The sequence below is a fragment of the Sinocyclocheilus grahami genome, unplaced genomic scaffold (assembly GCF_001515645.1).
Source record: "Sinocyclocheilus grahami isolate Dianchi unplaced genomic scaffold, SAMN03320097.WGS_v1.1 scaffold484.1, whole genome shotgun sequence".
Taxonomy (NCBI): Eukaryota; Metazoa; Chordata; class Actinopteri; order Cypriniformes; family Cyprinidae; genus Sinocyclocheilus; species Sinocyclocheilus grahami.
In genome coordinates this window covers 202,540-264,649 of record NW_015505663.1, presented here as the reverse complement: position 1 = coordinate 264,649, position 62,110 = coordinate 202,540, and the positions used below count along the sequence as shown (strand labels likewise).

At 37.7% G+C, this 62,110-nt stretch overlaps 2 protein-coding genes across 6 annotated transcripts; one reads left to right on the top strand and one right to left on the bottom strand.

The window, feature by feature from the left end:
• Positions 1 to 1,655: 1,655 nt before the first annotated feature.
• impdh1b (IMP (inosine 5'-monophosphate) dehydrogenase 1b) lies at positions 1,656 to 15,600 on the top strand. Of its 5 annotated transcripts, none has more exons than XM_016236212.1 (16): positions 1,656 to 1,862; positions 4,889 to 4,987; positions 5,061 to 5,135; positions 9,247 to 9,295; positions 11,207 to 11,308; positions 11,391 to 11,465; positions 11,582 to 11,788; positions 12,299 to 12,386; positions 12,569 to 12,768; positions 12,978 to 13,068; positions 13,159 to 13,254; positions 13,634 to 13,777; positions 13,867 to 14,011; positions 14,241 to 14,384; positions 14,472 to 14,555; positions 14,649 to 15,600. In XM_016236212.1, exons 2-16 carry the CDS (start codon positions 4,890 to 4,892, stop codon positions 14,668 to 14,670), a joined length of 1,620 nt encoding a protein of 539 aa, XP_016091698.1. In that variant the 5' UTR covers positions 1,656 to 1,862; position 4,889; the 3' UTR covers positions 14,671 to 15,600. The 5 variants fall into 5 exon arrangements, with proteins under 5 accessions (XP_016091698.1, XP_016091696.1, XP_016091697.1 ...); XM_016236210.1 differs by having other exon boundaries at positions 1,656 to 1,892; XM_016236211.1 differs by lacking the exon at positions 1,656 to 1,862 and adding an exon at positions 3,052 to 3,258.
• A 746-nt stretch (positions 15,601 to 16,346) lies between these two features.
• LOC107553864 (proline-rich transmembrane protein 4-like) lies at positions 16,347 to 29,373 on the bottom strand. Its single transcript, XM_016236192.1, has 3 exons — positions 29,370 to 29,373; positions 25,788 to 25,904; positions 16,347 to 19,274 (listed from the first exon to the last, which is right to left on the bottom strand). Exons 1-3 carry the CDS (start codon positions 29,371 to 29,373, stop codon positions 17,257 to 17,259), a joined length of 2,139 nt encoding a protein of 712 aa, XP_016091678.1. The 3' UTR covers positions 16,347 to 17,256.
• Positions 29,374 to 62,110: the final 32,737 nt, after the last annotated feature.

The window sequence follows — 62,110 nt, the reverse complement described above, 5'->3', positions numbered from 1 at the left end:
TCCACTGGCGGGTCAGCAGGCCTGCCACTCCAGTCAGTTAGTCAAGTAGCCTACTGGCTGAAGACAGATTTATGTATTTGGAAGTCATTTGGTTTTTATTTTTTGTTATTTGCAATTTTTTCTTCTTTTTGCAAATTACTTTGAATAAAATGAATATATTCCAGGCAAACTTCAAGCTATACGAGTAGGCCTATGCGTTCCCCACCACTCCTGTTGCAAGAAAATGCATGATTTGCATTTTAATGCATAATAATAAAATACGTAATTTTGTTATTGTGAATGTGTTCTTTTGAATCTATTTTTAATATGATATAGGTTAAGGATGTTTTATTAAGTAGTCTAATGGACCTTTTTCACACGACTGTGATAAGCGTTTAACTGTCATCAGCATCGTAAATCCTCGAAAGTTTTTCATATTTGCATTACATTCTTTTCCTGTACATTTATAACACTTTCCTTTGTATTATATCACCTTTGCATCAAAAAAAACGAAACAAAAAACAGTTAACGCTAATGCGAGGGTGTTTCTAATGGATGGCAAATTTGACATCGTTCTCTCTTCTGACTGCCGTTAGCAGTCTTTCTAATTTTTTTCCTTTTATTGAAAGTCATGAAAACACGATCGTGGACTTTTTCTTTTGCCATTTTAAGCAAATGGGAAAGCAAAAATATATTTGTGGTACTCTCCCATTCACTGCTCTTCAAGTTAACCCATAGAAGACCAACTGTGACGACTTCCGCTGCTGAGAAACCCGGAAATGTGAGAAAGGTCCATTGCTGTGACTGGTGGGTTATTGCCGCTTCCGTTCAGGCAGCTGCTTTTAAGCTGCAGGTTTAACGCGTTCCCTACGCAATGAAATGCATTGTTTTTTTTTTATTGTTAACGTATGTGAACATTTTAGGGAGGTTTATCACAAAAGTGTTCAAATTGCCGTGATCCCGACTGGTTGGGTATTGCCGCTGGCACACTCAATCCAGCCACAAGAGAGCTCCGAGTTTGACGCATCCCGTTGCGCTCTCGTTCCAAGGAATTCTATTATTATTATTATTTTTTAATAGTAAATCTATTCTTGTGGGTTATCACAAATAAAGTGCTCAAATGGCCGAGATCCCGGGGTTACTGCCGCTTGCAACCAATCATTTTCAGCTCCGTATTGAACGCGTTCCACATCACTCCATAAAGCCGATCACGTAAAAGAATAAAGTTCTATAAACATGTACACAAAAAATAAAAATAAATCCGGTAACACACATAAATCAATGGTTCCTGTCAGTGGACTGCCAGCCCCACCAACCACTAAACCCCTATGTTTAGAGTTTAGTCCCTCACTTTAATATACACCTTACAGCGAAAATACTAAATACACGTTTATATATGTTCTCTTGTACTCAAAGGGAAAGCGTTTTTGCAGTTATTAAATCGAATGCATCTAAAAATGGTGTAAACTTTAAGCTGAAATATTTCATTTCAAGAACTTGCCACATGCGGTTTTAAAACGTACCAAAAGGTTTCACCTTTTTTAGTGTCTCGGGCATCCTTATTTGACACTGGCCCATATGTTCACATGATGTTTGAATATGGAACATGCATACACACACCGATGTGGCGGTAATGAAAGAGTTAACCGCACCGTCACCACGTGCATGTGGCGCTGTTGAGGATATGACGCGCTCTCTCGGAGTCTGCCTCGCTTTCTATATAAAGCCAGACTCATCCCAAAAACCGAATTCAACGAGACCCTCTGAAGGACCCGAAAACTGGGACAGTAGTCTGTATTGATGAATTAACCGGTTTACGATAGCACATTCTCCTACAGAAAGCGGTAAACTGGCTTTTCCCATCTGACGCGCATCAGCTCCAGGTACACGTGCTCATCTAGGCTACAGGAAAGGTTTGAATTTATATTTACTCAAGCGTCATATTAAATGTGCTTATTTTAGTAATATGTTGTAGGAGGAGCTCTAACAAAGACAATCTTCACCAGGTGCGCGTTTGCGTTTCGATAAACTGTCTGTGGGCAGATGTCAACATCGGTGCGTTTATTTTTATATCGCGCAAGCAGATGTTAGTAGGTCACGGCGCTGAGATAGTTACATTATTGCAGCACGAGGACACGTATAGCGTGCGTTTTGGCTATCAATTGTTTACATCGTGAAACCGAAACGCCTTGTTCGCCGTTCCCAGCATTGTTGATACTCCATGCGGTTTAATACAGACTGAATCTGCTTGGCTTCCTGTTAACGCCAGCCTTTTGAATCGGGTTTTTTTATTACTAAAATTAAATAGTAAATACTATTTCCTCCAAAAGCACAAAAAGAGAAGTTCTAAGATTTAAAATGAAGTTGAGATTGACATTAATATGTAGAGACCGATATTTGGCCATATGAAGACAATCATGGCGCGTGGCTGATTACCATCCGCATTAAGTAGATTAAAAACAACTGCATATCGGCTGATATTCGGTCACTGAGATTTATAGACCTCAGCCAGAGTCAATAAAAAAAACAGTGGCGTTACCACTGGTACGGAGTCTATAAAAACAGTCACATTAAAATCTCAAATAGCAACCATTTTTGGCATCAGCTAAAACAATGACAACCCCATTGGGTAAAGGTCCATAAAACTGACGCATCACAATCAAACAAAACGGCCAAATATCAGCAGACATCTATTCAAATAATAATATTTTAAAATCTAATCCATAATCTATTCAAATAAGGTATTTAAGGTAAGGTAAGGTTTAAGGTAATAAAAACCGTTCCAGAAATATACCAGTAACACAGTCCAGGATTTCCAGATGTGCTTCCTGAGGGCCACCTTCCTGAAGAGTTCATCTCCAAAACATTTCTCTGGAGGTTTGTAGTAATTTCAAACATCTTGATTGATTGATTAATCAGTTCAGGTGTGCTTGTTTATGGTTGGAGCTGAAGGAAGGTGGCCCTCCAGTGGCATGATTGGACACCATTTGCCTGGTTGGAACATGCATACACACACCGATGTGGCGGTAATGAAAGAGTTAACCGCACCGTCACCACGTGCATGTGGCGCTGTTGAGGATATGACGCGCTCTCTCGGAGTCTGCCTCGCTTTCTATATAAAGCCAGACTCATCCCAAAAACCGAATTCAACGAGACCCTCTGAAGGACCCGAAAACTGGGACAGTAGTCTGTATTGATGAATTAACCGGTTTACGATAGCACATTCTCCTACAGAAAGCGGTAAACTGGCTTTTCCCATCTGACGCGCATCAGCTCCAGGTACACGTGCTCATCTAGGCTACAGGAAAGGTTTGAATTTATATTTACTCAAGCGTCATATTAAATGTGCTTATTTTAGTAATATGTTGTAGGAGGAGCTCTAACAAAGACAATCTTCACCAGGTGCGCGTTTGCGTTTCGATAAACTGTCTGTGGGCAGATGTCAACATCGGTGCGTTTATTTTTATATCGCGCAAGCAGATGTTAGTAGGTCACGGCGCTGAGATAGTTACATTATTGCAGCACGAGGACACGTATAGCGTGCGTTTTGGCTATCAATTGTTTACATCGTGAAACCGAAACGCCTTGTTCGCCGTTCCCAGCATTGTTGATACTCCATGCGGTTTAATACAGACTGAATCTGCTTGGCTTCCTGTTAACGCCAGCCTTTTGAATCGGGTTTTTTTATTACTAAAATTTAAATAGTAAATACTATTTCCTCCAAAAGCACAAAAAGAGAAGTTCTAAGATTTAAAATGAAGTTGAGATTGACATTAATATGTAGAGACCGATATTTGGCCATATGAAGACAATCATGGCGCGTGGCTGATTACCATCCGCATTAAGTAGATTAAAAACAACTGCATATCGGCTGATATTCGGTCACTGAGATTTATAGACCTCAGCCAGAGTCAATAAAAAAAACAGTGGCGTTACCACTGGTACGGAGTCTATAAAAACAGTCACATTAAAATCTCAAATAGCAACCATTTTTGGCATCAGCTAAAACAATGACAAGCCCATTGGGTAAAGGTCCATAAAACTGACGCATCACAATCAAACAAAACGGCCAAATATCAGCAGACATCTATTCAAATAATAATATTTTAAAATCTAATCCATAATCTATTCAAATAGTTTAAGGTAATAAAAACCGTTCCAGAAATATACCAGTAACACAGTCCAGGATTTCCAGATGTGCTTCCTGAGGGCCACCTTCCTGAAGAGTTAATCTCCAAAACATTTCTCTGGAGGTTTGTAGTCATTTCAAACATCTTGATTGATTGATTAATCAGTTCAGGTGTGCTTGTTTATGGTTGGAGCTGAAGGAAGGTGGCCCTCCAGTGGCATGATTGGACACCATTTGCCTGATCAATGGATACCTTTTTATTTTTACAGAGTGAATACTGCGTAAAAGACGTTTCATTTGCTGTTGCCCTCCCTGCTCTCAGGTTCTTATTTATATTGGTTGACAACTACTATTATTGCTTGCATTGATTATCTGATTGGTGGAGCTTTCTTTGTAGAATCATGGGTAATGTAGTTTTTCACCAGGAAAAACTACAACTCCACAGCTAAAAACATCGCTGTTAAACACGATAATAATAGTAATAATAAAATGTTGAAATAATGCAAACTGGTGGCTACAACAAAAGCATATACCATTGTTTAATAACTTTGCAGCTCACAGTAGGTCTGTCTTTTAGTGATCGTTAAAAATGAGTTCCCCTATGGAGAAAATTAATGGGATTTTTACTTTTAGTGGAAGTTCAGAAAAGATGAGAAATTTAAATGACCGTGTAAATTCTATTTATTCTATAAACAGAATTCCAATATAAATACAGACATGGTTGGACTATGACGAGAACTGTGCTATTTACAGGTTGTGTTTGTGTATTTCTCTTTCCAGTATGGCAGACTATCTGATAAGTGGAGGAACGGGCTATATCCCGGAGGACGGACTGTCTGCCCAGCAGCTTTTTTCAGTTGGAGATGGTCTCACCTACAAGTAAGTACTTTTCATTGGGTTCCTCTCCCTGCAGTGATACTCTGTGTGTATGTAATGGGCATCCACATTACAGATCAGAACAGCAGTCAGTCCGAGATGGACTCACGGCGGAAGAGCTTTGCTCTATGGGGGACGGTATGACTTACAAGTGAGTAATAAGGCCCTTTATTTAAGACATCGTCTTCTAGTGAGCTCAATAAGGGACACAAACGTTCCAGCTGTATACACTCTGGATGGACTATTTAGGGTCCTTGCTGTTGGGAGACAATCAAAAGATTCTGCTTTCAATTGCTGGTGGGGAGAGCAGGATTTTAACTGTAATCTATGCCATATGCTATTATATTAGCTTGGTTAAGCCAGGATATATTTACGTATATGTAATTTGCATGATGGATTTATACAAGCTCAAATCAGAGGGGTTTCTTAAAGGGATAGTTGAGTAAAAAATTTAAATTGTCGTCATTTACTCTCCCTCACGTCGTTCTAAACCTGTATGGCTTACTTTCTTCTTTGGAACACAACAGAAGATATTGTGAAGAACATTGGGAGTTGGAACAACATTGATTAGACCACATTGACTTTCACTTAACGGCCAAAAAAAATAAAAAATCTAAATATCTTATATATATTTACTTAAGAAAAAACGTCATCCAGGTTTGGAATGACGTGAGGGAGAGTAAATGTTGACAGTTAATTGTGTGAAAACAAGTGTTTCATGCATATATACATGTCTTCATTCTTTGTACACATAATGCATTGTAATAATAGAGACTCTAAGGAGCCAAACTTGTGTTCTGACTGAGGGGTGACATTAGGACAGACATGGTGAGTTCACGAACAGTCTCGCCTTTTAAGATAGAGATTACAAGGTGAAAGGTCCAGCTGTATAACGGTCTTATCTGTAATGAAAAGCGTGTAGGGATGCATTGTGGGCCGCATGACTATCCTCACGCTGGCATCATGTGAGGTGGGAGCACTTCTACACATGCTCATACTCACAGACAGGGATAGAGAAAACAGTTATGTCTGAAATCCCCCATAAATCTGACACGGTGCGTATGTGTTCAATTGATTTGTGTAACACACGCATGAGTGAGTTTGAACAGTTTTTTTTCTTTGTATGGCATGTGACGCATAAGGCTCAGACCTCTGTTGTACTGATGTGAGATGTCTCGTCCCTGTGTTACTTTGCAGGCTTGTATGTTTTTTGAAAGATTATTTTATCAGAGAGATAAAAGAGATTCTATGTCTCCAGAAATATTAGAGGAAATTCCTCCATTTATAACATTAGCTGACTCCGAGGCTTTGTCAGTGTTTTTTTTTCTTCTTTTTTTGCTGCTTTAAAATTCACATGATCTGCAATTTATTTGTTCAAAGAGTTATTTATTCAAACTACGTTAAAATGTCGCAAAAGGCACCATTTAGATGTATATCAAATGTAATTTAAAAACCTATTTCACACTTTTATTAGGGACTTTGGGCTTTTGTTACAGGGAAATTTAAGAATTCTGTGATCATTTTCTCACCCTAATGTCATTCAAAACCTTTTTTTCTGTTGTTTCTGTCTTAAGTAGAAGACAAAAGATGATATTTTGAAGAATGTTGATAAGAAAACAGTTTTGGTTACTACTGACATGCATTGTATGGGACAAAGAACACTTGAGACATTTCTCTAAATATATTCTTATGTATTGAAGAAGAAAGTCAGTCATACAGGTTTGGAACGACATAAGGAAAAGTAAATGATAACAGACTTTATTTTTCATTTCAATAAAATCTAAATAATTCTCATGTTGTTCTTAGTATTCGATCTCAATTTGTCTAAATAAATTAAAAATAAAACTAAAAACGTTTTTATATTTAAAATTTCATTTGCTTAATTTGTTGAATCCATCTCCTGAATTGGATTAACTGAAAAGCAGCTGATCCCAATGTTGCATTTTAAGTTGACAAGGCTAGAGCTATTATTTCCTATTGGTGTGTTTTGATGTTAAAAATTTTCTTTATGAATCAACCCCTCTTGCAGGGCAAAAACCTCACATTTCCACCCACATGTCTGCCTCCAATTGTTCATAAAATCTTGCTCAACTGAAATGAAATTGCAGAACTTAAACTATTGCCGGCTTTTTTTAGTCCGTGAAAGGAAATGTTTGTATGTTGAGTGTTACCCTGTAGCATGGTTCTTTTCAAAGTAATGAATTAATCTAAGTATAGTGAGGCAGAATGGCTTCACTAACGTTATTGAATTAAAAGAAACATGAGTTATGCAGTGGATTAGTCAGATAATGGATAATGTCATTTCTCTACAAAGTATGGATAAGGAGATCCTCACATTGAAAAAACAACTGGATAATGGAACCGCTTTAGTCAGAGCGACATTGCAACCACGTAGCTGAACAAATTAGGAGACAGAATAAAATTAAATAAAAAAATGCCGTTTGTAAATGCACAGGGGATCACCATGTTAGCTGGATTTGTTCAGAGCAGGTTGGTATAAAGCTGTAGTCTGCGTGTCTGTGGTGATATTTGGCACCGTGTTCTTCTGCATATTTGGAGGAAGTCTGGCTTTCAGTCTGTACGTTCTTTGAGTCTAGTGAAATTTACAGTCTGAGTCATCTAAAACTGACACTTGTTGCTCCACCAGAGAGACTGTAGAGCTGAAAGTCAGCAAAGGCTGCTGTGAGTTTACTGACTGATTATCGTAGATGCTAAAATGAACATTTAAGACATTTAGGTCTGTAAACACAAAGTAGCAATGCAACAAGACTTCATCACAACCATTCAGAACACATCTGATGGTTAATATTAAGTTATGCAGCACAGGATTCGGAACCAATCCAATTTCATTGTGGGCGGGGCCATTGCATTCACTGGGCGGGGCTACCCAGCACTATACATCAAATAAAAACCAAATGACTGGAAAAAATGTCTATTCATTGTGGCCTGTTGGGACAAATAATCAGATTAACGTGGATAAGAGCATTTATCTCTTGATGCTACTTCACTTCTAGGACATGGTGTAACAAATATTGTTTCCCTGCAATATTCCTGGGCAGTCTAAATTCTTGGATTAGTCCAACTAAAGATCCAGACTCTAGCACATTTTGCCCTCATGGCCTCATTTATTTAGGCATTTCCTGAGGTTGACACCCAGTGTTGTTGATGTTTAGGGGTGTGTGGTCAGCTCATGTGGGCGCAGAGGAACCCCGCCCTGTTCCAGCTGACACAGACTCCTTTTTTTTTTTTTAGCCCACCACAAGAGGAGAAAATATGTTTACGTCCTTTAAGTTGCCTCTGTCTCTCCCCTTATTTTTACGTATGCATGAACTATTCAAAAGCCATCAAATTTTCTCTCTCGCCACTGGGTTTTGGCACTCACCTGCCAAGCAGTTACCTTTCATCTGTATAAGGAGATTTTTTTTCTCTCGTTCTTGCTAGTATTTATGTCAACTGAAGTCAGCAGGATTTATATAGCATAAATCGGTGGATTTCAGTAGGCCGGTGAAGGTTTGTTTCATGTAAATGAGGACATGTCAGAATGTGCCTGGTCCTCAGACATTCCTCAAGCTCACCTCAAAAATCACACTTAATTTAGAGCTCCTGATGATTTAAGGTGTCATAAATCCAGCAGTCAGCATCAGGTTTTCATTACGCTTGAATGTTTATCTAAAGCATAACTACCACAGGAGCTTCCTCCTCTCCCTATAAAATAAAATGGAAGTTTTGCAACTGTTTGCTCATGTCTGTGAGCTTTGTGGCTATTTAAATGCAAAAAAATTTACAAAATGAACCTTTAGGAGGTATGCAGAACCGTTCAAATGTTTGGGGTCAGTATGATGGATTTTTTTTTTTGGAAACAAAAAAGTACTTTATGTAAGGACGCATTAAATTGATGTGATGGTAAAGACTTCTAATGTTACAAAAGATTTTTATTTTAAATTAATGTTGTTTTGCTTTTGAATGCTTGTGAACTATTTATAAAATTACTGTTTAAAGTAATAAGAAATGTTTCTTGAGCACCAATTTCTGAAGGATCATGTGATACTGAAGACTGGAATAATGGCTGCTGAACATTCAGCTTTTCCTTCACAGGAATAAATTACATTTTAAAATGGGAACATAAAAAAAAAAATTACAGACACCAAACTTTTGAACAGAAGTATATGTTTAAAATTGACTGTGCTTCTCTTAAAGGAGAATGTAAATGATTTGATTCTTGGTGACTAATTGTTTTCTCTCTCTCTGTGTCATATTTGCAGTGACTTTCTGATCTTGCCTGGCTTCATCGACTTCACCTCAGATGAAGTGGTGAGTCGTCTGGCCTGAGTCCTCCACACTTTCATGCACTCATTCAGTTTGTTTTTATAATGACGTGTTCGTTTAAACAACCCGTCTGTGTTTTCTCTGCACTCACTATTTTTAGCTAAATGGCTGTCTCATTTGTTTCATTGCTCACTGGCTTTATTGCTCTTTCCTTTTCTTCATCATCACAACACATCTTCTCTAGATTTTGTTTAGCAATTAGAGGCAATAATTTTTTCTTGAGAATATTGTTTTACTATTTTATTTGTTTCAACATAAAACAATGTCATAATTGTGACGGTCTGTTAAATTATGTATTTAAATCATTGTGGTAAACATGTTTTAAATAGGTTTTTTTATTACAAAAAAAACCTAATGTTCAGTGTCACACATTTTGCATGTGACCGCAAGGATTTTCCCTAATTGTGAAAGTAGAACTTCACTTATTTGATTTCTGTAATACTTGATTTAGCAGTTTTAAATTTGCATCAAATTACTCATGAACCAGCTGCTTTTTCACCCTTAATTTGAATTGTGTTCTATTTTGCAAACAGTGCAATAATCCACTTGCACACATTAACAGTTAATGAACTTTGAGCATTCTGCTCTTATCTTTTGTTTTCTTTTTTTCTTTTTATTGCCTTTGGCGGACAGTAGGGTTTTAAAGATCCCTGTCTTGAGTATAATAATGAATTAAATGAGGTCGAAGCTCAGAACACAAAACAATTGCGAGTGTGACTGATATTGAAACTGAAACTCCTGTTTGGGTTTGTGTAGGCAGGTTTAATAACTGCTTTAATGTCTGTGTCTGACTTCACAATCTGGCCTTCACTGAACCATAGATTTGGGAAATTTCCCACTGTGGTGTCTGTTTTCCCATGAGGCCGCTCTTCCCCACCGCTGTGAATGCAGAAACGTATTTTGGGAACTTAGGCTGTTGGTATTGACAAGGTGAAGGCTGTGAAGGGAATGTTTCCGAACTTATCCGTGTTAGAGGAACACTTCTCAGCGCTGGTGTACAAATGAAGGACACGGCCTTCACTGCCACCCCATCTTAACCACTTCCACCCACCCATTTTTATTTACATGCACTTTTACACCCGTTTAGGCGTATATGTGGTATTCTTTGAATTATTTCTTTAAGTTCTTTGATCTTTTAGTGTATATCTTTTAAAAGTTTGGGGTCGGTAAGATTTATTTCAGTGTATCTGAATGAAGTCTCTTATGATTACCAAGGCTGCATGTTTTTTATCAAAAATAAAGTAAACCGTTTTTTAAAATGTATAATAATATTTTACAATATTACAGTTTTCTATTTTAATAAATTTTAAATTGTAATTTATTCCTGATGCAATGCTGAATTTTCAGCATCATTACTCCGGTCTTCAGTGTCGCACGATCCTTCAGAAATCATTCTAATATGCTGATGTGCTGCTCAAGAAACTTTTCATGAATGTTGTAAACCGTGCTGCTTAATATTTTTGTGGAATCTGTGATGCATTATTTTCAGGATTCTTTAATGAATTTAAAGTTCAAAAGAACCCCATTTATTTAAAATGCAGGGGAAAAAAAAAAATTATATATATATATTTTGTAACATTAGAAGTGTTTTTGAAAACTCTCACTTTTGATCAATTTAATGTGTCCTTGCAGAATAAAGGTATTAACTTCTTTAAAAAAATAAATAAAATAAATTTTGGGTGTAGAAAATCACACAAAAATGTAGTTATCACCAGGCGTTTTTCCCCCACTGTTGATATGATGGGTACAGCAGTTATTGATGCTCTTCTGTCTCTATTGGCCAGACATGGAACTACATAGTCAAATTACAGTCACATTTGTCTTTAATTTAAGAGCTCATAATTGTTTTACTCGCAGAACTAATGTTTTGCATATCTGTGATTTTATTTTATGTAGGACCTGACCTCAGCATTGACCAAGAAGATCACACTGAAGACCCCACTCATCTCCTCTCCTATGGATACTGTTACCGAATCCTCAATGGCCATTGCCATGGCAGTGAGTACCTCTTAAATCCTTTTTCAGATTAGACTGAACATCTGTCAGTCATTAATTTGAATGTTTCTGACTTGTTGCTCAGCTGATGGGAGGAATTGGCATCATTCATCATAATTGCACACCAGAGTTTCAGGCCAACGAGGTGCGCAAAGTAAAGGTAAGACCGCGTCACCCTTCATAAATGTTTAATGTAAGGTCAGTGTCTTCTGTGTGTGTGTGTGTGCTTGTACCTGTTAATATTTGATGTCAAGGTCTCTGTGTATGTGCCTGCAGAGGTTTGAACAGGGTTTCATCACTGATCCAGTGGTCCTGAGTCCTCGTCACACTGTAGGTGATGTACTTGAAGCAAAAGTTCGACACGGATTCTCTGGAATCCCCATAACTGAGACGGGCAAGATGGGCAGCAAACTAGTCGGCATCGTCACATCACGGGACATCGATTTCCTGTCTGAGAAAGATCATAACAAACCCCTAGAGGAGGTAAGGCTGCCTGTGTGATCATGTGTGCATCTACACTGCCCTTCAAAAGTAAAAAAAAACCAACCTAATAAAAATTTTTCTTTTTTTTTTAAATGTAATTTATTCCTGTGATATGCTGATTTGGTGCTCAAGAAACATTTACTATTATTAATGTTGAAAACAGTTGTGTTGCTTGATATTTTCGTGGAAACTGATATTAATATTTTTATAACCGATATTAATATTTTAATTTATATATATTCAGGATTCTTTGAATATTAAGGGGAAAAAAAACAGCATTTATTTGAAATGCTCTGTCTTTACTGTCACTTATGATCAATGTAATAAATCCTTGCTGAATAAAAGTTTATTTATTTTTTTTTTTTTTTTTCCTCCAAACTTACTGACCCCAAATAAGTTTGAATGCGTGTATATATGCATATACAGTATTATGTATATAGTAGCACACAATAATATCACATCATATCTCTATCCATCCCTCATGGCTGTGTATCTGTAATTGTTTTCCAGGCCATGACTAAAAGAGATGATCTTGTAGTCGCTCCTGCTGGTGTCACACTAAAAGAGGCCAATGACATCCTGCAACGCAGCAAAAAAGGTGAGAACACCAAAACATAGAATACAGTGCAATCTTACCATCACAGCCACAGCCCGAATATCAAATTAATTTAATTAGTACTTTTAGCTCTACATCCCCTTCCACCCGCAGGAAACACTATAAAATACAGTGTTTAACAATTTTAAAAGGTCTCAATAAGTTATATTCATTTACTTGAACAGGTAAACTGCCCATTGTAAATGACAAGGATGAATTGGTGGCTATAATAGCCCGCACAGACCTGAAGAAGAATAGGGACTATCCTCTGGCCTCCAAAGACTCCCGCAAACAGCTGCTGTGTGGCGCTGCCATCGGTACCCGTGAAGACGACAAATACCGTCTGGACTTGCTCATGCAGTCTGGGGTGGATGTAGTGGTTCTGGTAGGTCAAAGCCACTGCAGTTTTTCTGAAGGAAACATCAATCTTTCGGTCACTAGTTTTGAAAACTGAAATGAAAGCAGGTGCTGCCTGTTGGTTTATTTAATGCTTGAGGGAGCATATCTCTAAGATCAGTTTCATGTATAGCCAAAATTGTCAAGTGTGAAGTCCCACTAGAGTCACCAATATTGAGATGTTAATTTGTTTTTCAGGATTCGTCACAAGGCAATTCCGTATACCAGATAAATATGATCCATTACATTAAGCAGAAGTACCCAGATCTGCAGGTTGTGGGAGGAAATGGTAAATATCGGACTAAAATACTGTCATGACCACATACTTCACAGTTGCCCTCTCTTGTTTTCTCTAACCTCAGTCTCTGTCTCTCTGTAGTGGTTACAGCTGCTCAGACGAAGAACCTGATAGACGCAGGGGTGGATGCTTTGAGAGTGGGAATGGGCTGTGGTTCTATCTGCATCACACAGGAAGGTTAGAACTCAATCACACACATGCATTCAACAAATTACCTACATATCACAAGGGATGCAAACTGGCAAACCCTCAGGGTGGTCCGAGAGCATAATTTTTAAAATATCAGCTTTAAAATGTGGATTTGCAGTCAAAATTAAAGGATATAAAAGAACTTGTGTGTAAATGAACACAGTGTCACACTTCAAGCACTCATTGTATCTACACAAATGAACTAATTTGGATTCAAAATGGTGATTTTCGCCAAAAGGTGGCAAATTTGCATACCCGTATTTCACAACACAATATACAGTTATATACGCACGGTTATATGTTGCACTATTTCTTTCACGTTAGCTAATCATAAAGCCTGACGTGTGTCCATTTCTGATTCCTGTAGTCATGGCATGTGGGCGGCCTCAGGGCACCTCCGTGTATAAGGTGGCAGAGTACGCTCGGAGGTTTGGGGTGCCGGTCATCGCAGATGGAGGCATCCAGACGGTCGGCCATGTGGTGAAGGCACTGTCTCTGGGGGCATCGACAGGTAAGTGTTGTTATAATTCACTTAAATGTAAGAAATGTTGATGATAACATTGTGTCTGTTTACATGAAACAAGTGCATTCTGTCTGCAGTGATGATGGGATCTCTGCTGGCCGCCACCACAGAAGCTCCAGGCGAGTATTTCTTTTCTGACGGGGTGCGACTGAAGAAGTACAGAGGCATGGGCTCACTAGATGCCATGGAGAAAAACACCAGCAGCCAGAAACGATACTTCAGGTATGTTGTAGTGTGTTTGTGTACTACACTATTGGCTGGCGATAAATTATTCAGCAATAGGAAGCCCATTGCTATGTTCAATATGAAAGTCTATGTTACAGAATAATGTGCTGCATACTTTATTCTGCCTACTGTTCTTAAAAAATAGTATGTGACTCAGTATGAAGTATATAATAATATATTATCATCACATGACCTTGTTTTCTGTGCTTATTGGCTTTCTTGGCAGTGAGGGCGATATGGTGAAGGTGGCTCAGGGAGTGTCGGGCTCAGTCCAGGACAAAGGCTCCATCCATAAATTTGTCCCATACCTCATTGCTGGAATCCAACATGGCTGCCAAGACATTGGTGCAAAAAGCCTCTCTGTGCTTCGGTAAGTATGTGTCGGTGTTATATTACGCATTCGGTTTGTGTTTAAGCACTATGAAAATTCCTACACCGTTTTTATGTACGCATTCAGGTCCATGATGTATTCTGGAGAGCTGAAGTTCGAGAAGCGGACCATGTCTGCTCAGGTGGAGGGTGGAGTACATGGACTTCACTCGTAAGTCACTAGAGGGCACCAGTGCTCAACACTACCTTTCTATGGCAAAGCTAGGATGGCGGGCATCAGTATCTCAAACTATTGTTTCCACAGTTACGAGAAACGTCTCTACTAATGGAGTGGGCAGAACACGGATGGGAAGCAGCGACCAAACACCTCAGACAAATCCTAGAACTTACCCTACTCTGCCAGCACCCGTTCCTCCACTCTTCACCATTCCTCTGGCATGACCACCACAGTGAGAGATAGAGAAAAGTATTAAATGAGTTTGAGAACAGGACCACAAACTAATTCAGTACCCAAAAAACATGGCAGTTGCACTCAAGGGAGCATCAGGGTTACCAAAAAGCTGCTTGTTTGTGTTTTTGCATCTGTGTTTGAGCAGACTGGCAAAAACAAGGTGGCATTTGCAGTGAATATTCTCAAAAAACCTTTTTCCTCCCAAACTGATTCTGCAACCATGTTGATCTTTAAGTTTCTTTTTAGGCAGTGTCTATATCACCATATCCACTTGTAAAATGATGACTGCCTTCAAACCAAGTTCTCCAACTATACTTGAGGCAATCTTTTTTGTAGTAGATTTGTAACTACTGAAGATTATATTTTTTATTTTAGAAGGCAGAGATACATAGATAATTGATGTCAATTTTGTGATAGTTAAATGTCTATTGTATTATCGGTGGAACCGTTTTCTCTACATCAACCATCCCGCGTCCTGTAACTGGGTACGATTCATACTGAAAATAATTATACCAAAACCAATATCTGTAGATATACGTTGTTGCTCTGAGAGTCATGCTAATGTGTCCGGGCTATATTTTTGACCCAAAAGCTGGAATTTGTACTGAAGGGTTTGATTGATTATCAAAGTAAATTATGGCTGACTTTTAATGCAGCCTTTGAGGAATTTTAACAAAGGACAGTAATTATGGGATCTGTGTTAATGCAGTTGTGACTCAGTGCTGTACAGGTATGAAGAGTTTTAATTTGCATGCTGCCGTTTTCTTTTCTTTTTTTTTTTTAAGTAATGGTATCGTTTATATTATTTACATAACAAAAATGCACTTGGCAGTTAACTTTGAATATTTAATCTTCTATAAAAGCCAAATAAATGCTGTGAGTATCCTGGTCTTAGGATTTGTTTGTCCATGTCATCTAAATGTCCCCTACAGCTTTGCGTGTTGGGTGAACCTGTGACATGCCTTGAATTGTGTAATAAATGGACACGTTTGTCTTATCCCAAAACATGCCACTCATTTTCGACAGATCCTGTGGCTTCATATAACTATCACTGCCAAATGAAGCATGACAACCATGTGAATTTAAATTAGTGTTTTTGTAATACATTTTCAGTACTATTTGTTTAGCTTTTTGCTGTTTTTTTTTGGTAACAATAATGCATTCTTTATCTCAGCATTAAATATGTGGACACAATTATCCCACCTGTACAAAATCCTCAGTATAATGATGTACAAAAACATACTTTGCGTTCTTTACATCAACTGGATGTTGTTTGTATGTTGCTTTGCCCACAGTCTCTGACAACTCAAGAGTCAAGTTTGTTTACCGCAGTGTACTCAACTGAGGCTGCATATCCTGTTCAATACTGATTTAAAAAAAAGATAAATAAAAATACTTAAATCAGTTTTTTGGTTTGCCTTATGTGTGTGAAATATTTGTGCATGACACAAATGTCAGTTTTCAGTATATTTATTGGAGATCTCTAACAGCCTCTAATGACAAACAATAGATGTATCGGCAGTTTCTCACACGCTTTCAGAACATGCACGCTATAAAATGTACAAAGTAATTTTTATTATTTTTAATATGTATTGAATAACGGTGTATAGAGTTTTTGAAAACACGACATAAGACCTGGCAGATAAATAAATTATTAATTGTAGTTTCTATCAAATATACACTATGAAAAGAAAAAAATGGCAGGTTACAGTTCAGTTCGTTAAGTGCTACAGAACAACTGAACTAGCTATCAGCAGAGTGTGCTGCAAGAATACTTGCATCCTTCTCTTATCTTCTTGTCTCCCTCTCAGTTGATAAAATAGTTAGGCCCTTCAACATAATGCATTGTTGCAAAAAACAACAGGAACTTGAAGTTAACTGTGCAACTAAAGACCAGAAGAACAATGACATTTTCTAAAGGTTTGCAAAATCGGATTGGCAGGTTATACTGTATTTAATTTGAAACAATTTTCTGATTGCCAAGTATTTGTTTAACAGTATAGTTATCAGTAGTTTGCACTCTCACAGTATTAATCATAGACCAAAAAGGGATTTTGTACAAATTCATACAAACGTCAACTGTTAGCATTATAAAGAAATTTTGAAACAAATGTTTTACAATTACAAATTTATCAATCATCAAAGAACCTTTGTACAAAATCTGCCTAAGCTTCTGGCAATTGGTAGCACTTCTTAAACCTTTACAAGGATATTGACTTCAGAATCCATCTCTTTGGAGAACTTACCTGACAGAAACAAACCAACCCTTACAAAATGAAACATTTGGCACAGTTCTGGTCCATGAAACATTTACCTGTGTCTACACAGAGCAAATGTTTTGACACCAAACAGACTCACCAAATCACCTGATCTGTCCATTATCTGTTAATCATATCTCTGAAACTCTTTTGGTTTCTTCATATTACATAATTTTGATTTGTCTGAAAGTAGAGGTCTCCCCCTAGAGGTCAATAGTCTCACTGCAGATGCTCAGAGCATCGATCTGTCTGCACACACTGATAAATTCTTCTTGGACAGATTGGTCAAACTCTGACTGCTGTTCCATACTCTCCTCTGACTTTAATGTTCTGTAGGGTCTCTGTAAGCTTCCCCTTTGGTGACCAGAGCTGGCAGTGTGGCTGGAACCCCCACTGAGGGTAGAGGGTGGTGGATGGTGTCCTTCCGGACTAGAGCACAAAACCAAAGAAGAGCCACCCAGAGACTGTCTATAGAGGGAACAGGAGCTGGAGCTGCCTCTCCAGCACTCAGGAGATGAGCAGCAAGTAGAAGATGACAGTGAGGGTGATGGGGATGGAGGAAAACCTAATGACGGACCATCTGGTTGGGCTTGAGAAGCAAAGGGAACTTGGGGTAGCACTTCCACACATGAAGATGTTCGGTATAGGCCTGGTAGAGTAAGGGTGTCTCTCAGGGTTTGGGCACCACTGGAGTTGGTCTCTCTACCATTCAGCGAGTGGTCACTAGAGGTGAAGGGCCGTAAGGGGCTGAAGAGACTCATGGGAAACAGAGATTCACTAAACAGTGCTTCATCAATGCTTCGACGCAGATTTATGGGTGAAGGAGGGCGCAGGTCTGCTGTGGAGTCGCTGGTACAGGATGAACCCACAGAAGGGGCACCAGTGTTGGGCAAGTCCAGGTCAAGGTCACGATAGGCCAATGCCCGGTTGCTGTGGTATAAAAGGTCAAGGCCATTCAAGCTGCCGAGACGGTCATCCACCAATGTGTACAAGGGTAGGCACTCTGTCTCTCCATGCCCAATTGGATCACAGATGGCCAGCTTCTCCTGGTGAGACAGAGTCCACTGGTAGCTCCCAGGAATGATAGGTGACTTTGCTGCAAGGAGTTCTGTCCAGCAACTGCCTGGCTGGGGAAGGTGATCAGAGCAGTAAACTGGTTGAGCAACTACCAGAACCAGTGTGAGGCAAATCACTGCTTCACAAACTCGGCAGCTGAACTGGAATGTCCACCACGGCCAAGGCCCAAAGGACTCAGCGCTTCCAGCAATTCCGAGAGCATGCAGCATGGCATAGAGTTGCAGCCCTGCACAAGCCAGAGAAAAGACAGCACAGAGTAGCACTGCGGCTGCTGCTCGATTCCAATCTCGGCTCTCTGCAAAGGGGCAACGGTTGTAGCGTTCAGCTGGTGTTGGTGATGTGTTGTTCAGATGATAAATATGCTTGGAGTCAGCACGAACATAGCAGTAGAACACAAAATATGCAGCTGATAGGAAAGTTGCCAGAGCCACAAAGGCACCTCTAGAGATTAAGGACAGAAACAGGTAGACCTGTTGGTTAGCATGGAGTAATGCAACAGGGCCAAAGGCAGCAGCAAAGTGCAGAAGCACCAAGCAGGCCAGGAAACAAGGTCTCTGAAAGGCGGAATAGGACAGCTGCATACGAGAGCGCATTGACAAGAGCAGGAATACTAGACCAAAGGCGGCAGTCATGCAGGGAAATGGTGCCTCGTAAAGTAACAGTGAAGCCTCTGTTGATGTCATGCGGTCCTGGTATCCGTATGCATCGTATGCTAGGGCAAAGGCCCTAGTGCAGCCAGCGGCCACCAGGCAGAGACTAACCAGAGCGAAGTAGCCACAGCCTGATGGATACTGTAGGGGCAGGCACAGAAGGTTTAGGGTGGAGGCCAAAGCGACTAGACAGAACACAGTGCCCAGGCCGTAGATGTGTGCTTCCCATGCTGAACCCCATGTTGCCAGGGCATTGTTCCAATCAGAATTTAGTGCCACAAACATAGGTGGGGCTGGAAATGGGTTGGGACTTTGAGAGAGGTTGGTGGAGAGGGTGGTTGTACTGTCATTTTTGCTGCTATTGCTAAGGACAGTGGTGGTGGGCCAAGTGTCACTAGAACTGCAGATTCCAGAACGTTCCGCATTGCAGTCAGGGAGTGCAGATTCTTGGTTAAGGTCTGTCAGCCAGTCCTCAGATGTAGAGGTGGGCATTTCTAAAAGGAAAAACAAACATGTTGCGTTATTAGTACAGAAGACTTGTAAATAAGACATATGAAAAATATGCTACCGGTACTGATTCTCAGGAGATTACTCATAATTTAATGATTTAAAGGGGTCATAAGATGCTATTTCAAGTTTTCCTTTCTCTTTGGAGTGTTACAAGCTGTTCGTGAATAGATAAGATCCCTAAAGTTGCAAAGACTAAAGTCTCAAACCCAAAGAGATATTCTTTATAAAAGTTAAGACTCGTCCACGCCCTCCTAAAATGCCTCGTTCAAACACGCCCCCACATGTCTATGTCACGATGTGGGAAGATTTGCATAACGCCGCCCAAATGTTCATGCAAAGAAAGAAGGCGTAACTTTATTGTTGCTGCCACCGCCGCCATGTTGAGAAGACGCTGTGTTTTTCGTTGCGAAAGCACTTTGTTTGGCCTTCCAAAAGAGGACACGACTAGAAATCAGTGGTTACGTTGTATTTACAACACTGTTCCAGAACAGTTCAACCCAAATATTCAGAAGTGTGCTGCGCATTTTATGGAGGACTTAATCTTTCCTGATCCTGGAAGATTAGACTACAATGCCGGCTGTTCTGACTCACAGACTGCAAGTACGTTTTGTTTATAATGGGTTTTAATGTTTTTGTCTCGTCGCTCCGGGAGACAGCATCACACTCTGGTAAGGGGCGTAACATTTCCATCACACGCTTGAGATATTCGGCCAATCACAACGCACTGGATAGCTGGCCAATCAGAGCACACCTCACTTTTCAGACCGATGAGCTTTGTAAAAATCGACGCGTTTCAGAAAGGCAGGGCATAGAGGAGAAACAATAATGTACAGTATGTGGAAAATAATGTTTTTTGAACCTTAAACCGCATAAACACATTTCATTACACCAAATACAACAAATAATGTTCTTTTTAGCAACATCATATGACCCCTTTAATGACTCCCATTTAAATGTAAAAGCGGAATGGAAAGCTAGTTACCAAATATATTACACAAACACATTGTAAGGAAAAAATAGTAGAAAAACAGAAAAGGTAATGGTAATTTTCTACCAGAACACTTTCCATTACGGACATTTTCTTTAATCCTAAAACACAAAACAATGCAATAGCTAATTTAAATATGTGTTGACATCACTGAATTCAATGATGAACTGTCTTTAACTGAAAAATTAGTGTTTACTATTGTCATTTTGCATTATTGACACTATAATTGACTATTTTCCTAATTAATGCTGTTCAGTTGCTTTGACACAATCTGTATTGTTAAAAGCGCTATATAAATAAAGGTGACTTGACTTGACTAATTTACAATATGGGTAAAACACCTGTGAAAAATCAATATGGAAAATTCCTTCAAATTAGCACAGTACATTGGACCCTAGTTTTGGGGACTTTTCTTAGAGTGTATAGAAAATGGATATTCCAGAACAGACAACCAAAGCAGTCATTACTGTCACCAACTTCTCTGGCAACCTATGATTTGTTTTGTTTTTCTGCAATAGACATCACCACTAGAGGGCATTTTTGAGATGTTTCACAGTGGGAAAACCATGGTTTAGATGTAGAGATTCCTAAATTTGGGAAATGTCTAGTGTAAAAGTAAAAGCTCTCAATATGACATTTCTAACAGGGGGAGAAAAACGGAAGTGGGTGAACATATTTGTCTAAGTAGCAGAGATTGGTGGGTTGCTATGAAAGGTGGAGATACAATATCTGGTGTTTGCATATAAATGTAATTGTGATTGTATTGTTTGATTTGCAGATTGCTCTGGGAGGAAGCTGCTGTTTTAGATTTTGGATTCTGTGGCTTGGCTTGGCTCTGGTGCTGAGGAGTGTTACATACATTAGAGTTTCTTAGCCTAACAGAGTTGGAACAGCATGTGAAGTTCCATGTGACAGCCATTTCCAAATCTGGAACTGCTTCCTAATGCTTACCAAACATTTTATTTGGAAGTGATGTATAAGCAATCCAAAAGCAAGTCCTCAGATGAACTAGAGCATGTGCATGTTATGAAAACCCACACAGGTCTGTTTGTGGCATCTAATGTGCCACTGTAAAATGTGATAAGACGTTCAAAAAATGTAAATCCCCCTGCACTAGAAGGATTGCCCTGCTGTGCATTTGAAACTGATGTGCAAATCCATATGAGATGGATGATCTTAACTTCCACAGCCATATCAGTCCTGTGCATAACAGCGTGGAGATGTACGTCAGCTCTTCAGAGACTGACACATCTAATTACACCCTTTACAGAGCAGATCGGAGTCATAACTCATCTTAGCTGCCACAATCAAGCTTTCTAAAAATGCCGGTGAGTTTACTGAAGCCTTGAGACAGAAACCATGGAGCTTTACTGGCCAACAAAGACTAGCTGATGCCAATTTTTACTGTGTGTCAATGTAGACATTTTTCAAAACAAATCAACAAAATTCCAATATATTTTTCTTTTCTTTCATAAGTACTGTATGCCATTGTTGGCAATTCCCCATCCCTGTTTCCAATTTCACTTTGTTTATATGAATACTAATATGAACTGATGAAAACAAATAAATTGCCATTCTTGTTACATTTCTGAATGCATATTTATGTATTTTTATATTATATTAAATTATATATTTATATTTTAAAACTGATTAGATTACATATTAAAAATCTCATCTCAGAATGTTTAAAATCTTACAAAAAAGTATCATTTTGAAATGTCTGTTTCATAGAGTAACTGCAGCGTGAATCAATTACAAGTCATAAGACAAAAGGCAGGCATATTTTTCTCACTAAGCTTGACGTCAACCCACCTCCACATTGTGAAGGGTGAATACATCATTGTCTGGAGGTTGTCGAGTGCTGGTAAGACCCTGTCTCATTTTGGGTTGCTTCTGTACACTCTCATACGTTGGTAGTGACAGACAATTTCCTGTTACACCCAGAGCCAAATTAACAACTTGTTTATGACCTTCCTCCTTTTAAAAAAAGCAGAGGCCAACGCAGAAACATGGGTCACTCCCAAAGGTGGGTCTATTTTTTGCACTGGTTTTGGCCTCTTTCGCTGATGACCACCACTATGGCTAAATATACTCATCATGCCCAGTCAGTGGGGAGCCTTGGCTTCCATTTTAATGTCAAAAACCTATCTAGTGTTTTTTTACTGATGGTGGGAGTAGATAATCAAACCTAGTCGCTCTCGATTAATGGTAGCTTGTGCGTGACAGCCACACACTGCTCATTAGATGCTTCTCTTTAATCAACACTACCACAACACTAACCACCAAGCAGTGCTCATTAGATCTATAGCTTGACATCAAGATGGCTGTTTATCCACTTACATTAAATACAGGTTACAGTTGAGTCCTGTTCGCCGCAAACTTTGGCTCATAGGAATACACTGACCTGATTTCTTTTCAATATAACTGTCTGAATGGATGTTCATCTCTTTTTTCCTTTAATCCTTTATGTTGTTCATTCATGAAAATTATCCATTTTTAATGTGCTTTATTCAGACCAAAGGCGGGAACAAGCAGAATGAGCAGAACGGATTTCTGTGTAAATCCTACAAAAGCATTCATATGTAAATTGCCGAACTGATTTCAATGCAACGTACATACAAAGAAGATTTATGAACGATTTATACAGAAATTTGTTCTGGATGTGTTTTAATGAATAAAATGAAAGACCCAAATGAGTTTAATATATTGCTTTTGCTGCATTCTTAAAGATTAATTAGATGGCTTTAATTCAGTCTCCTGTTTTGCTATTTGTCTTCATATATGAATGTTTTAATCTATGATGTTTCTGTGTCATTCTTTCAGTGTCAATTGTAAAAAATGTCATAATACTTCTATTTAGAAAGGATGCATTAAATTGATCAAACTTGACAGTAAAGACTTACATTGTTAAAAAAAATCTATTTTAATTAAACTCTGTTCTTTCAAACTGTCTATTAAAAGATTCCTGAAAAAAGTATCATGGTTTCCCTGAAAATAAGCAGCACAAGTGTTTTAAACTTAATAATATTAATAAGAAATGTTAATCTGCATATGAATGATTATTGAAGGATCATGTGACACTGAAGACAGGAGTAATGAAAGCTGAAAATTCTTCTTTGCCATTACAGGAATAAATTCCATTTTAAAATATATTAAAATGCAAATTTTAACTAAATCCAATCCAGTGTTTGCACAAGACTGTAAAACTCGTGTTTAAAATCGTGATTTAGGAAATTCCATCCGAGATATTTTTGCTGACTGACTATTTTTGGATAGTGGATATTTTTGTGTTTGTTGAGTTAAGAATTTCTCATATTTATACAACACAAAACTGCATCAGAAGACTGAACAAGACCAATTAAAGGCTGAACAATTAAAGACTCTAATTAAAAACTGAACAAGAACAATAAGCAAAAATAAATAAATTTAAACTGTTTAAAAGATCAGCATTTAGTTACCAGTTAGAACAAACCAGTTAATCTTGTTTTCTAGATGCTATCACATGCCAATCAAAGTCAAATGAGCTCTAGATGGCATGAAAACAGCTTTAGAAAGTGTCCAGCTGTCTTGATGAGAATAGGGAGAATTTTTTTTTCTGTATTTTGTTACCATACATTGATGTGTCTTGATGTGGGAATCACCCAAGATGGATATTAATACCAGGTGTAAAGAGGACCTGAGAGTTTTCCCAGGTTGTCAGAATGTGAACAGCAACAGGTATTTTAGGATTAGGAATTAGGACATTAACCCCTGATCCGATAATGACAACACCCTCTGCTTAATTAAGAATAGACAGCTGTGCTGTTACTTCGTCACAAGTACTCATTCAGATTTCATCTACCCTGCCTCACTTTCAATTTCTGCTCTCTCTAATAATAGATGAGTGGACAGCAGGGTAGGATGATCCCATCCATATTGATAAGGCCTGCGTATGCTGACTTAAAGAAGAGGGCAGTGAAGGAGACAGGAAGACCATCTGATCCACTTCGTTCCCACAAGACATTACATTTTTGGGTGAGGTGAATGTGTGTGCTAGAATTTGAAAGAACCTTTTGCATCCTTAATTTGAGATATGGCAGCTGCAGTTTTGTGGGTCGGATCTCTGCATGCAGTTTACTTTCTGAGACAGCCCATATTCTCGCAACCTGGTTCTTGGATCGTTGTGGCATATTTTGTCCATCTATTAATGGAATTTAGGTTATCCCATTGAATGCAGTGGGACGAAAGTAGGTTAGGTGCCACAGAAGAGAAGCTGGGTCTAAGCTGTATCTCTAAGATGATCAACAGGGAAGGTGACTTAAAATGGCACACTTAACGCCATATGCTGATAGATCTGCTGTACTGAGACACATTGCCTAACTGAACTCTCATGGGCAGTTTAGTGGTGGGCTTGTTTGTAGGAGACACCAACTATGAGATAAAAGAGCTCCTATAGTTTCTCCTCCTTCTGGAAGCAATTACTGGCAGGTAACAGACAGTTGGTCGTGGTGCATTCGGCTATACCATACAAAAAGATATCTTACAAATCACATGGAGGCGGCGGAAGATTTGGGCTTTAACAAGTGAGCTGACTGTTCTGGCTCCCTTAGTGAAAAATCACAGTGTTTGGGAAACATTTAACATCCTTCCAGCTGATGTGCGTATTATTTAATGTTATAATACTCTCTTCTAACCCAGTATAATGTGCAGAAACAAGTAAGCCAATTCAAGGTTGATTCCCTTGGAAAATTGATCAAAACATTTATCTTTTTGTTTGGACCTATCCTCATGATGTTCCAAAACTACAAAATTTGCAGAATGTACTGATCATTATTTTTTCCATACAATTAAAATAAATAGGGATTGGAACTTTTCATCTCCAAAAAAGGAATAAAAGCACCATGAACATATAAATGTGGTCCATTCTCACTATATTTCAACTCTTCTGAAGTCATATGTTGGTCTTTATTCACTGAAAATCCTGACATCCATCCTAGCTCTGCTTGGTGTACTTATATGACTTCATGAGAGAAGCAGTGTCAGATTTGTGAACAAATAGTTCTTTTGAATCAGATATTTTGTGTTAATTGGTTGAACCAGTTCACTTAACCACTCTAAATGATTCACAAATTAGGCTGATCTGGTTCTTGGGACTCAATGAGCCTGCTCCAATACCCACACTTGCGGTCTTGCTACTTGAGCACTTGTCTACTTACATGATGCATTTCCTGTATTTGGCTGGCTCAAGTGTTCAAGTGGGCATTTACTTTTATGGACTGATACTTTTGTGATAAATACTGGTTTGGAATGACATGAGTAAACTCTACATTTTTAAAAATTTTCTCTGAACTATACCTATAACAAATTAGTCTGGGCAGCTTGAATGTAGTGCTATTTACTCAAGTTGAAGGTTTCTGCATTATACTTGTATTTTGAAAACTGGTTCATGTCCCAAGATAAAAATCAGAGTATAATTATCACAGGTGTAGATTACATTGAGGTGTGTATTGCATCAGACCGTTTTAATTACCTGTGTTCCTGAGAGTCGTCGCACTAGCTGATGTTGTCAGCTCCTCGTGTCGCTCTTGTGTTGTCAGACCAGCACTCTTTCCCATTTCCTTATCGCCTTCCTCCCATGCAAAGCCTACTGGGAAAACAGAGCACACAAGTCTGAGAATGTGGTGCTGTTATGACTGAAAGAACAGAGAAACAGGAACATTTCCTAACCTAGTTATGTCAAACAGATTTCTGCGGTATTCTGGGCCAGGCTTCAGTGGCACTGGTGTTGGCATCTCATTGTTTAATTACAATAACTTGACTTTCATGTTTGAATGTGTGTAGTCCACTCTACTGTGACTGTGCTTTATTACGGATCAGAAACTGAAACCTTATCTTTGTGACCAAGCAGGATTACCGGACTAATCCGAAGCGAAACTTTCCTATGAGAAAAAGCTACAAACTGACACTGGGTTTTGTGTGGCTGTGCAAAACTCATACCTTACCAGGACTGAAAAGAGACCTGACACAATGAGGCCAGAGTGTTTAATATTTGGCCACTGGTCAATGATTCCCACAGATCCAACTAAGCTTGTTCTATTAAGCACCACACATCATGCTTCCATGTTTGTCACATTCTTTATTAATAGACTTTACGATGGAATATTTACATTCCCAAATGCGTAACTATGTAGATGTTTAGGCGTGTGTGTGTGTATGGACTCTATATGGATGTGTAGCGTCAATGTGCCCAAATAAGTGTGCAGACTTGTGTGGCTGAGTGTAAAAAGCTTTCATTGCTTATAGAGACACAAACATGACCTTTAGGGTGACCTGAAGACTGTTTGCGTGTCTACAAAAATTTGTGGTAACTGCTTAAGACCTGTATGATGTTCACTTTTGTATATTGCCAGAATGCACATTTCAACTCTGATCACAGCAGATCTTCGTTCTAGTGCTGATACTGTCTCTCATTAGCATGAATAATGAGCTCTGCACCAAACCAAGTGAGGAGCCTATAAAAGAACAGCGTGTGTGTGTGCATGTTTATGTGGTTTATGAGGACACAAATTTGTATAATAACATGGGTATGACATAGGTATTACAACGAGAAGGTGATTTATGAGGACATTTTCAGTGTCCCCGTAATTCAAAAGGCTTATAAATAATTCAGAATGAGTTTTTTTGAAAATCTAAAAATGCAGAAAGTTTCCTGTGAGGGGTAGGTTTAGGGGTAGGGTTGGTGTAGGGCAATAGAAAATACGGTTTATACAGTATAAAAACCATTACGCCTATGGAGAGTCCCCATAAACCATAAAAACAAACCTGTGTGTGTGTGTGATTGAGCGCAGCTCTCATCCTCTCTTGGCAGGGGTTCACTCATGCTAAACCATCAAGCATCACTTGGCCACGACTTGATTCCATGATTCTCTGTAAAAGAAAATCTAGATCGATCTGTCTTTCTGTCTATCCCTCCATCTGTCTAATCCATCTATATCTATCCATCCATTTACATTTTTATGTATCCATCTATATCAATCCATCCAGCAATATCTATCTATTCTATCTACTGTATCTATCCATCTCCATTTATCCATCCATCCATCCCATCAATATCTATCCATCCATCTATATCTCTACTGTATCCATCATCCATCCATCCAACCAATCAACTTCCCATACTTGTAATGACAAGCACTTAACAAAAGAGAACATTTAAGGGCTCCCTGTGGTTTTTTGTTAACATAAAAGAAATTCAGCCAGCCATAAATATTAGTATTAGAATTTTATAGTTGATTTTGAATTTTTATTTTATAGTGTTTTTTCTTTTGCTACAGTAACAACAACAACAATTAGTTAGTATTATTTTTAATGATAGCCATTTTGAAATGTAATCACAAAATTTTGCCCAAATTGTGCAGCCCTATAAACAAGCACAACACATTTTGAATCCCAATATTAATTTTTATTAGAAAAATTGCAATTAGATTTTTATCTTTGTATTTATAAATCCATCTCCTTTCATGTATCTATGCATTTCCCCAACATCAGCCTTGTACTGAATTACTCTCTGCTGTCTCTTGATGGGTGATTTAGAGATTCTGACTTTTACACCAGCTGTGTTCAAATGAAGCGTCAAACGTCCCCTTCACTCTCTGTCAGAACCACCTAGATCACCAATCCTCATTAAATGATTAGAAATGCTCTCTCAGAGCTAGTTATTCATCTAAGCAACCCTCTTTGCCTTCATCTTCCTGTCTTGTTCTCTTCTACCCCTCCTCCTCCTCTCTCCCTCTTCACCATTAATAAAGAGGGAATTAGATCAGAATTTGTAATTTTGACCCCTGCACAGTGTGACATACATCATTTAATCTCCCTCATGGGGCTGAATGTGTGTGTGTGTGTGTGTGTGTGTGTAACTGACTGACTGAGTGTGTGTTTGTCTGTGAGATTATGAACACAATTCAGTATGTCTCTATTTCATTTAAAAAGGATTTTTAGGGTAAAAAAACATCACGAAATGTCCTTCTATTTGGATTCAGTAAAGTCACACATAATCTCCACACAGGCTGTAATGATTTGGTTAGTCTAGACCTGTGGTTCCCAACCCTGGTCCTGGAGGCACCCCAACACTGCACGTTTTGAATGTCTCCTTAATCAAACACACCTGATTCAGGTCATCAGTTCATTAGTAGAGACTCCAAGACCTGAAATTGGTGCATCATAGAAAGGAGACATGCAAAATGTGCAGTGTTGGGGTGCCTCAAGGACCAGGGTTGGGAACCACTGATGCTTTGAGAGAGCCTAATCATAGGATTAACCTGCTATGAAATAGTAGTATTGTTTAAAGTGTATTGTTTGTGAGTGTGTATATGTTCTAGTAACAGCCTGCACATGCCTCTGTCCTCAGTTTACCAAAAACACACTGTCAACAATATACTACATAGCACTTTTCAACCGTGTTGCCATGACAACAATCACATTGTAACCAGTTTGAGAGCTGTAACCTTGACAACCGTTTAGTTTATGATCTAGCTAGCATATAAATAACCCTAGAGTTCAGCAATGTTTCATCCCAAAGAAAAGAAATATAGAATTTGCAAAGTTTTAAGAATTGTTTGTACAATGATGAAGATTTTGTATTATTTTCATTAAAATTAAATGTTTTCCAACCTAATTCTCATTCTCTCATAAGAAACGAATATTTCATAACTATGATTCTATGATTGTCTGGACACAACTTTCACTTTAATTCACATAAATATAATTCACTAAAATGTTTACTTATAATTGTACTTTAGGAATGCAAATTGTAGATTAAAAATATATTTTTTTCGTTTTACTGTATAAGAATGAGATTTTTCCACATTACCAGAGGTAAAACAGATATGTAATAGATCCTATTTTATAAAATGTTTTTCCTTTTATTTTGTGTGATATATGATCATGCTTTTCAAGTCCTTGGAAATGCACTACTTTTAAACTGTTGTACTGTTGTAAACTGCACTACTGTTTAAACGGCCATGATTTAATTTTTTTTTTCTCGTGGTATAAAGGTTTGACATATTGTTGATGAGTTGTATTTGACTGAAATGCGTATATTGAAACATTTTACCCATTTTCATTCTACCAATAGTAAAACTGTGCTAGATGATGAATTATGTATGGGAGGGGCACTGGTTGGGAGTCTTCATGAAAACAGACTGTATTTATGATTTTGTATTTTGTAAAACGCATAACAGTGACTGTAAAACATGTATTTTAGGTATTAGAGTGGCATATTTTGACTTTCGATATTTGGGATAGGGTCACTGGACTAGTATTAGGCTATTTTTGGCCTATTGGCTGATTTTGTTCTGCAGACCTGGCAACCCTGCATATGACCCAGACAGTGTTTGAGAGATTTAGCCTTTCCCTTTCCAGTCAATCACTATTTCAACACTCCTTGTTGCTTTCCTGTTTAGTGCTCTCTCCTCTTTCCCAGCTTCCCCTCCTCCTCTCAGTTCCAGAGTGGTAATTGACCTTGCTCTCAGCTTCAACGTGTTTTTGAGGTGGGGGATAAGCAATTTGTGGCTGCCTGTACCTCCAGAAGACAAGGTGACCTAAACATTAGTCAATAATTTGCTGTTTCACACACCACACACACACACACACACACACACACCAACCACGTACCCACAAACACATGATCTTTAGTGCTTTCTAGAGGTGCAGGGTGAATGTTTATGTAAAATCCTTGATGAAGTTGTTGTTAAATTTACACTCTTTAAATAGCATCACAATACTAAAAACTATTTATGTTTCTGAAATTTTTCTGTAGAATCACTTATGTGACTCATTATGTCTGTCAAATGTTTATTGATTGGCTAAAAGGGATAGTCCACCCAAAATAATCTTTCTTCAGTGGAGCCTAAAAGAATGGAATGGAAGTCATTGGGGACCAGGAACTGTTTAGTTACCAACATTCTTCAAAATATCTTCTTTTATATTGCACAAAAGAAATAAAGTCATACAGGTTTGGGACAACTTGAGGGTGAGTAAATTCTGAAAATTTTCATTTCAATTTTCCTGTATATAATGTTCTTAAAGGGATAGTTCACCCAAAATTACAATTCTGTCATCATGTCATTCCAAACCTATATGAACTGAACACAAAAGATGATATTGTGAAGAATTTTGACAACCAAACAACACTGACTTCCAATGTATGGACAAAAACATTAAGATATTTCTCAAAACATCTTCTTTTGGGGTCCACAGAATGCAGAAAGCCATGTAGTTTTGTAACATTAATGAAGACAGAATTTTCATTCTGGGTGAACTATCCCTTTAAAATGTAACTCTCTAGGTCTAAATAGAGCATGAACAAAACAAAATATAGAGTAAGTATGGAAGTGAAGGCTAAATTGTTTCCATCAGCGATCTGAAAAGATTCTACAAGTTCGGATGGAAAGGAAAAGAGGAGAAGGACATGGAAAAACACGTCTCTGGGAGCCAGGAGAGGTTGAAAGAAAACATAAGACTGAAGGGCTAAATGAGACTTATGGCTGGAAAAAAAGAGAGATGCCCAACAAACGTCAGGAGAGGCCTATTACTGTGAGAGAGGATGGATAGAGCGACTTGAGAAAAGGAGACTAAATGTTGAGAGAGTCATGCTCAGCATCCACGAACAGGCGGTGTGGAAAAACATCGTCCCTGAGGATTCACTGGCTCTGCTGACTCTGCCACTGGAATACTGATCACATACCGCCCAACTGGCTGCTTCTCCAGTGCAAATCCCGTGCTCACTGTACACATACACACAAAGCTCTAGATATCAAACAGAGCCATGTCAATACTGGTTAGCATGCTTGGCCACCTCACATATACCATATCTAGGCATATACACACACTATTTACACAGATATCTGGAGCGTTTTAGTGTATGATCACCTCAAAGGAGGTCTGTATTGATTCGTCTGGCGTCTTAGGTCTAGATCTTCTTTTTAACGACTAAGTATAGTCAGTGTCTTTGCGAAAATGTGTCCCTCCAGTTGGTTATACACACCAGATTTGACCTTAAATTTTGTGGGTTTTTCGCTTCATTTTGGCCATTATTGGGGGGCCAGAGTTCGAGATCATTGCTTTGATCGAGTTTAGTAGGTTCTGGTCTATCTAATTGGGGTAAGTCAATTATTGGCAGTTTAGCTGATTTTAAAGGCAGCAGGGTGCCTATCTGGACAGTGCTGCTTTTAAGTTCCTTAAACGTGGTTGCGGTCGGCTGGTATTTTAGGCTCAAGTCCTCTGAAGACTGAGTATAGTCTTGTGTGGTTACTTCTGGGAAAGTCGTGCTCACCTTTGTCGTAGCAGACCCTTTAGTCTCACCGAAGAAATCCCATGATACAAAACCCAATGATGGAAGCTTAGGTTTCCATTTTTCAATGTAGGACATGCCCCATACTTTGGAGTCTGCCTTGGTTCGGGTTGTTGGTTTTGGCCCATGCCCACTGAAAAACCCATAGACAGAGCTGAAGAGAGAGAAGACCACAAGAGTCCCACGCAGATGAAGCATGCTGCCCCTCTAATGTCGTCACGGACCACTGCTCACATGGTGTCTGAATATCCGAGGAACGCCCACCAGGTGCACCAGGCTTCTGCAGCAATAAACATTGATATCGTGTCAGTTCACTTCAAGTAACTTATATTATATATTTTTTCCCATTACAACTGTATGAGGACCTGTTTCAGTTTAAACCTTTGAGTTTAGTAGTCTCATACCAAACTCACTTCTTCCTGCTGTCACAGAGGTGGCCTCAACTCTCCATTGACTGAGCAATTTTAGAAACAGGGCTCTTTAAGAATACTAATGGGAGACTAGAGGTCTCTTTGTGGCCATGTATGTATATATGGGGCGGGTGTAGTAGGACGTATGGAGGCCCGGTTTCTTTGTGGAGCTGTGGGCTAATTTTGGAGTATAAAGCTGATGGCCTGTAGCCTCAGAGGAGTTGAATTTGACGAAATTTCTCTTGGAGTGAGACTTGGACTCTTTTTTCTTTCTTCGCCACCCCCGCATCCCTCTTTCTCGCTCTCTCTTTCGCTCACTTCATCTCCCCCGCACGCAATTGATTTGTTCTCGAAACTGCAATAAACTCTCTACTCTCCGACTAGGAATAAAATCAGTTGTTTTTGGTCAGTAAATAGTGGGTAGTAGTCTTTTTTTAACCCCATTGTGTCTCATCAGTCTCTCAATGCCATCTGTATCACAGAAATGGCCTCCCTCGAGAGTCTTTTTAAAGACCGGACCCTTTCTCACAACTTAATGAGGTTTGCTTACTAGATTAAACCAACTAACTGGCTCTGGTCTAATGGGTTTAAAAAAGATTGATGGATCTCAGATTTGTCTTTGTGAGAAAATGCTAAACATCAGTCACAATCTAAAGATGCACATTGACCTTTGTGATCATTTATGGTTTATTGGTTCCTGGGTAACCGAATAATCGAGAGTTGATATGCATCTAAACGAGCTTTTTGTAAAAATTTATTAGCTTCTGCAAAAAACATGAGCTAATAGCAATATCTAAAGATTTTTAAGATATTAAAAGCCTTTAATGTGCGTTGTATTTTGTTTTTCAGGTATATTGCCGTAAAGTTTAGTGTCAGTAAGATACTGTTTTATTGTTTTTTAAAGAAGTCTCTTAGCTCACCAATGCTGCATTGATTTGATCAAAAATACAGTGAAACAGTAATATTGAATTGAACACAATAACATTGAAAATGAAAGGTCAAGGTCAACACACTGCATTATGGGATGCAGTACCCTGTAAAATATATTCTGGCTGTACACTATTCTTTGCATCTCTCATCTTTTCAGAAGCTTTTTAAACTAGCGTAATCTTTCCACAGGAGGTGCAGTTAAAGCCTGGCTGAGTCATAATCATTACCGTCATCACTAGTCAGACTGTTTACTCATTACCCCACACCACCTGCTTTGAGCGAATAGAGTCCAGTCTTCTACAACCTCACTATTAAAGATTGCATTACTACAGGCTAGATTTATCAAAACATTTATCAGACGCTAAATACTTTGCTTTCTCAGCCCCTGCTTTTTGTCTTTCGCATCTTCTGAAACATTTTAGGAACAGTTTTATCTGTGCTAAATGCCTCAGTAAGTCAGACCCCACAGGAGCTTGTTAAACAGCATCACAAACGCTGCTGTGTGAATTTGTCAGAGTCGATGCCAAACAGAAAACATAAATGACTGTATAGCGCTGAGCTTTACTATTATACCCCCCTCTCTTTTTTCTTCTTTGCCTGTCTCCATCCATTTCTCTCTCTCCCGTCCCTCTTTCATTGTCATTTTGTTCCACCGTGCGTGGCAAAGAAAGGGCCTGCCAGAGCAGGATGTAATCGCTCAAGCAGAAAAAGAGAAAAAGCGAGTGCTCGAGAGCTACTCCTGATTTAACATCACACATTTATGAAAATCCCTTCCTTGTTGCGTTTTTTTATATTTGTGAAGTAATCCTTCACCAAAGAGCGACTGTAACTCACAATCCCCTGTTAAAACTTTATTCCTACACTCATAATCATCATAATATGGACTGCAATTATTAAAATTTTTTAATTTCAATTTGGTGGTTCTCAAATGGTTTTGTTTCAAGATCCAGATTTTGGATTGGATATAGAGGCCAAACAATCATACAAAATCTGTTTTTAAAAATGGTTTTATACGTTCGACAGCCTGTTCATGTTGGCATCTGCTTCATTTCTTTCACCAAGTGACAGATTCATTTTATTTGTCAAAATACAGTACATTGCAATTGGATGTGCAACAGATTTGTCTTTGTGAGAAAACGCTAAAAATCAGCCATGATCTAAAGATGCACATTGACCTTTGTGATCATTTACGGATTATTGGTGCCTGGGTAACTGAACAATTAAGAGTCAATATAATACCTGACTGACCCTTTGTAAAAACGTTGCTGTGAAAAACACAAGCTAACAGCAAATTTACAAAGATAAATATATAAAGATTTCAAGAGATTAAAAAGTCTGTAAGATTGTAAAGCCTGTGCGGTGTATTTTGCTACAAGAGGACATTTTCATTTAAAGGGGTGGTTAACTGTTTTTTTTCTAGGCTTGACTGTGTTTATGGGGTGCAGTCTAACATGTGTTAACACTTAGTTAAAAAAAAAACGCATTGTTTTTCACATAATTTACCTTTATTCCACACCGCTCTGTCCCTTCTTTGAGAAACAGGCTGATCTTTTCCTGTTTTTAAGAAGCCCCGCTCTCAGAAATAGGTGATGGGCTCTGATTGGTTAGCTAGCCCAGTGTGTTGTGATGGGCTAAACCGCCTCTAGTGCACGTCTAAACGTCCTGCCCTTCACCTCAGCGGCATGTGCTCCGGTTTATTGTAAACAACGGCGTCGTTAATATCGCTTATCAGTTTGAGCCTGATTGAGAAGCAGAGGATATTATTGAAGAGGATCATGCAGAACCTGTGCAAGCACGGCTTTTAATGGTAGGCCTATGTTTTTTGTTTGTTGTCTCATTCTTCTAGATACGCTGTTATGTGAGGAACAGTATTAAGAACCGCTGCTTTAGAACATTGATTTTGAAACTTGTGAATCCATTAGAATCGTTAGAAGACAGAATCGCGATTCATATATGAACAGATTTTTACGTGCACCTCTAGTTTTCTCTTCCTCTTCTCTAAAGCAGCGCAGCATGGCCTCGTCCCCTTTGCTGCCTTTTCCTGAGGGCGGGGCTTATCTGGGTTTGTTACGTCACGAACCCGGGGAGTAACTTGTTGTAGTCCCTACCAGCCGTTTTTGTAGGCATTAAACCGCCAGAGTTTTAAAAGACAATATCTCCGTTTGCATTGAACTTTCAGCTTCATAACTTTGCAGATATTGTTTATGCTCAAACAGCAACATTACACACTAACTAAAGTTAAAAAAGTGAAATCGCAATCAACCACCCCTTTAAACGTTTAGGGTCAGTAAGATTTTATTTTTTACTGTTTTTTTTTTTAAGTCGTTTATGCTCACCAAAGCGGCAAAGCTTTTGATAATGAAAGATTTTCCTCTCCCTTTTAAATGTTTATAGGCCTAGATATTTTGCTTTTATACCTATATATAACTTCATTTTATAATGTAAATCTAAATGGACCTGGACCCTCCAGTTGAGCACAACTGATCTATATATGCGCTTTAACCATCAACATCTTTTGCAAACTGAATTTTTGATCCAATGTATTACTTAACCAATGAAAGGCAAAATGGTGATTCCAGTTAATCATTGGAAGGAGGACTTGAATGAACTCATTAGGGAACTTAGAGAAGGCTGTAAGATTAGAGTTAGGGTCAAAATATCCTTCTCTCAAATATATGTGTGTTTAAAGTAGATCTAGCACTGAGGAACTTCTTAAGTGGTGAAGGATTGACTCATCATGATATCAATTATTTTAACAGGCCTCTAGACGTGAAATCGAATGATTTATTCAGCCTTTCTGGTTCTTATCCACTAAACAAGATGGGGGAGGGGATATTTATGACCTGCAGCCACAAAAACACACAGATAACCATAAAGGAGTTTTCCTTTAAACACAGTATAAAGGTTTTTAGAGACAGCAAAAGCTATTAGCCTAACCTTAACCTCAAATTAACCCAACCATGAACCAGAGCAGCCATGGTCTGGTGTATCATGGTCTAAATGCAGCTTAGTCCTAAACAAAGAATATTTCGGGATGGTTCACCAAAAACACAGAAATACAAAATCAAACTTAATCCTAGACTACAAAGACTTTTAGTAGTAAAATAGCTTAAACCAGGATTTAAGACATTTAAGTCTAAATTAAGTCTATTAAGATGTTTTATAGATATTTTAAAGATGTTTTTGCACTAATTAGTGTATTTAAAGTTGATGTGGTTAAAAAACAACTGTCAGCATTTGTAGGCTAGGTGTATTAGATACATTCATCCAAATTGTTAAGTCACAGGTGCAAAAATCAGTAGATTTGACGTCATTTTGAACACCCATTAATGTACAGTACAGTACAGTACAGTAGTCAACTGGACACGATAACATCGAACCAAGGGCAATGTCCAGTTACACAGAACCCCTAAATCACCTCAATTGACCGGTTTGATGGAGCGCTGAATGTGTTGTTATTTTACACAATGACTCTCCTCCCATTCCTTCACACATGCGAAACACTGGACTCAATACTGTTGACTCCATGTACACAATCATTTTTCACATCAGTGGTTCTCTGCATCCTCATGGTTGTCAGTCGCCACAGTGTTCATTAACAGAATGTTATCATGTTGCAGGCCTCAATGGATCAATTTACGTTTAGACTATATGTGCATGTAAATCGATGAATTATATGTCCTGATCATAGTTTTTGCTCCCAGCCATCAGCACTGGGTGTTTCATTGTATCCCCTGCTAGCAATATCGCTACACACACTCAAAATACTCCCAAACATGATATCTGACGCGTCTGTCAGTCAAATTATTTAAGATGTTTTTAAAGATGCTAATCAATGTGGTCCAAACAACCTGTTGACATTTGTGGATTTTTGGCAAATTCACTGTAATTTCCAAATGTTGCAAATGTTTTTCACCATTTTCTGTCTTGGCACATGCACAGTGCTGTTTCTCAGAAGGAGTCGATTACACTTGCCTGTGAAAACATGATAAATGACCTGTCACGTTAATGCTTTTATGGGATTTTCTCTTGAAGCATCTGATTCTGGATCACCTGATTATTTGAAAACGCACAGGCTTCTACGCTGGCTGCCTTCGCCATGGTTACCGGAGGAGCAAAATACGCCTGCAACCCAGAGCTTTTCCCACACTGCACATGTGTGAATAGGTGTGAGATGGTACACAACCATCCATTTAGCACAATCAGGAGCATGAGCCGTGTTTATCAAGCAAATAAAGATGTTTATGGACCTGACATTTCTAACTGAGATTGTCACATACATATACCTAAATGAGGAGATTCAGCCATCTGCAGCGAGGCTGTAGCTTCTACAATGAAACAATTCTTGAGAGATGGAGGACAGAAAGAGAAACTTACCTTTCTCCCAGTGGAAGAGGGCAAACAGAGAATCCAGTAGAGCCACCAGCACTCCACTGCAGGAGAGCGAGATCTGTCTCTCGGTGCGTGTGGGAGAGAAATCGTTTTTGGTTGTACACTCTCCCTCTCTCTCTCTCTCTCTCTCTCTCTCTCTCTCCCCCTCTTCCTCTCTCCTCCCCTCCCGCTGCATCAGTAGTCTATAGTGTAGGATTCAGATGCACAATATCTGGGCACACCTCGCTGAGCAGACTGTTAGAGAGCAGAGAGCAAGCACCGCATAGCAGGCAACAGTCAAGGAATTAAGCATCCTACACAGATGAAAAACACACATACTCAAACACATACCTTGAATACATAAGCACACTAGCATTTACACTACCATGACCAATATCTATTTTTTTTGCCTCACAATTTTTAAACCAGCTTTTAGACATACCTGCAAGTGCAAAATAGTTGTGCACAAATATTCCATGTAGTCTCATTTAATATTAGGTCATACAAACTGCATGTATAATACCCATATACAGCAAATTAGATAGAAAATGCTTAAATACTGTAATATTTAAATTGTAATATTTATTTAAAATACATTTTAATTAGTAAATATATATAATTTTAATTAGTAAATCAATATACCTTTAAATATATTAGTTTTCTAATAAAATACTATTATCAACATTTTGTTTAATTATTTTGAATCAGCTTTTAAAGTGCATAAATAGTTCTGCAGTGTGAGAAATTAATTTTAAACTGTACAAATATTGCAAGTGGTCTCTCAATGAATACTAGGTAATACAAACTGCAAGTAGGGTAAGAGTTAGAAAATATTTAAATATTTAAAAGAGATTGTATACATTTACATATATTTTTAAAAACAGAAATATTCCATGTATTCGATCAATTATAATTAGGTAATAAAAACTCGCACGTACAATTTCACAAGAATTAGAAATAGAAGTTAGACAAGAGTTAGAAATTGTAACATTTAATAGTAATACTTTAATAAAATTCATACACCAAATAAATGAATATTGTTTTGTTTAATTAGAAACTTAATTATATTCCTATAAACTTAGTATGTTTTAATGAATTATAAGATTCATTTTTAACCTAAGAGTGTGTGTCAAATAACCTTGAAACACAATTTAAAGAAACTCTGTCTCTGACAACCATAACAAAATGTTGCATCACACTTCAGCCCACACACATGAACATTTTTGAATGCTTTTGAGTTGACTTTTGCCACACTTCGGCTTCTTGTCAATAGAATGGCTTATCTCTGATCCTAGTCAGAGATAGCAAATAACAATACATTCTCAATGTTCCTCCTGGGAGAGGGCATATTCTGGGATATGACTGCCTCTCTGATCCAAAGGAATTCACCAAATTTAGAAACAATCAGAATTGTCCCGTCCCATAAGGAAACTAATATAATTTCCTGATTGAAAGCTCAACTCTGTCCAATTGGATGGAGCCAGTAAGTATTAATGCCAGGTTGACCTTACATACATTATGTACACACACACATTCTACTATTTTTACCATTTCACTTTTGCTCCAGATCAGTATATCTCATGAGATCAGGCAACAAAGATAATATTTTTGAGGACAGAATGTTTTAATAAGGCGAAGTGCAGAGTGTAATGTTTAGGTGTTTCTGAAATTTACTGAGGTTTGGGAAACCTTTGGGGTTTCTAGCTGTTTTGTAGATCATCAACAGTCCAAGATAAACTGCAGGGTTGAGGTTATATTTGAGATTCTGTCAGTCTAAAATTCTGTCATTGTTTACTCATGCTCATGTTGCTCCAAACCTATATAACTTTCTATCTTCTGTGGAGCATTTTGTATTTTGAATACAATCTCAGTTTGTCCTTACAATGAAAGTCAGGGGTTCATGTGGTGTCTGGACGCAACATTATTCAAAATATCGTTGTGTGTGTGTGTGCGTTCTACAGAAGCAATAAAGTCAAAAAGGTTTGGAACAACCTGAGAGTGAGAAAGTCAGGTTGAGGGTTCTGGGTAGGTTTTTAGTACATAAAAAATTTGAAAAGTACATCCCCTTGATGTAATGACATCACATTCTGACTGTGGGCAAAAACGTTGTTGCAAAAGGCCATGTGTTATTAATACATAGCGATGTAATCTCTCTGTCTTGCTGGTTTTCTGTAAAAAGTTCAACAATTGTATTATAAGACACTTGCCAGAAGCAAGACACCACTGTCCACTTTCCATATTGCTGCAAAAAGCCGCTTGCTCTCGAGGCCTCTTCAAAGGAAATACATTTTAAAATTAGATAAACCCATAACCCAACTGCACAGATGAAAAATGTGTAGTCATTAAGCTCAGCTCGGCAAACAGAGGCTCACTCAATGCCTACATTTATAGAAAAAAAAACATTTAGTGTAATGTTCTTTTACTGTATCTGTTTTCCTCCACCAATGCATGGTTAAATATTTGATTAAAATTTTAATGATCGTATTACATTGAGTATCACATTATCAAATACTAAGATGGTACATAAGCCTACCCCTATGCTTAGACTCCATATTGTTGTGTCTGACTGCTCGAGCTGCTCACTGAATAGACTATACAGTATAAGTTGGGAGGGTTCCCCCTCCTGACCCTGTGTGCTTTATGTTCACCCACCCCCAGCATCCGGAGGAGCACACAAAGGCTGGCTCTGATAGAGATAAGTACCTTTGTCTCCAGGGAACAATGAATCCTAACGGTCTGCATTAACAAAGCTAAAAGACACAACTTGCCTTTAATGTGCAGTTTTACTTCCTAGGCTGTCTAGTTAACAGATGGATGTGGATATGAACTGATCGGACACACAGCCAGATATATCTCTCTTCCAAAACCTACACTGCAAAAAGGGGAAACCGCCAATTGTTACCTTAAAAGTGATTTGTAACTGATTTAAATCATAAAAATGAATTTTGTTGGTATAACTTTATGTATTTAAGTTGATTGTTAAATAATATGTTTGGTTTGAATAAAACTAGTTAATTTAAAGGTTACTATTTTTTTAGTGTATAATGAATTGACTACAGCATCGTATAAACACGCAACATCAAAATACAATAGTTCCCGCTTAATTATCCTGGCTTCTAAGACGCTTTTTTTCACCAAATTCAAGGCAGAATCACATATTATAATAGTGGAAAAAGTAATCCCAGAATGCACCGCAAGAAGCTCTGTAAAAAAAAGAAAATCCAAGATAGCGGACGAAGTGAGAGAAATGTTGCAGCACACAAATATGCAACAAATATGAAAGTATGTGATTTATATATGCGTTTTCTGAAAAAATTATATATAAACTGGCAAATGCTAAAAAAGTCAGAATTGTTAGATAAAAAGTCACAATTACCTTTTTTTTATTAATAATTTTTTTTCCTGTAGCAGAAACTAAATTAAGCGTATAGCGTTAGTTCTGGCAGGTCTCGCGAGTCAAGCTTACATTGGCTGACACTCAGCTGATCCACATCTACCTATAGGAATACGATGCCTATCACAGCATTCCTATAAAAGGTCTAGTCAGTATTCTTCAGCAGCTTTATCGCTATTACCCTCCTCCATCCCCAACTCCTCCTCAAGTCAGGACTTGGCCTTCTGATATTCCTCATTGAATCAGACTCCTTTTTATCTTGAATAATGTGTTACACTTAAATATAAAATGTATTTAATGTTATATTATATTATATTTAAATATTAAATATAATTAAGAACATTAATGATATCTGCTTTGTTCTGTTCTGTTTACCCTATAGGGGGGTTATTGCTGCTCTCCCTGCTCATTCATGACAGGCTGCATGGACGGGCAGCGAGTTTTTGCCCAGAACAGAACCATTCCGCCAAATCCAAACTGTATGTGTCAATAATTTTCATGATAGTGGTCCTGACAGAACTCCCACAGATATCAGCCAGCAGCGGGAAGAAATATTCAGCAGCCCGTTAGTTAGTCCACACATGGACCTATTTAAAGGAGGCGGCAAATGCCAGCGTGTGTGGGCGATTTAGCAAGTTATTTAGGCTATTTAGGCTATTTAGGCGTATTTGTTTGCACATCTGTTTGAAATGTTTTCCTTTTGAAGTTATATGGCCTATACGCTTCTTCCATTATGCCCGTATGACATTGATGTTGCATTATACTGTATGTGGTTCTAAGATGCAAAGAGGTTGTAGTGACCTAAGTGCAACTGACACACACACTGGGAACAGTAAAGCTCCTTCTGTATTTGAAGAAGTCATTTGCCAATAAGAGTTCATTAAGTGTGTTGAACACACTGAGAATAGGAGGGCTGCGGGAGAGTGTAACACATTGGTTTCGGATCAGCAGCGGTTGCTGGCATGCAGGCAGATTAAACCGGATCGATGTGCACATGTTTAATGCATCAAGCCCTGTTTACCCAGTGGGCAAAACATACAGTGCAATTATTCTGAACTTGTACTGGTACAATGCAAAAATAGAGCCGAAGCTACATGGGTGAGAAGAGAGAAAGGGGAAGAAACAAAAAAGGAAACTGTGAACCTTGCACAGAGGAAGGCCGACTCTACCCTCGCTGTCCCAACTCTGAACAATGCTTGCTACTGAGAAACAATAGAAAGGGAGGGTCTACTGGACACAGCTGTCCACCCAGTCTAGCTTTTTACAGATTTTTATATCCAGCACTTTTTTTAAAATGGTTATTTTTTAAGAGTGACACACAGACTTTGATATATATATATATATATATATATACAGTGCCGCTTGAAAGTTTGTGAACCGTTTAGAATTTTCTGTATTTCTGCATAAATATGACCCAAAACAGTCCTGAAAGTAGACAAAGAGAACCCAATCAACAAGTGAGACAAAAATATGTTCTTTGCCATTTATTTATTCAGGAAGATGATATAATATTACATATCTGTGAGTGGCAAAAGTATGTGAATCTCTAGGATTGGCAGTTAATTTGAAGGTGAAATTAGAGTCCATCTGTTTGTCAGAGTTGTTTTCAATCAGTGAAATTACTATCAGGTGTCAGTGCGTGCCCTGTTTTATTTAAAGAACAGGGATCTATCAAAGTCTGATCATGTTTGTGAAAGTGTATCATGGCATGAACAAAAGAGATCTCTGAGGACCTCAGAAAAAGAGTTGCTGTTGCTCATCAGGCTACAAAAGGTTTCAAAGCCATCTCTAAAGGGTTTTGACTCCACAAATCCACAGTCAGACAGATTGTGTACAAATGGAGGAAATTCAAGACCACTGTTACCCTCCCCAGGAGTGATTGACCAACAAAGATCACTCCAAAAGCAAGACTGTGAAGAACTGTGCAGTTCTTTGTCATAAATCCAGTTTACAAAATATCATGGGGGAGCAATAATCGGTTCAGTTACTGTAGCCTAAGTTTTCACTGCGTTCACCCCTCATCACACCACAGCTGTTTCCTCCAGCGAAAATGAAGCACATATGAACGCATACTTTATAAAACGATCATGTTGCCATTTTCATTTGAAAATTGAACTTTCAATATAATACATATTTCAGTGCATGTGGCAAAGAGGTTTGCATACTTGAGCTAAGGGAAAGAGGGTTGTACAAGAAATGCAAACAGTAAAATGTCATGTTTGTACAAGCAGCACTGTATATATATATATATATATATATAATCCAAAATAAGTGATTTAAGTGAGAAAGTGTTATGTTAACTACAAGAATGCAGATCTGGCTATAAAAAACTGGAGCAAAAACGTGAGCTTTTGCTGCCACCTTGTGGGACAGAATGGAGGTTACGACTTAAAGATTGATTGACGGCTTCACGTTTGTTTTATTTTTAACTGCAAAATGCCGTTGCAGAAGAAAGCGTGTGATGAGAAATAGTCAATATTTTCAGTTGTTGCCTATTTTCCACAATATTCATAACTTTTTTAAACATCCAAGTTATTATTTATAGGCAAATAACGAGACACGTGTGATTTAAACTACTGTAAATATGCACAACTACTTTCGAATTGTTTGTGATGTTTATTGAATCATTTATGTCCAAGTGAGGTCCTATATTTATTGTTCAGTGTGGAGCACGCAGTAACTTTGATAGATCCCTGTTCTTTAAATAAAACAGGGCACACACTGACACCTGATAATCTCACTGATTAAAAACACCTCTGAACAGATGGACTCTAATTTCACCTTCAAATTAACAGCTGATTCACAAACTTTTGTTGCTCACATATATGTAATATTGGATCATTTTCCTGAATAAATAAATGACAAAGTATATATATTAATCTATTTTGTTTGATTGGGTTCTCTTTGTCAACTTTCAGGACTTGCATGAAAATCTGATGATTTGAGTTATATTTACGTAGAAATATAGACAATTCTAAAGGGTTCACAAACTTTCAAGCAGCACTGTGTGTGTATATATATATATATATATATATACAGTGCCGCTTGAAAGTTTGTGAACCGTTTAGAATTTTCTGTATTTCTGCATAAATATGACCCAAAACAGTCCTGAAAGTAGACAAAGAGAACCCAATCAACAAGTGAGACAAAAATATGTTCTTTGCCATTTATTTATTCAGGAAGATGATATAATATTACATATCTGTGAGTGGCAAAAGTATGTGAATCTCTAGGATTGGCAGTTAATTTGAAGGTGAAATTAGAGTCCATCTGTTTGTCAGAGTTGTTTTCAATCAGTGAAATTACTATCAGGTGTCAGTGCGTGCCCTGTTTTATTTAAAGAACAGGGATCTATCAAAGTCTGATCATGTTTGTGAAAGTGTATCATGGCATGAACAAAAGAGATCTCTGAGGACCTCAGAAAAAGAGTTGCTGTTGCTCATCAGGCTACAAAAGGTTTCAAAGCCATCTCTAAAGGGTTTTGACTCCACAAATCCACAGTCAGACAGATTGTGTACAAATGGAGGAAATTCAAGACCACTGTTACCCTCCCCAGGAGTGATTGACCAACAAAGATCACTCCAAAAGCAAGACTGTGAAGAACTGTGCAGTTCTTTGTCATAAATCCAGTTTACAAAATATCATGGGGGAGCAATAATCGGTTCAGTTACTGTAGCCTAAGTTTTCACTGCGTTCACCCCTCATCACACCACAGCTGTTTCCTCCAGCGAAAATGAAGCACATATGAACGCATACTTTATAAAACGATCATGTTGCCATTTTCATTTGAAAATTGAACTTTCAATATAATACATATTTCAGTGCATGTGGCAAAGAGGTTTGCATACTTGAGCTAAGGAAAGAGGGTTGTACAAGAAATGCAAACAGTAAAATGTCATGTTTGTACAAGCAGCACTGTATATATATATATATATATATATAATCCAAAATAAGTGATTTAAGTGAGAAAGTGTTATGTTAACTACAAGAATGCAGATCTGGCTATAAAAAACTGGAGCAAAAACGTGAGCTTTTGCTGCCACCTTGTGGGACAGAATGGAGGTTACGACTTAAAGATTGATTGACGGCTTCACGTTTGTTTTATTTTTAACTGCAAAATGCCGTTGCAGAAGAAAGCGTGTGATGAGAAATAGTCAATATTTTCAGTTGTTGCCTATTTTCCACAATATTCATAACTTTTTTAAACATCCAAGTTATTATTTATAGGCAAATAACGAGACACGTGTGATTTAAACTACTGTAAATATGCACAACTACTTTCGAATTGTTTGTGATGTTTATTGAATCATTTATGTCCAAGTGAGGTCCTATATTTATTGTTCAGTGTGGAGCACGCAGTATGTACTGAACACGCACGTGCATGTAAGTTGGTTAAAAAAATAACCGTCAGTCTTGTAAATCATTTTCCTACCTTATATACGGTATTTGTTTTTAATTTAAATGTTATTTGGCCTGCATTTAAATACCTTTGAGTGGGTATACATGTAAATGAGCAGAATAGTGTTTGTTTATCCTGTCAGGAGCGCGATACTCCATGACTCTCACACAGAGTAAGTGGAAAGTGCTGAAAACGGCTGGAAGTAGCGACGTTTAGATGAAAATGATCACCTTTATATACCTGAGCGGTTTCGATACCTCTGCTCAAACGCTTGCAGACCAACCTTCCGCTGCGTGACTGAACCGGGGTTTGGAAACTCAAACCGGTGTTCTGACGATTTGTGCTACCCTGTCAGATTTGACCTCCCATTAAAACAGATGGTAGCATAATTCGATAGCGAAAAGTGCTACCTATCAGAGTTTGCTTCCAGCATGATATTAATAAGGTGTGAGGCTTTATTAACATGTACACCTACCCCAAACCTAAACATACACTTACAGTAGGATGGCGCTTGGACAGATAGGCCTATCTCTGCAGCCCAGACTGCTGCTGGTAAGCAATCGATTTTTAATAAGCAGAAATGCAACTAAAACTGATACATACAGCCCAACTGAGAACAAACTTATGAATTAGCCAATGCCAATTTAACAAGTGTCAAAACATACTGTAAAGGTTCATATCAAACAATGTTTTTGTTCATGCTTTTGTTGTTAAATAGCCTATAGTATCATTGATAATTTGATCATATATATATATATATATATTGTTGTTGTCGTTTTATTGCATCTTTGTGAGCATCCTGCAATTTGGCAGGGGTCGAAAATGGGCACAACACCGGATCCAAATCAGCAGTTAAAAGGCACCGTGACCGACACTGACAATACAGCTTCAGTTCCCTTTCAAGTCCGTGGATTGCAACCACGGCGAGGCTTGATTTGCCGTGGAAGCGGGCCAGGAAGGTGGTGCCGCGAGGTCGTCTCGATGAACGTTATCTGTCTGACCATAGCCCACCAGCTCAGGTGAGCCTTCCTTTTCTTCCTGATCTCCATACGGAGGTCGAGAAGGAATGGAAGAAGCCGTTTTCTTCACGCATCCATCGGTTCCAGCATACGAGTAATGCCAACATAAAGGGAATGCGCGAAAGCGGCTATGAGAAGATGCCCCCTGTAGAAGAGACGCTGGCTAGCTATCTCTCTATGGGTGAGACATCCTCTCTCAAGACTCCCTCCTTGCCATCTAAGCCCCTTCAGGATACATCTCACTTAAATGGCAGGGCATATGCAGCAGCAGGTCAGGCTGTCGCTTCGTTGCACACGATGGCGGTGCTTCAGGCGTATCAGGCTGATCTACTGAAAGACCTGGATAAAGGGGAAGGCCTTTCTCCTGATGAAGTAGCTGAGTTGTGCCGCACCACGGATCTTGCTCTCCGTGCTACTAAGCAGGCCGCCTCTGCTATGGGCAGATCTATGGCCACCTGCTGGTAGGGCTAGGAGGAATCGCGGGTCAAAGGGAGGTAGGCATTTTGACCCAAAAACTTTTTTCAAAAAAATAAAAAAATCGTGTGTTGATCGTACTGGTCCAAGATTTCTTTACTTCTGTCACACTTGCACCGGAAATACACACATTTTTTTTGAGTGGATTCGAGGAGTTTAAATGGGTGCAATAAAAAAAAGTAGCAAAGTGTCATTCATAGGAATGAATGGGATTTACGAGAAAATGGCATTTTTCATTACATCACATTTTTTTTTTATATACAAAATCTGAGAAAGTCCAGTAAAGATTTATACCCAAACGAAGGGCTGAGACTACAGAATATCCCCAATGCCCCAAAAACTCACATACACACACACACACACACACACATGCACAAACCCACACATGGTACACACACTCTCATAGAACACATTGTAATATTTATCATGTTTCTGCTGGGATATTTTTCTATTTTTTTTTTTTACTTAACACAGTTAGATTTGAGTGATGTGGTGGAGACCAATGAGTTTATATCATATTTATATTTTTTTAAATATATAATATATTTATTTCATATTTATGAAATTGTATGAATATACATGTGTAGGTTATTATTCAGTTAGATTTTTTTTTCAATATATATTTTAATCCATAAGCAACCAAATTATGTTTCACTTGTTTTGCTCATTTAAAAATCTCCATAGGGTTCTATAGGCCCCTCTAGTGGCTGTAACCATAAAATGCAATTTTATGTAATTTTCCCCCCACCAGATGGCATCAGAGACACTCGGTGACTCAATTACAAGGCCATCTGTTGGTTTTTGATGAAACGGGACTGAAATTGTGTTTCTTTGGGGTTTTTTTGTGAAATAATGTACAAAAACTGCTTATTTGCTTATGTTTTCTTAAAAATATCCAGAATAAAAGGTAAATAGGATAAAAAATCACCAACAAAATAATAGAAAAACCTACATAAAAAAATTAGAAAAATGTTCCAATAGAAGCTTTCTGGACCAAAAATAAAATTAGTGTAATTTTTGGCCTTTGGGTCATTTTGACCTGCGTTTTGTTATAGGTTAGGGAGGGACGGATGAGGGTTAAGAAAGCTGATTGGTCAATAATATGTTGAGGACCAATACATAATCTACAAATCATGCTCCAAATACATCTACATAAACCATCAATCGCTCTGTCTCGAATGCACGCACGCACTGTCACGATCTAATGCCGGATCTTTCAAAACAAATACCGGAACGCAAAAATAAAAAAAATCTGAAATTTTCTGGAACAAGATCCGGCAGGATCCGGCTCAAATTAAGCACTGAGATTAATGTTGATTATTCACAACACATTAGGACAACTGCTTTCTGTTACGAGTTTTCTGAAATGTTATGTTTAAATATGCAAATGTTATCTAATTAGCCTATCTATGAAATAATTATGCATAAAGGTTCAGAACAGAAATCTGAACACTGTAAAAAGCCAGGGTCTCATTTTGTCAACATATTAGAATTAAATGTTTTCACAGAGGGGATTTTGGATGTCTCTTTTTATGACTATATATATTTTCATAAATTTGAAAATATTGTCAAAAAAAATTTTTTTTTGAGAAAACGACTTTTAAAGATCCCAAATGTGTGATAAAATAAATACTTAAATGTGTAGCCTATTTTGTGTATGAAAGAAGACAAGTTATGGAAGCAAAGCACGAAAAAGCAATGGTGTAGTGTCTCGTCTTAAAATTCCCAGCCAGTGTCATTATCATTTTCTAGACAAATAGTGTCTTTTGGAAGCCCGGATGCTACTGTAACACTACTGTGTCCTAACCACACACACGCGACGCGACGCGGCGACACCCGATAAAATGAATCTTTTCGGAGTTTTTATTCTGACCAGCCTGGAACAACAACAAAACTATGACAATGATAATCTCAGGTATTGATTGTGTGCTTTATTCAACGTTAAATGTGTCTAATGTGAGTCTGAATATCATATTGCGTGACATTTATGGACACAGTGAAAGCAACAACAGATCACTCAGGTAGCCTATCAGTCACTCAGTAGTAAGCTATATGTAGGTCTGCTTTAAAAAATGTTTAAAAAGTTTGATATGTATGAATTAAGACTATAAACATGTCCATTTAAATGGAGAGTTGGGAGTGCAGTGCGCTTCTAAATGGCTGTGATTGTTGAGCGATTCTGTCGCGTCGCGTTGTCGTGTCGCGTCTGGTGTGGATAGCCATAATATTGCTTGTCGCTGGAATCTTGTCGCGTCGGGTTAACACGTCATCACAGATAACCCAAGTAGCAAACGTTGGATTGACTTCAAACTGTGAATGTGAATAATCATAATAATAATAATAATAATAATAATAATTTCACTCATATTTTGTATTTTTTACATTTTAAAATAATACAAGAAGTGGGCTTATTTAATGAGAAATCCATTAAAACAATACTCTCTGTATTTTCTACATATTTCAAAAATATGAAAAGGAAATGTAGAGGGTCTTTGTAAAGATAATTTATTGCCTTAAAAATTCTTTTAAAAATGCAGGTGCATACCACCACAGTACTCCTGCAATAATATCTATTTGACATAGTAAATAACGCAAAAAAAAAAACAATTACAGGCAATTTCAAATTTCTTAGTGCTCTGTTACAATACAAAACATCATCATGTGCCAAAATATTAAAATTGAGCTTATAGAAAATAGAAAGCTGTAGTGTAAAAGACAGCAGTAACAAATTGAAAAATTCAAGAAAACTAATCAAGTGTAATAAGTTAAATAATTTAGAGACTAGTCCTTGCATGTGCATTTCTGAGAGTGATGCATGGAAGTAAGGAAGCATGGCTTACACATTTCAGAATATAAACGTCTGAGTCACGTCTGTATCTTTGCACCAATTTAGTTTGTCCATATTCAGACAGAGCTTCTCGAGGTACCTCTGGAGCTCCAGGAGGTACAGGTAGTTGGAGGTGATAGGGAAGGCTGTTTCATCTTTGTGCATTGGAGTCTCAGGGTTGGGCAGGGGGCATCCCTGTGAAATGGCCAGTCCCTCCAGTGTTCTTAGGAGAGTTTCCAGGTCCACTTGGACCTGCTGTAGGTGCTGAGCTGGAGGGACCCGCAGCCTCAACTGCAGGTAGCTCAAGTGAACGAAGACAGAAGTGAGACCATCAATGGGGGTGTCAATGCCAGGACCAAAATCAATCTCTGGAGACATCTGAAAGTGCTGTGGAGACCGATTTACAGTCAGAAATGTGCTGAATTTCCTTACATGTTAGAATTAGCTCCTGTTAGAATTATAGTACACCCAAAAGCCATGACTTTTGCCAATATTTAATCACCCTCAAGTCATTCCAAACCTGTATGACTTTCTTCTGTGGAACATGGGACATTTGTATCAGTGAGAAAAAAACTAAAACAAATGAAGTTAATTTAATAACTCCAACATGCTTAAAATAAATTATTTTGTGTTCCACAGAAGAAAGAAAATCATACAGGTTTGGAACGACATGAGGGTGAGTAAATGGTTATTAAACATTTACCTCATCCTTGATTTTTTTAATTCTGGTGATAGTAGTTCGGGCCATGATTCGGATCCGCTCTTCTGTAGCTGTGGGTCGGCTGATGCTAACGGCCACCAGGGCTGTTATTAAGAAGCAAAAGATCAGGGAAGACTGCATCTTTCTGCAAAGAAACAAATCATATTGTCATGTGTCGTGTTTAGTTGAGTGCAGTATTAGATTATAAAAATTGTCTCAAAATCTTTCACTTTACATATACAAAAAAAAATAACAAAAAAATCAGTACAGTTAACCTGTAGAGGACAGTATAATAAATAATTAAACACATTTTTTTTTTATAAGTCTCACTGATATAAAGGTCATATTGTGATGTTTTATGTCAGTGTCTGTGTGAATGAGTGAGTGCTTACCTCTGGTGTGTTGATGTGCATATTGAGAAACTCAAGCAGGAATCTCCCTTTTATAGCTGTGGATGATTGACTCATTGCCCCAGTGAATCACCCTGCTCCGGTCTAGTCTGGTTTGCCCTTGTCGTCCACCATGGCCTTAAATCCTGTAGAAGACCCTTTCTACATGTTCTGGTCCGAGACTCTAAGGCTCCAGGTAAGGACACTTCCAGTAAAATTGTGGTTTATATATCTTGATAAATGACAATTAGGCCTTTTGTTCATGTGTATTATAGGACGTTTTTTCTTTTTTTATGATTATACGTTTATACATAGACCTTTATAGATTGTCACCTTTGTTTCTGCATGATATTTACATGCATACAGTAAATATCAGAAATGTATGGGTCTTAAATTACATTTACAAGTGTTTGTCCTACTTTCAGCACACTTGACACATGCACGCATTTTTTTTTCAATTTATGTTTGAAGTCTTGTTCACTGAAACCTCATAGTTTTCACTAATATTTGACTCTAGAAGTTAGACATAGGCAGGCATAGGCACCCAACAGAATCTAGCAGTAACGTAGGTAGCATTCATTATGGTTAAAGTCATTTATAGATGAACAAACACATTCAAATTAATGAACGTAGTTGCAAAGTTTGCAATTGCAAAGACTGTATTTGATATTATAGTCTTTGTAATGCACTGTCCTACTTGAAATATACCTCATGTTGTAGAAAACATTTGAGCATGGAAACAGACAACAACTGTTATATTGATATTCTATATTCACTCATTTTCCGTTTATTTACAATGTGACACTATAAGTAGGATAATGTTTCAAAACACTTTTTTCTACGAAAGGTGCTACAGTTATAAAAAATTAATTGACATTAATTTTTAACATTAACATTAAACTGCAAATTTAAGTTAATATTTACTGCTTATGAAATATTGATGTACTTTCGTGTATATAAGTCACTAAATTATTCACTGTAGATAAAAGGATGTGTGATAATGGCCACAAATTAGATAAATTAAAAGAAAGGAAAATCTCTCATCTTATTTTTCTTGGTATTTATGTAAAAGTGTTGTTAAAAGGCCTAGTTAAATACATGCAGTACTGTTCTTCAAATGAATCTGCAGTGCTTGAGGAAAAACTAGGCCTTGTGACTTCCTTTGGTTGTAAACGTGGACAATAATAAAGGCTGCATCCGAAAGCTTAGGCAGCTGACTTGTTGCCTCGTTGCCTTATCGGTCAATGACTTCGCAGGCAGCATTTGCAAATGAAGGTTCCTCCTGAAACTAATTTCAGACAGGCTTCTGAGGCAGCATAACAGTCTAATGGCCTTTCTTGTCTTTTAGTCTACTTTCTCGCTAGAAATGAAATCAGAAGTTGAAAAGGTTTTGCATTAACATACATTCACACATAAAATGACAACCAACCATAACTTTTAGGTGCCATTTTATTTTTACGGTCACAGAATTGAACGCATAGGATATTGGGATACCATAGATAGCAAAGGACACATCTATGCTGCCTTCAAAAATCAATCAGATGAAGGTATCTCAGTAGATAGGATGTGACAGTCATACATAGCTTTCAGATGCAGACAAGATAGACAAAATAGATTCAGATTATTACACAACAAGGTGAAGATAAAATTGCTGATTGGTGACTAACATATTACAAATCAAAACGACAACTTAGTTGTCGCCTGTTAAATGTATGCACGCTTTTATGGTCATGATGTCAGTCAGAATGTGTTATTTGTGACTCTTCATTTCATGACTTAGTTTAAAAAGATTCATTTGTATTACTCAGTGAGTCTTTTTGTATCGCTAAATAAGAGGTAGCTGGATTACCAAGGGTCTCAGTAGAGAATTGATTGATTTATTTGATGCCAAAATATCGAAAAGACAAAGATCTTTTGGTTGAAGGCAAAAGTTGATAAAGCACTTTATGGATTCTCTGGATGAAACTGGTTTACAGGCTGGGATACTCATACATTCTTGAGTTCTCTGAACTATATGTTCATGCTCATGCGTGTTTCCTGTCTCTCATCTGTGTGTGAATACTTTTTCTTTTGTGTGTGTGTGTGTGTGTGTGTGTGTGTGTGAGAATGAGTGTATTCGTGTCAGTGATGTAATTCCCTAAGGCTTTCAGTGTTAGTTCCTGGAAATTACGTGCTTTGGATTTCACTGGCTTCACATTTATTGCTAAATGTTGGTTGAAAGTTGTCATGCTTTTCTAGGGATGAGCACAGACTATATGGTAGATATTTACAACTCAATACTGTGTAGTTGCAATCTTAATTTTTAGTCTAAAGGTGGTGTATGTGCTCTAAGTCACAGATGGCTTTCAGTTTTGCATAACACACCAGAATAATGAGTGTGTAGTCTTAATGTATGAAATATACCCAGCAGTTCTCATGTAACATATTTGAATCCAGAATTCAAGCCAGAATTAAACCAAATAAACTAGTTTACATTTATAATCCAGTGAAACTGCTGGATAGGCCTGTCACGATAACAACTTATTGTTGTGCGATATATATTGCCCCAGAAATAACTGCGATAAGCGATATTATTATCATTTTAAAGACCATTTTATGCCACTGAATATATAATCATAATGTAACAGCATAATAATGCAAGAAGGCCTACTACACACTTCCAAATGACAACAAACTTTTATTTTTTAAGAATATTTAGATGATGGAAATTAAGTATCAAAAGATTAGATACCTTAAAAAACCTGAATAAAAAGTAAATAAACATTTTCTAACAAAAAGTGCAAAATAACAAGTAGAAAAAAAGAAAAATGCACAAAGAACTTGTATGGAGATTTTTCCATCTACAGATTTTTCTCTGTAAATGAAGGGTGCACACTATTGCTGAAAAACACAATCACTACTTAGCAGTCAGATGTCCGTATGCACAAAGACACAGATCCCTAAATAAGACCATATCTGCAGATGAAACATTTTTTGTAGAAGCATTTTTAAAATTTGAACTAGCACCTCATGACGACTACACCACGTTATGTACGAGAAGCTGCAAAAGACACAGGTGCAAGTGGAATGTACAAAACATGGTGACATTAATTTTAATATAATGGCAATATATATATATATATATATATATATATATACACTGTATATATCAGATATAATTTTTTTTTTTTACGTACTTATTTTTTTATTTAGCCTAATTTTAATATTTTTTTTTACTTAGTCATGTTTTATGAGTACACTAGTATATTAGATGACCTCAAGGCTACCAGATATGTATCAAAAGTCCAATTGATTATCAGAGCAATGTGACTAGTTGGGAATGTGATTCAGCCGATCATCTCCCATGGAAAACACTGACTTGACAGTTTTTTTCTTTTCTTTGCCACACAAAAGGCTTTGGGTCATTTCCAGCACTGTTACCGTAAACCCTAATTAGTTTTGTTTGTTGCAATATCAATTTTTTTCTCTTTACAGATTTTTCTGTGAGCCAGGGAAATTTAGGGATAAAATGTTTGTCTTGTCTGTTTTTCCCGAACAAAAATAGGTTTAATAGGATTTGATAGTATAATGCTAATTCATGTTTTAAACACAAACACATAAGCACACTCACTCAGACTCACACATAAATGCATGCCCTGTGCTTTTAGAGTCTGTGTGTGCGATAATGAGGATTTGAAATCCAGCTCTGACCTTTTGTTTTCATTTGCTGGTAGTCCAGTTGGCCCCTTTATGCTCTCAGACACTGTCAGTTTGATCACACATTAATTCACGCTACACTGAGATCCAGTAATGTGTAAGAGATGGAAGCAATGAATGTGAAACACTTTTATTTGACCTGAAATACGAATGTTGTATGTATTTGCACAGACATATGTGCAACGTGGACATACAAATGCAGTCAAATGTATTAAAACAAATGAATGTATCTTAAAACATTTTGATGTGTACACAAATATAGACAAATGAATTTATTTACAAAAACTAAGATTTTGTTCTTAAACGGATAAGAGAAAGGAAAAGCAGGCTACACATCAAGATTTTATTTATTTAGATGATTCCCATGCTTCCACTCCACTTATTTCATAGTCAATTCTATTATTCTAAAATATGGAAAACAGTAATAATAAAAAATGAGTTGATGTGGATTTAATTTTGACTGGTGAAGTACGTACTGCAATATTTAACTCTGGCTGACATTTGACAACATTGAATGACTGATGGTAATGTGCTCTTCCCGTAAACTGACAGTTCATAAAACCTCTGCTTGTTTTTTTCTTCTGTGACGCATATTCACGTCCTGTCCTTTTTCTCAGTTTACTGTCAGAGGTTAGAGTTTAATCCCAGATATCACAGTGACACAGTTTTATAGCATCATTCATAAAAGCCTGAGGATTTAAATCATCTGTCACAGCTTCCTTTGGTTATATTACTGTGCAAATAACCCATCTGAGCATGAGCCAGCAAAAACAGTGGGAAAACAGCAATTTCCTGTATTTAATACTCTGTTAGATATGCTTTAATGAGATGAAATTAAAGCAAAGGGAATCATTAGAAAGGTGTTCACATAAAATTCACTGATGCATGTTTCCTCCTCCTTGAGTGTTTTTGTACACCAGAAATGTTCATTATGTCATTAGGGAAAAATAGTGGCATAATTCATGGGAATGTGGCATTTGGTCTTTCATAAATCATGTGGTCTTGTGGATCATGTGATTTTGTTTCTGTAGGTGTGAGAGTCTGTCTATAGGGGTTTGGTCTGATTCTGCTCAGTCAGCTTGGATACGGGTATCCTATGACTTACACTTTGTCCAGGATTTCCATCTGTTTATGATTAAGTGGTATTTCTCTGTAATTTCCATTTGTGCAAATCTGTGGCTTTAGCGCACACTGATCTTTTAGACTGGGTTCCAGCCTGCTTTTGTCTCAAGCAAACTTTCAAAACTGACGTACTGCTGGGGGTGGGGAGTGAAGGAGGGTCCTATCTGGAAATCATGTGCTGCATGATGGAGGCAGGATATGTAAAGCTCTCCAAATATGGACACCTATGTGTGCATGGGATAAGTGTGCATGAAGGAATTAATAAACATTTGCTCATAGAAAGACTGCATGTACTGATTTCATACCATTCGTCAAATATGACAGCACGAGACTGCTGTAGAGAATCATCTCTAGAGAATAGGTCGATGTACAAAAAAAAAAATAAAAAAAAGTAAAATACTCTATAATTGTTGCCATGCTGTTTGCCTGTTCCTGTGAATCAGTTTTCAGATCAAGTTAAATTTTATGGCAAGTTTCTGTAGAAATACAAGTGGTTACACACTTTTTCCTGCGACTGTATCTTTAATAGGTAAACATTTATTTATTGGTATATTGTAAGTTTTTTTTCTGTAGATATTGAAGTGAGCCTGGATAGAGAGATATGAAAAGCTATACAAGTAAAATGTTATTAGCCTAAATTTGCTTTAGTTTCTTTTTAATTAAAGTTACACTTCCAACTCCACACACACACACACACACACACTTATCTTTTCTTTTCTTCTCTGATAATTTGAGCACAAAAAAAAAAGTTGTGTATTTCATCCACACTGAAAAATTTGGTGTAAAAACAATTTTTAGAGAGTAAATGTCACAAACAAATACAAATAAAAAATAGTATTTTAAATACTCATAAATGTATTTAATAATCTTTGTTTCATTTGCAGCTTTGAAAAAGGTTTTTACAGTGCAGTTGGCTCATTTTAAAAACAAAACCTCACTGTTTAATGAGAAGAGAAAAGCTTTCAGTTGATGAAAATGGCCAGAAAGCTCTGTGTTAGCCTCACTCTTGCTGTCTCTTTCTCTTGGACTGAGCTCGTGAGTGCACTGCTCAGTTTGACCTGTAGGAGGCTTCACTGAGTCAGCTTTCAAATACAAGAGAGAAACCAAAAGTTCAGGGTAAACATAAACCGGTCAAGAGGAGAGGTAAAAATAGCAGAACAGAGAGAAAGGATATTCCCCTCACATAAATAAAAATGTAGATTAGCTTGAATTGTCTCTCCATTTTTGTTCATACACTTTCAGGAAAAAAAAAAACTTTCAAAAAGCACTAATATTCTGGGTACTAATATGCACTTTTAAGGTACTAATATGTTCCATTTAGGGATAAATATGGTACAAAGATGTAACTTTTAGCTTTTTGGTATCACCCTAGTGACAGCTTTGTACCTTTATTTTGGAGTGTGTAAGAAGGTGAGGATGTAAGAAGACAGTTATGAGTTATCGTTCCGGTTTCTACCTGCAGCCTTTTAGACTGATTTGTTTCTTGTCTAAAATTATTTAGTGCTTGAATTACAGACTCCTCTCCATACACTCCCTACAGACCTCTCCCAACACTCCCTTGCATCTTATTTGGCTGTATTTAAATAATTGTATCATTTTAAAAAGCTGCACAATGATTTACATTTTTTTTAAATTTTTTTAATCTCAGTTCAGTCGATAGCTGCTTTCCTTAAACTCATAATTTTTGTGCCTGCAAAGTTATAACTTTATATTAATTTTGCAGCACTCTTGAATAAAGTGTCACTTGCCATTAATTTGCATTTATTCATTCAGCAGTTGTTTAATCCCAAATGAATTCCAACTAAAGGAATCCAACAATGTTATGACAGTGTGATCGTCATCTATATAAGCACACATATTAATAGTGATTTATTTCTATCAAGAACTGCTATTATAACAGAACATCTCTCATGTGTTTTATTACAATTTATATCATACTAATTTAATTTCAGAATTTCTCTTTTAAAAAGTCAAAAGTGTACTTGACACATTGAGAGAGAGAGAGAGAGAAAAATTCACACAACATTGAAAATACACCAAACTTCGATGTTTTAATTACAAGGTTGATTCAATTGTTTCTAACAAAATACTGTTAATAAGGAATCATTAAATAACTGATTAAACTGAAACCTTTATTTGAAAATCTGAACTCTTTCACTCCTAACAGCATCTACAGTAGTGACTTCATTAGGTTGGTTACAACATGGAGACCCAAAAAGTGGTTCCACAACATCGTCCTATGCTGATGACATCGGCAGAGCACTGCTCCATTTCTCAAGGCTAAATGGTGACACAAATTGTGTGCCATGTTTTTGGATCATAATTCAAAGGGACTAACCCTGTCTCAAATATGAGGGTCACATTGCCATTAGTACAGGAGGGATTATGTATAAAAAAAAAAAAATGAGTGAGAGTGAGAGATGGATGGGAAATAATCTGATTACATTCTCTAAGCTATCAGTTTGATGTAATATTATAAACATTGTCTTTATGAGTTAGGCTGTTAAACAGAGACCTCAGAGATTTGTTGATATTTATTGAATCTTGGTTTGCACAAACCTTATTTATACTTGAAACCTCATTTATACCTTATTTATTTTTTAACTGTCAAGCATATGGTATCCCTTTTTGTGAATAGCATGATCTCCCAGAGAAGAATGGAGACAATGGAAAGGCCTGCGGACAGTAGAGTCACATGACCAAAGCACTCAGCTGGTGTCCCAGTGAATGGGCAGGAAGTTATGGGGATAAATGCTCTGGGCGAGAAAACACAATAGCAAAATGCCCATGGACCTGGCTGAATACCCAACTCTCATATCTTACGGCTGTTATAGGCACCAAATGGAGAATGGTTGCCATTCATATACAGTCTTTATGACCCATTTAAGCTTCTTCTTCTATATGTTTCTCTACTTTTCAGTACTTTTCTCTATCGTATTAGAGAATGACGGTCTATTGGGTAGAGTGAAATAATGAAATACTTTTGTTTTTAAAGTTTAATAGAATAATTGACAATGTGACCAGTTCTTCTATTTTTCTTTATCCTTGAGAACAGACTAAATGAATTTAAAATGGACTAAAGACTTCTTAATCTTCTCAAAGGTTTTATAGGCTTTTTTTTGTAAGCTACAGATGTGTCATATACTGTGTATATTAATGCATAGACTGTTGCATGTTTAAGCAGCTGCAGTATTGCAGTATAAATCAATATTGATAGAATGGTCCATTCATTTTATTACACTTTTTAAGATTGATATTTTTTCTCCTTATTTACTTATTTTACACTTCATTTACCTCAGGTATGAAATTCAAAATGGACAAAATTGTAACGTTTAATGTTAATTTATTGTCAGCATTCACAATTATGAGATTTTTTATTTTTAATTCAAAATTTTAAAAGTAAACTGCTGTGCAATCATGTAAAGAATAAAAATGTTTTCATAAAACATTTTTCATAAACAATTATTGGCATCCCTATATGATTCCTATATGCAAAATCTCTCCATTCAGGTTTCAATTATTATATATGAATTTAATCTAATCCAGCAGTACCAGTTATTCAGGCCAACAAGTAAAAGTTATGATCCAGTTGCTTTCAGATTGAGGTTTGCAAAGGTTTGCATTGTCACGGTTCATCTTGTGCGTCACACGTGTGGTGAGGGCTGTGCCTTAATTTCTGCGCAGATGTAAATGTAGGTTTTGTTTCAGTTCTCATTCACCTACTGCGTTTTAACTTGATTTGAGACAGGATTTGGGTTTATTTTTAGACATAGGAAGTCAAATTATATGAAAATGTAAAAGGTCTGTAAATTTTCCACACATTGTGGGTCGCTGCATGGATCTATGTGAAATGCTGTACTGGGAGGTGTATGGCTGTTTTAGAAATTCTTATGGTTAATTTGCTATTAAACATGAATACTTAGATCAGTTTGTTTAACAAAATGAAAAATGAAAAACATAACATTTATGAGTGTGCTATACAAAAGAGCACTTCTTTTCGGTAGTCTGGGTTTTGATGGAGATTTTGAGAGCTTGATATGTCTGTTAGGATGTTTTGGTCCTCTGCAGATACTTTTTGGGGTAAGGGCTTCCTGGCTACTTGGTCAAGGAACAGCAAGCCCAGACCGCAAAAAGACCTGAAAAGGACAAGACAGGGACCTGGAAATCAGCTTCGTGTATCTGAACAGAGAAAGGGAGGGAGAGAGAGAGAATGAAATGTGAATGTCAGCCTTCTTTCATTAAGAAAACATTTATTTAAAAAACATATGAACACACACATTTATCCGTCCAAGAAAGGTCTCGAAACCAAGAAAGGCCTTAATTTAAACTACTACAATTACACAATATAAATGATTCAATTACACAGAACGAGCATCATTATTTGACTGTTTCTTGTCTTCTTTGATTGTGGCGCAAGAGCTCTCTCCTGCGAAAACTGACAATACTGTTTGTTTCTATGATGTGCAGCCTAAACTTCACGCGTCACAGGGTTAGTCCACTTAAACCAGCTACACGCCTCGTTCTCGCGCAAAGTGTGAGAAACCAATTCTTGGAGCCCATATGCGTACTCCGCTTGCGCAAGTTCAAATATAATTTCACCTGTGTTATTCTGCCAAAATGCACCCTGAGACCGTCAGGTGCCTGATGTGAAACGCCCTTTAATCCGATCCGTTAACAGCATTGTGTTCTGCGTCTATTTGTTACCCGGGCCAAAGCTGGTTGGGGTCCAGCGGAGCAGATGACGTAGGCATCCGTTAGGTTTACCTCACTAAATGCGTCATATGTGTAAAAGTGTCGCCCTCCCATGCGCGCTCTCCTCCCTTCTCTGATTGCGACGATTGCTTTAACGACTTTAGCGGGTTTTTGTCTCCCAAATCAACCACCAAAATCTAATAGGCCTTTATCTAAGTAGTACAATTATTTCAGCCCCTATTTGTCTCCATGTTCACATATATCGTGTATTGTGTGTAAATGACCATCACTGGGAGATAAAACACAACATACGTGTGTATGGAGAAACGCATAGACAAACGTACTGGAAGCGCCGATGTGGTGTATTCTTGTTGATTGAAGGAGGCGTGCTAATTAAACGGGTGCTGTCCGTTGTACTGAACGGGGTGCTGTCCACGGTGCTGAAACCCACCCGCCGCGGTGAACGCCCTGTGCTGCGCACACCCACAGTTTGTGGAAGAGATGGGGAAAGAAGGGGGTTTCGTCACAGCGATGATTCAGACACAGGTGCTTGTAATCTGGAACATAAAATTGAACTTATTCAAATATGAATATTAAAATTGTATTTTTTTTAAATTGGGTGTCCCTTTCAAGATTTCCCTTTTCTCCACTCCTTTGAGTGTAGTTGTTTTAGGGGTGTGTGCATGTGTGAAATATTCCCTTTTATTGCGAGGGTGTTCGCTTCCCATGCATATTTGTAAAAAGGTTTCAATGGTTACATTTAGTCCACTATGTTGCACAAAATGGGAACGTTTATAATACAAGCCTTATAGTACTTGTTGCTAATGCTTTTGCGCTACCCCGGTGTAGTATTGGACATAAATCGTGTTTATGGAAGTAGATATGGCTAATAATGGTCTAATTATTGCAATTCTATACATGCCACTGGCCCACACCTTTAGCTGTTTTAAAAGGCACTTATGAATCGGACGGTTAACATATTGTGCGTTTGCACTGTATTTTCCCAGGCATACTCGTAGGCGCCTGTTCCACACCAATAAGTTAAAGCCAAATATTCAGTCACGAGTCAGCATTTGAAAAACATAATTCAATATTTAAAGTAATTTCAAATGATTCCTAGCAAGAATAAGTCAGCACTACGAAATGATGCACATTTCAACAGTTGTAATGGCACTAAATGGGCTTTAAAAGCGCGCAAATGGACGCAGGGCGAAGCACCCGCGTTATAGCTCATTTATAGGGGCTTATAACCGCTGCTCACCTACCCGCTCCACAGAGACCATCTGAAACAGGGTGTTTTCTCCATGTGTTGAGTTCACAGATGAAGACAGAATATGCATCAGACTGTCTGTCAGAAAGTCAGAAATACATTACCGATGCTTCTACCAAGCCCCATTTAAAGAGGACGAGACAAGACATCGCGGATTCGTGAGCGTTAAAAGAAAATACATGTCAGACTTACCGTGTGAGCGATGCTTCAAGGAAGACGAGATCTTTTTTCGTTTTGGTTTTTATAATAGTAATTCCAGTAAATGCGAATGTGCTCCTCTCACATTGATCTTTAATGCTTTCAAATGCCACGCTGGTGTTTTTAGTACATTTTAAACTAATCCATTTAGTCCTTTCCGCGTTTCTGGAAAATACTGCAAAATCTAATGGAAGCGCTCAATTCCTCCAGTCTGCTGTTGACCTGCATTGACGTCATTGCGTCATTAGGTTTCCCCTGGAAACACAGGCGTTCCAAAAATAGTAACACATTAATTCAACTCTGGCTGAGGGTTGGCGCGAGCGACTATTTGTATCAATCCATAATATTCTGATTCGCACCCTCCCCCCTACACTGTCGTCTTCTTTTTATTCTTCTCCCTCCTCTTTTTCTCCTTCCTCCTTTTCTTCTTCAGAGCGTTAAAGCTCTCAAGGACGAGTGGCGCACGAGCAGGCACGACTTTACGACTATTTTAAGGAGCAGGCAAGGTTACATAAATATCAAAGCGAGGGACAGAGCAGAGGAGAGGGTTTGTTTTATTCTCGCCCGCAATCAAAAAATGGTAGTAAGAGCAGAAACAGCGCCACGAGGACA

What these genes read in the sequence shown, in the direction of transcription:
- impdh1b (XM_016236212.1), top strand. Translation starts at nt 4,890, where the DNA reads ATGGCAGACTATCTGATAAGTGGAGGAACGGGCTATATCCCGGAGGAC. An exon ending in CAATGGCCATTGCCATGGCA is followed by an intron (nt 11,309 to 11,390) that starts GTGAGTACCTCT and finishes CTTGTTGCTCAG; the next exon opens with CTGATGGGAGGAATTGGCAT. An exon ending in GGGTGGATGTAGTGGTTCTG is followed by an intron (nt 12,769 to 12,977) that starts GTAGGTCAAAGC and finishes TTTGTTTTTCAG; the next exon opens with GATTCGTCACAAGGCAATTC.
- LOC107553864 (XM_016236192.1), bottom strand. An exon ending in GACGACTCTCAGGAACACAG is followed by an intron (nt 19,275 to 25,787) that starts GTAATTAAAACG and finishes TTTTCCTTTTAG; the next exon opens with AAATGCCCACCTCTACATCT.